The sequence below is a fragment of the Pinus tabuliformis genome, chromosome 2_1 (genome assembly GCF_031772625.1).
Source record: "Pinus tabuliformis cultivar Carrire ecotype Pingquan chromosome 2_1, CPIR1, whole genome shotgun sequence".
Taxonomy (NCBI): domain Eukaryota; kingdom Viridiplantae; phylum Streptophyta; class Pinopsida; order Pinales; family Pinaceae; genus Pinus; species Pinus tabuliformis.
Window position 1 is genome coordinate 534496594 of NC_142299.1, and position 72089 is coordinate 534568682.

Sequence of the window (72089 nt, forward strand, 5' to 3'; positions counted from 1 at the left end):
AAGGTGCAAAACTAAGGTAACAGGTCTAAGGTGAAAAATTAAGGTAATAGCCCAAAGGGTCAAAATAGTTGTGCGAGTTGTAGGGTTGAGGCTGACAAGTCAAAGTTGCAGGTTGTAGTTGGCTAGTGTAGGTTCAAGGAAGGACTTGCTGGAATGAATGAATTGGTACTTGGAGAAGGACTTGGTCTAGGGTTGGGTCTTTGTATCTCATTTGAAGAAGATTCTATGAGAAGTGTTTTTCTGGGTTTCCCCTTGGAGGGGTTTTTCCCTGGTTGAAAGTCTAATTTTTGTGTCCTCTATTGTTGTTATTTTGTTCTTGATATTTTTTTGATGAAAAGATATAACTAATGAACATAAAGAAAGACTAATAAAGTTTACAAGAAAATATTAAGGTTAAGAAAAGTAAGAATTACAAACCGCCACTTTACATTTTCTAACAATGAGGTCAATAGTCACATGGGAGGAGCAAGTTGTGGCTTCATGTTCCACTATTGAAGCTAGTGATGCATCATTGTAATTGTGTATCTTGGCACTTTCACTTAATATTTTGAAGTTCCCCAAGCTAGATGTACTTTCATGCATGTATTATGAATGTTGTAAGATTATTCTTTCATGTTTATGATGTATGTTTGTGTTCATATGTACTAGAGAAACTGAAATATTATGTTGGATTTGGTATACATCTTAATTGAATTGTGCATCCTTGCTTTCATGATCATTGTTATTTTATGAACTATTTTGTAGATTAATTAATGACTCTTTCTATGTATGAGTGTGTCTTTGTTAGAATGGTACTATTACTTTTCTTCTAAAGGTTCACTCAATCTTTTCCGGTCCGTGAAAGTACTTTATACACATAGAAATTGTGTGTTTCACAAATCTAACTGACGTTCTTATCTCAAAAGTATATGCATGCTCCCTTATGTTCTTTATTGTAGCCAACAAAAATATTTAAGATCATTAAAATGGCAATCAGACCAATTTCCTGGATGGGGCTCTTATCCCAAATGGTGTAAGGTATAGGTGGACTTCATACTAGGGAGACCCCCTTGTGTTGGTGGACTTCCAACACTATCAACAAACCCTCATGGGAAGGATGTTCATGGAGAGGTATGCTCCCTTGGAGGTGTTCCATCATCTGCACATTGGTTCTTCCTTGTTTAGTAGAAAGTCTCCCCACGTTTTCAATGAGATTAGGCAAGGTGTCTAGAAATGTAGATTGGAAGTACTATTTAGCTAGAATTTAATAACTAGCCTTTATTTCCCAACATATAGGAGGAATATTTTTATTGATGGATGTAGTAGATGCACACATACAATAGTTTATTTACTTTAAAAAGGATGATCAAAATCTAGAATGGTGTTTGTGGTCTGAGAAATATTCAATTCATCTTCCAAAAGGGAAGGCTCTTATAGCTTGAGATTACTGACATTACCAATAACGTAAATTCCAAGTCTAGAAGGCAAGTCTAGATAATAAGAATTGTCGTTGCTCTTCTACAAGATGGTGTATGGTCCACGATAGATTAGTTTGAAATTGTAATGACACTAGCCCTTAAAACACTACTTGTCAAGATATCACCAAACTTTATCCAATTTGAAACTATGCAAGCACTCAATGATGATCATGTAGGGTATTATATTGAGCTTGGGACTCTGCTAATGCTTCCATTATCTATGAATGGACATGTCATTTTTGGAACAAATAATATGTTGTGGTGTTGTGAATGTGACCGTTGTGGGGAGGTAGTACATTGAATATTGACTAGTAAATCGTAAGGAGTTGATAGACAAAACATGTTTAAAATGAAAATACATAGGAGATCTATTAAATACCCGGTTATATCTATGTTGTGGCACATGCACATATGTATCCCGCTATTTATTGTGGGGTAACCAACCTAGATCCATTTTAACCCTGAATCTATCAAGCATCGAGATGAATCAAAGCTCTCATCGTGCAAACCTCTTTTTTTAGTGAAAAACTTAAGGAAAGGTTTGCACCTCGAGAGATTTAATTGCTCTCGAAGCTTGACAGATCTGAGGTTAAGATGGATCTAGGCAAGTTTCAGTCATGTGTGATCATAAAAAATTGGTTGAACATCTAATTATTTTGATCATTTTAAATATGCTAATGTCTAAGATTAATTTGGTCAACTTAATTTTAAATTTGCTTAGTTACCTCAGTGTTTTGAGATGAGGGAGATTGTTAGTAACTCGAATGATGAAAAATGATGAAATAAAAATCTTGAGTGCAAATTGACAACATAACAATGTTGAATGATATAAAATGTGAATAATAAGAATATAGTCAATTACAAGCAATCTTCGTTTTGATCAATCCAAACCTATTTTCTTCTATTGGTCTTAATGTCACGCCTATTGGTTTTGCCATTTTCCCATATCGATCATTTGAAAAGGGCAATTGAAATCATAGACCATTCAAATATTATTCCTCGAGCCACTGTAGTAAACATCATATCTTGTCTTTGTTGCTCTCCAATATTAATTATAGTTTTATTCAAAGTCAATCATTGTGATTTATGGAGTGTTAAACACCAAATAATTTTCAATGGTAGTTATTTTCTATAATTGCATTTGAATGCAAAGTTATTAACAATGTTGAATGATGGAAAATGGGAATAATAAGAATGTAGAAAATTACAAATAGTTTACAGTTACAGGAAGTAAACATTTCGGGTAAGCAAACATTTTATTTAGGATGAAAATTCAAGTATTGTATTTATGGTTTAATTATTGTAACACAAAATTTAATTCACATTATTAATAATTTTGATGTGCTTACACTAAGAGAGGGTGTGTATGTTTTTGGGGTGAGAAGGAGAGACAAGGGGAGATAGAGATATATATGGAGAGGGGGAGAGAGGGAAGAACATAGAGGCAAAGACAAGAAGGGATATATATATATATATATATATATATATATATATATATATGGAGAGAGAAGTGTTAGAGAGAGAGAGGGAGGGGAAAAGGGAGTAAGGTAGAGTGATAGATAGATATGGAGAGAGAGTGTGTATGTTTGGAGGTGAGATAGAGAGATAAAGAAGGAGAGACAACTGGAGATAGAAATATAGATGGAGGGGGCAGAGATGTGGTTACACTAAAATCAATGCATCCAGTGCAAACAATCAAATAGGATTAGAAATCAACATTTACATTGAAATCAATGCATTTAGGGCAAGCAATCAAATATGATTAGAAATAAATATATACACTTAAACCAATGCATCGAGTGCAAGCAACAAAATAGGATTAGAAATCAACATCTACACTGAAATCAATGAATATAGTGTAAGGTATTAAATAGGATTAGAAATTGACATTTACATTGAAATCAATGCATCTAGTGTAAGGTATTAAATAGGATTAGAAATCGACAGCATGCTCTTTATTGATGGCCTTCTAGGTAAAAACATGTTCTTTATGATTCTAGGATTTGATAGGTCTTAGGATTTATTGTCATGAATCAAAGGAGTCGGCATCATGTTTATAAGACCCTTCCGGGCAAAATTTATTTATAAAAAAGAATTACTTTGTAGTCTAGAAAGTCCTGGAATCTCCTAGAGTACAAGTCGGCCCTAGAAACATCAAGTCGACCTAAAGGAGGGAATTCGAGCCCTTGAGAAGGTTATATAAAGGATAAGTCTGACCTCATTTAACACTCATTCAACCTAGACAAATTCAATTATCACATCTAAATTTTCTAGCGAAGGTACAAAACATGATGAAGGTGCAAAACAAGTTGAAGGTACAAAACTAAGTCGAAGGTGCAGAACATGCCAAAAGTGAAAAACTGAGTTGAAGTGTAGAACTAAGCCGAAGGTGCAAAACTAAGGTAACAGGTCTAAGGTGAAAAATTAAGGTAATAGCCCAAAGGGTCAAAATAGTTGTGCGAGTTGTAGGGTTGAGGCTGACAAGTCAAAGTTGCAGGTTGTAGCTGGCTGGTGTAGGTTCAAGGAAGGACTTGTTGGAAGGGATGAATTGGTACTTGGAGAAGGACTTGGTCTAGGGTTGGGTCTTTGTATCTCATTTGAAGAAGATTCTATGAGAAGTGTTTTTCTGGGTTTCCCCTTGGAGGGGTTTTTCCCTGGTTGAAAGTCTAATTTTTGTGTCCTCTATTGTTGTTATTTTGTTCTTGATATTTGTTTGATGAAAAGATCTAACTAATGAACATAAAGAAAGACTAATAAAGTTTACAAGAAAATATTAAGGTTAAGAAAAATAAGAATTACAAACTGCCACTTTACATTTTCTAACAATGAGGTCAATAGTCACATGGGAGGAGCAAGTTGTGGCTTCATGTTCCACTATTGAAGCTAGTGATGCATCATTGTAATTGTGTATCTTGGCACTTTCACTTAATATTTTGAAGTTCCCCAAGCTAGATGTACTTTCATGCATGTATTATGAATGTTGTAAGATTATTCTTTCATGTTTATGATGTATGTTTGTGTTCATATGTACTAGAGAAACTGAAATATTATGTTGGATTTGGTATACATCTTAATTGAATTGTGCATCCTTGCTTTCATGATCATTGTTATTTTATGAACTATTTTGTAGATTAATTAATGACTCTATGTATGAGTGTGTCTTTGTTAGAATGGTACTATTACTTTTCTTCTAAAGGTTCACTCAATCTTTTCCGGTCCGTGAAAGTACTTTATACACATAGAAATTATGTGTTTCACAAATCTAACTGACGTTCTTATCTCAAAAGTATATGCATGCTCCCTTATGTTCTTTATTGTAGCCAACACAAATATTTAAGATCATTAAAATGGCAGTCAGACCAATTTCCTGGATGGGGCTCTTATCCCAAACGGTGTAAGGTATAGGTGGACTTCATACCAAGGAGACCCCCTTGTGTTGGTGGACTTCCAACACTATCAACAAACCCTCATGGGAAGGATGTTCATGGAGAGGTATGCTCCCTTGGAGGTGTTCCATCATCTGCACATTGGTTCTTCCTTGTTTAGTAGAAAGTCTCCCCACTTTTTCAATGAGATTAGGCAAGGTGTCTAGAAATGTAGATTGGAAGTACTATTTAGCTAGAATTTAATAACTAGCCTTTATTTCCCAACATATAGGAGGAATATTGTTGTTGATGGATGGAGTAGATGCACACATACAATAATGTATTTACTTTAAAAAGGATGATCAAAATCTAGAATGGTGTTTGTGGTCTGAGAAATATTCAATTCATCTTCCAAAAAGGAAGGCTCTTATAGCTTGAGATTACTGACATTACCAATAACGTAAATTCCAAGTCTAGAAGGCAAGTCTAGATAATAAGAATTGTCATTGCTCTTCTACAAGATGGTGTATGGTCCACGATAGATTAGTTTTAAATTGTGATGACACTAGCCCTTAAAACACTACTTGTCAAGATATCACCAAACTTTATCTAATTTGAAACTATGCAAGCACTCAATGATGATCATGTAGGGTATTATATTGAGCTTGGGAGTCTGCTAATGCTTCCATTATCTATGAATGGACATGTCATTTTTGGAACAAATAATATGTTGTGGTGTTGTGAATGTGACTGTTGTGGGGAGGTAGTACGTTGAATATTGACTAGTAAATCGTAAGGAGTTGATAGACAAAACATGTTTAAAATGAAAATACATAGGAGATCTATTAAATACCCAGTTATATCTATGTTTTGGCTCATGCACATATGTATCCCGCTATTTATTATGGGGTAACCAACCTAGATCCATTTTAACCCTGAATCTATCAAGCATCGAGATGAATCAAAGCTCTCATTGTGCAAACCTCTTTTTTTAGTGAAAAACTTAAGGAAAGGTTTGCACCTCGAGAGATTTGATTGCTCTCGAAGCTTGACAAATCTGAGGTTAAGATGGATCTAGGCAAGTTTCAGTCATGTGTGATCATAAAAAATTGGTTGAACATCTAATTATTTTGATCATTTTAAATATGCTAATGTCTAAGATTAATTTGGTCAACTTAATTTTAAATTTGCTTAGTTACCTCAGTGTTTTGAGATAAGGGAGATTGTTAGTAACTCGAATGATGAAAAATGATGAAATAAAAATCTTGAGTGCAAATTGACAACATAACAATGTTGAATGATATAAAATGTGAATAATAAGAATATAGTCAATTACAAGCAATCTTCGTTGTGATCAATCCAAACCTATTTTCTTCTATTGGTCATATTGTCACACCTATTGGTTTTGCCATTTTCCCATATCGATAATTTGAAAAGGGCAATTGAAATCATAGACCATTCAAATATTATTCCTCGAGCCACTGTAGTAAACATCATATCTTGTCTTTGTTGCCCTCCAATATTAATTATAGTTTTATTCAAAGTCAATCATTGTGATTTATGGAGTGTTAAACACCAAATAATTTTCAATGGTAGTTATTTTCTATAACTGCATTTGAATGCAAAGTTATTAACAATGTTGAATGATGGAAAATGGGAATAATAAGAATGTAGAAAATTACAAATAGTTTACAGTTTCAGGAAGTAAACATTTCGGGTAAGCGAACATTTTATTTAGGATGAAAATTCAAGTATTGTATTTATGGTTTAATTACTGTAACACAAAAGTTAATTCACATTATTAATGATTTTGATGTGCTTACACTAAGAGAGAGTGTATATGTTTTGGGGGTGAGAAGGAGAGACAAGGGGAGATAGAGATATATACGGAGAGGGGGAGAGAGGGAAGAACATAGAGGCAAAGACAAGAAGGGATATATATATATATATATGGAGAGAGAGAAGTGTTAGAGAGAGAGAGGGAGGGGAAAAGGGAGTAAGGCATAGTGATATATAGATATGGAGAGAGAGTGTGTATGTTTGGAGGTGAGATAGAGAGATAAAGAAGGAGAGACAACTGGAGATAGAAATATAGATGGAGGGGGCAGAGATGTGGTTACACTAAAATCAATGCATCCAGTGCAAACAATCAAATAGGATTAGAAATCAACATTTACATTGAAATCAATGCATTTAGGGCAAGCAATCAAATATGATTAGAAATAAATATATACACTTAAACCAATGCATCCAGTGCAAGCAATAAAATAGGAGTAGAAATCAACATCTACACTGAAATCAATGAATATAGTGTAAGGTATTAAATAGGATTAGAAATTGACATTTACATTGAAATCAATGCATCTAGTGTAAGGTATTAAATAGGATTAGAAATCGACATCTACGCTAAAATCAATGCATCTAGTGCAAGTAATCAAATAGGATTAGAAACCAATGTCTACATTGAAACCAATGCATCCAATGCAAGCAATCAAATATAAGTAGCAATCAACATCTACACTGAAATCAATGCATCTAGTGTAAGGTATTAAATAGGATTAAAAATTGACAAATACACTAAAATCAACGTATCTAGTGCAAGCGATCAATTAGTATTAGAAATCAACAACTACACTGAAATCAATACATCTATTTTGGTGAAAAACCAAAATATTCAAGAGTTTCTAGATCTAACTTCTATGTATGTATTTTTCTATGTGTATCTCTTTATTCTTCCCTTTCTCTCCACCTTCCATTTGTGTCTATCTCCCTCCCTCTCTTCTTTTCTCTCTCCCCCTCCCCCTATCTCTCTTTGTCTCTCCCTCCACTTATATTTCTCTTCTTCCCTCTCTCCCCCTATCATCTATATATATACCTCCCTCCATCTCTCCTTATTTATATCTCTCTCAGCCCCCTAAACACGTCATGCTTTCTCTCTCTCTCTCTCTCTTAAATATGATCCATTGTATTGTATTTAAGAAAGTATCTAAAAAAGACAATAATAAAAAAACTTAAAAGAATCATGCATTATCTTTCCTCTATCATTGTTAGTCACTTTGATTTCTCTCTATGCTTGGATCCTTGGTTAAGATGCATCTATCCTAGTTCTTTATAATATTATTTATATTATATGTTCTCACTTTTAATTTATTAAAGTCTTGATTTAATCTCTATGAGAATATTTTTAATAGTCATGAGGATGGAGAGTTTAGATATACCTCAAAAGTAATTATAACTTTTTAGCTTTTAGATTTAATTAAAAAATGTTATAAAATTAAATTAAAGTAAAGTATTTGTAAAATATTTTGATTTTGAAATAAGTTATGGTTTTTGGGAATGTGGTATTGATAAGCCATGATATTGGCTCACGGTAGTGTAACACAATAATTAAAAGCCTAGATCCATAACATAATAATCAAAAGCCTATATGGCTCATGGTATTGATAAACCATGGTATTAGCCCATGGTATTAGGATTTTCTTCCCACTTTCCCTCCCTCCCTCTATCTTTCTCTTTTGGGTATTGGCCCATGGTATTGTAAAAAAACATATTTAGAAGGTAATAATATCCATGGTAAATATTCATGATTAAAATTTTATTTATTTTGTAAATATTAAATTTTTATCAGATTGTTAATTAAATTTAAAATTGGTTATGGAATCATTATTTTAATTTATATGGTAAAATGGATGTTAATTTATAAGTACCATTTATATGTTATATATTTTAATGTGATATTTATGTTATATTTTCTTTTATCTAAAAAATGTTCTTAATTTTATTAAAAAAACAAAAAAAATCACTTTTAATTTATTAAAACTTCGATTTAATCTCTATGGGAATATTTTTAGTAGTCGTGAAGATGGAGGGTTTAGGTATACCTCAAAAGTAATTATAATCTTTTAGCTTTTAAATTTAATTAAAAAATGTTATAAAATTAAATCAAAACAAAGTATTTGCAAAATATTTTGATTTTGAAATAAGTTATGGTTTTTAGGTATGTGGTATTGATAAGCCATGATATTAGCCCATGGTATTGTAACACAATAATTACAAACCTAGATCCATAACATAATAATCAAAAGCCTAGATGGCCCATGGTATTAGCCTGGTATTATGATTTTCTTCCCTCCTATCCCTCTCTCCCTCCCTCTCTCTATCTTTCTCTTCTAAGTATTTGCCCATGGTATTGTAAAAACCTATTTAGAAGTTAATAATATCCATGGTAAATATTCATGATTAAATTTTTTGTTATAATATAAATATTGAATTTTTATCCACTTAATTAAATTTAAAAATGGTTGTGGAATCATTATTTTAATTTATATGGTAAAATAGAAGTTAATTTATAAGTACTATTTATATGTTTTATACTTTAATGTGATATTTATATTATATTTTCTTTTATCTAAAAAAATCTTCTTAATTTTATTAATAAAAACAAAACTACAATATAGTTTAAAAAATAATAAATAAATGAATTTAAAAAATATCTCACATCTAATGCTCACACTCACATCTAATGCTCAACATCCACCCTATACTAGGTTGTAGAGGGCCTCTTGCCGCAATAAATAGAGAGTGCGAACTAGGTTGGAATTCAGAACATCTGTCCAAAAAGAATTTGAGAAACTAAGAAGCATAACTGTAGACAATGTAAGGGAATCCCAAAACATGACTAAACATGTGAGAAGATGTTAATTTTAGGTATGTTCTATGCTAGAGCAATTTATTTAATTTCTTTTCCATATTAGCAATCACATCAGCATAAAGTAAACTGCAGATAGAACATAAATATAAATTGCAAAAGACAAGCCAAGACAAGAGGACACAAGATGTGGCACAAGCCAAGGAAAAACCCCACAAGGTGTGGGAAAACCCTTGATCAATTCTTCTTTTATGTTCTTTAAAGTTCAGCAGAGAAAGAGAGAGAGAGGTAGTACATTTACAACAGAAGTCAACACTTTGACTTATCTAGATCTAGCATAGATCATTTCTTATAACGATGAGATCAGTTGAAGACATTCTGCTTCAACTGATTCTCCAAGGTGACTCCTTCACCTATCATCGTTCTGCATCTCGTCCATTTGCTGCACCTAACCGTGTAGCACCATCATGATGTATCATCATGTTGCTCATGATCACTGTGCTACCCACACATCATGTTGTCCATGACCTCATACATCATGCTACCCATGTGTTGTGCTGCTTCATGATTCTATCATGCTGCCCATTCATTATGTAGTGTTGCATCCAAAAATCATTGAGTTGTTCTCAACATCATGGATTTGCACCTATCTGATGTGTACTCAATGACTGTTATGTTGCTCTCATTATACAACATCACATTGCTACCCCAAATCAACAAGTATGTTGAGAATGACAGATCCGGTCTTTTCATTGTAATATACTCCTTTAGTATGGCTATGGGGATTCATAGATCTTCTTTGCTGTCTGTGCATCATCATGCTGCAACACTATAACACTGTCATCAGCCTTAGCTGCTTGCTATGGCTTGTAGCCTAGCAAAGCAGCTAGGCTATAGATCTGAAATCCTCCATGCAGTCTCAAACTACACAATCAAGTTGTCATCTACAGTAATCCGTTTTCAAAATATATATATATATATATATATATATATATATATATATATATATATATATATATATTGCTTGAATGTGAAAGTTGTGCATGTATATATTGACCGCGTGTATATATATATATATTACTTGAGTGGTTGCGTGTTGCCTGAGTGACTACGAGCATATATATATTCATTGAGTTGCGTATCCACCTGGGTTGTGCGTATGTATATTTATTGAGTTGTTGTTGCTGCGTATCCACATACATTCATGAAGTTGTTGCTTACATCACTGCATGGACAGCATATATATATTGCATATATTACAGTGTTCCATTCCAGTCAGCAACGATGATCTTGGATAGGCTATTCTAGCCTTTTACTATCCTCACACTTCATGAAGAATCATCCCATACATAACAGTCTCTCGATTTGTAATTTCGTGATGCCAAATGGATTACTGTTATAGGTCAGCGAAGACAAAACCCTTTGCTTCAATATGCGGATGCACGTGATGGGAGAGATAGGGCTCCTCTGGCCCTTAGATGGCTTCAGTCTCTTTGGTACTGATCTATCCATCCAATCTGCAGCTAGATTGAATCTACAACCCAACAGTGTTCCCATGAAACCCTAGATCAAAGCAAAATGCCGCTTAAGAAAACAAACTTTGCATGAGGGAACAAACCTTCTCAAATGATTTCTCTTACCTTCTCTCGTTTATCCTTTCACTTTGCTTTCCTTCGAGAACGAATTATGATTGAATGTGTGTACGCATATTGCTAGGGCATCATCCACGTATAAGCTAGGGCATTCATTCCCATATGTGTATTATGTGTGGTATTATATCTCCTTATGTATTGCATTCTCCTCATGATTAGCATATAATGGTTGCGGCTCTTCCATATGACAACGGAGTAGATTTATCACGAGATTGTCTTGCGTGAAAGGAACAGCGTATTCCCTGATCTATGTATCAATGTACAACATCAGCGTATTCCCTGATCTGCATATTAATGGTCTCCATTAACAATGTATAAGTTCCAGCGTATACGGTCTGCGTGCATCCTCATAAGCCTGCGGCTTATTGCGGCTAGGATATTACAACAGTTAGGGCATCATCTTTAATTCAATGTATCTTCTTGTGTGTCTCTCCTTCACCAAAAACCCAAGACGTGGTGAGGAGGAGATCACATGAAGTGTGTGTAGCTAATGACTCCAAATCCTACCTTATTTGTACTAAAATCATGGATGATTGAATAGACATGACGTTTGGGCTTCTTGAGCCTACATAAGTTGCTGGTCGGCTAGATAATAAATCCATAATCAAAATAAATTCATATCTCCATAAATACTTATCGGAATCGGATGATCTTTAGATCAATCCTACACCTCTCGACGAGAGGGATCGAATAAAAATATCAGCTGCCATAAATAAGCTGACCCACATGGAGTTTGGCCCTAGTTTCCAATTTAACAGAAGACTAGTTTAGTTTCTGGATAATAAAAAATGCTTTTGGTACATGGAATGAAAATAGCCATTTTTGCAAAACGATAGACAATAACAAAAAGACAACCATTCTTGTGAAAATACATTGGGGAACTACTCAAAAAATCCATAGATAATGATTCCCATGAATAAGAAGCGATGGGAAGTCGTTGGTACATGATATAAGATTTTTCAACCTTTCTTTGGCTACAAAGAGAGCTTTGGAAAATGAAATATCCCACCTGGAAGTGCATAGAAGGACAAAATAAGAGATGTTCTAGGTGTTAAAGTGTTAATATCTTGCCAAAGTGGCCACCATAGGAAGAACCATGTGCCTCTAGCAGTAGCATAAGATAGTGTAAAGTGTTGGGTACAAACAATTTCTTAAGGTTGGATAATCGGCCCTCACAAATGGAATAGTCTAAGAAAGGTGTCTAGTTGATCTTTGTGGGACAATGGACAACTTGTTGTATTGGTCCAAAAAATGAATCATACTCTTAAAGTTGCTTCCAGTTTTTGTAAGCAACACCAAATACATCTAGAATGTGCAAAACCTAAGTTGGGGATGACTTGACATATTTTCCACCTAATTTAATATGCCTTTATTATATTTAATAACTAAAGGGAACCATTGGATATATGAAAACCACTTAACATGATATTATTCATACAATTTAAACCGATGATTCACACAATATCAAGGGTGATTATTAATATGAAAATTCATTTTCTTACCCAGTATATAATGACACCATTGTTTTAGAGCCTACATTGGGAAATAAAAATTCTTTGTCATAGATGTTGTAATTTAGTATTCAATCTGTGTTTCATAATGGTAAGCCACAAGATGACTGTTAGGCCCCTATACTACTAGTGTAACCCCTTATTGTTATTAGTATAACCCACTTATTATATTGATGTACCCATGTAGTGCCCATATTGTTACTATTGTGCCCCATAGAAGCCCACTATTGTTATTATTGTGCCCTTACATATTATTGTTATGTCGGCTCTGATTATGTTATGACCCCTTAGACTCCTATATATAGAAAGGAGGTCTTTTCATTTGTATCATCCAAGAATTGTTCATTTATGTAATGTAAAGGAGGTTGCCCCCTCGAAGAGGCTGAATTCTAAGGTGTTGATCTATCTTTTCTATCTTTTCTTGAGCTGGTTTCATAACATTTGGTATCGGAGCTTTGGATTCTAGGGTTTCGCTGCTCCAAACAGGTCATCGTGGCATTTTCACTATAACTTTTTTTTCTGTGACGTTTCAGAAGTAGAAAAAAAAAACCCATTTGAGAAGAAATCGCGCTGAAACTTGGGTCCAAATTTCAGAGCTTTTCGCACGATATTTGCGGAGATATGATCTGAGGAAGTTGGTCTTTTTGCAGACTCCTAAATTACATTCAAAACAGGTGACCTGGGGAAAATCGTCATAACTTTCTCTCTGGGGATCGGATTTAAATTTCATAAGAAGGTACAGAAAGAGGACGGACTGTAGTTTCTTGTATGCATTTTTCAGATCCAAAGGTTGAAACAGTGACTCGTGGCACGTCGTACAAGTTCGCTCTACTGAACTAGTCTATAATCAGGTCATCTTGGGATATTGTGCATAACTCTTTCTTGGAGAATCCAATTTGGATCAGACTGGTGGCATTGGAAAGAGGACACATAGGGCTACTACAGGTCACAATTTTAGAACTTAAAGATCCGAAAGTACAGAGTTACAGTCATTTCAAGGTCGAGCTCCTAAAATCAAGAAAAAGCAAGATGAGGAAGTTTGATGGCAAGGATCCGGTAAATTGGATACTTCAGATGGAGCAATATTTTGATCTACATGGTGTACAACTGTTACAAAAGGTATGTATTGCATCTTCATATTTAGAACCAGATCAATTTTTATGGTACAAAGGGATTTGTTCTCGTAAACAACTTGTTACGTGGTCAATTTTCACGGAGGAAATGATAGCACATTATGAGGATACAAAGAGCAACACCTTCTTTAGAGCAACACCACAACAATTGGAAAGAGTAAAAGGGCTTTGTGACATAGTGGAAAGCAAAATTATGGAAACCAGAAAGTGTACCACTCACAACTATAAAGATGGAACTGTTGTTTCTCCTAGCCTTCCACAACCTACAAGGGTTACACCACAACAATTGGAAGAAAAAAGAGAAAAAAGGCTTTGTTACAATTGTGATAGCAAATGCACTAAAGGTCATAAGTGTGCTGAGAAGAAATTATTTTACATAGAATATGAAGAGGAGGAAGAAAAGGATCAAGAAACAACAAAAGAAGAAGATATACGCCAAGACCCCACCCTAGAGAAAGAAGAAATGAATCAAACCATATCTTGTAAAGCATTGACAAGAATTACCACTCCTCAAACTCTCAAGATAGAAGGACATATCAAGAAGAAAAAGGTGCAAGAAGTGAAATATCACATCGAGAAAGAAGAAATGAATCCAACCATATCTTGTAATTCATTGTTCGAAATTACCACTCCTCAAATTATCAAGATAGAAGGACATATAATGAAGAAAAATGTTCAAGAAGTGAAAGATCACATCGAGCATCAAGAAATAAATCCGACCATATCTTGTAAAGGATTGGAAGAAATTACCACTCCTCAAACTCTAGAGATAGAAGGACATATCAAGAAGAAAAAGATTCAAGCAGTGAAAGATCACATCGAGCATCAACAACAAGTTCTCCAACTTTTAAAGGATAACGCCACTTCGGTGCAAAATCAAACGAAACAACAGGCACTTAAAAAATGGCGACCTTACCGAATGGGAAGACTCTTCAAGGATGAGGACGTCGAAGCATTATTTTGTGCTATTTATATTATCCAACCAGATTGGATAAATGAAGCAAGGGATGAATGGAAGAAGGATGAAGAAGTATGGCCACTTATTCAAAAGGTGCAAAAGATCCCAATTCAAACAATATTGCCAGAAATTAAAGAGGAAGGAAAAATCATATTGGAATGTGGAGCAGTCACAGAAACAAGAACCCGACAGCTACGAAATCGATCAATTTCAGAGTATCTCATCAAGTGGAAGAACTTACCTGCTGAATATTCCACATGGGAGGACAAGAATTTTATACAGAAGCATCAAGAACTACTCAAGCGCTGAGGACAACGCTTTTTGAAGGAGAGGGGCATGTTAGGCCCCTATACTACTAGTGTAACCCCTTATTATTATTAGTATAACCCACTTATTATATTGATGTACCCATGTAGTGCCCATATTGTTACTATTGTGCCCCATAGAAGCCCACTATTGTTATTAAAAGTGCCCTTACATATTATTGTTATGTCAGCTCTGATTATGTTATGACCCCTTAGACTCCTATATATATAAAGGAGGTATTTTCATTTGTATCATCCAAGAATTGTTCATTTATGTAATGTAAAGGAGGTTTCCCCCTCGAAGAGACTGAATTCTAAGGCGTTGATCCATCTTTTCTATCTTTTCTTGAGCTGGTTTCATAACAATGACCTCTTGGTTTAAGTACTACGCCAATGAAACATTGAGAATAATCTCGAATACTTGCTACAAATATGGAAGGTGCAATATTGGGCTAAGAAATGTCAGTAATAGGTGTTCAACTACATGTCTCACTTTAAATTGTTAACCAATGATTGTGCAAATTTATGAGGTGTTGTGTAATGTATATGCAAAACTATAAAAGTTTTATATTTTCAAAATTCTATTGATGTTATAATAGCTATTATATACTATTTTATAGAGCAGATAATCCTTGGGATTATGTCATTGAAATAACTTGTCAAATGATATATGGAGCCAGTACAAAGACATGCCAATAAGAAAAAGCATGAATACATGACAACTAGAATGAATGTCAATAAGCAAGAAAGAGCATGCCAATATGAATGCATGTATGAATAGAGCTAGACGCCAACAAACTACATCTGTTTGTTCATTGGGACTGTGAGTCACTATGGACATTTACCTTTTCTATTATATAGGGCCATTTTCATGGGCGACTAATTAGGAAAGGTCCTCAACCCCTCTATAGTCAACCCACAATAAATAATCGAGCACATATAACATGAATGTTCCCCTGATAACAAGTTCACGAATGCTTATATTGACCTGCTAATGTCTACTAGAGGTGGTCAATGACCCATTGGCACAACTAACCTCTCCAATCTAGTCGCTCCCCCATTCATTTGAATGCATCCATCTCTCCTTGGTTGAGCACTGCCTTGACATTGGCACCCTCTCCCTTGCAAGGTATGTGTATGAGATATTTGGGTGGGTGTTGTTGAAGCGAGCAATTGAAATGTGAGATAAAGATAAATGATAAAATATTAGTAAACCATTCTACGTCACTCCACAATAGCCTATGTAATGGTTTTGACCTCTGTATCTTCCTACAATTTTCCAAAGGAGAGATAGGAGTAGGATCAATCCTAGTGATGAGTTCTTAATAGAGAGAAGGATCTAAAAGATCAACAACCATCGTCTAGATATCAATAAGGAAATAACTATAATATTAACTATCATAGTTATAGAGGTTCACAATGATGACATCCTATAGTATTGGTTGCTATAATCCAAATGAATAAAAATGACTAGGAAAATGCATAATATTCAAAATACTAGTGTAAATAAAAGTGATGATAATATAGTTGATTAAAAGAATATTATTTATTTATAAAATATAAATTAAGTCACAAAATAGAGATGAAAATGATAATAACAAAATAATGATTCATGTCACCTCCCATTAAGTGGTGCCTACAAAAGGGAGTTCATGGAATCCTATAGAATGAGCAAGGGAAAAAAAACTAAGATCAAATTTGTTTTCCATTATTCTAAACATTCACATATATAACATCAAGCCTTTTAAGGACAAGGTATTGTGTGATGTTGTTCCCCATGAAATTTTTAATGTTTTGTTAGGCTTGTTGTAATTTTTTCTATCTCCTGCCACACAATTGCTTCAGAAGATATAGAAGCCTCCTAGAAATAGCCTCTGGGTTGATAGGAGACCAGTGCCTAACACATCTTAATTAGTTCTATCAAATTTGTCTTAAGGACTTGTAGCACCATAGTTTTTCACAAGTAATTCAAGTAGGATTGATTTAGAACCATTCATAAAGATACATTGTATGAACCAACGTACATCCAGGAATAAACAGGAAATAATATTTGGTCAGTGGTGGCCAAATCAAATTGAGAGCTTGCAACAAATCAATTGTTAAGACAGATGTAATGGTAGAAGACAGTAGAGAAGAAATCCATCATACAAAGCTTAAACGTTAAGAATTTTGTGTATCTAGATTTAGAGAGAAACGAGAGTAAGGAAATGCTTATGGAATGCTAAGCTACATGGAGCGCTTTTTAAAGACTTAACTTCCACATCAATATGGGCATTATCCATCATGAATCTTATACAAGCATTTTCCATCAATAACTTGATTGAAACGAATCTGCATCTAATGAGAAATATGTCTAGCAATGATGTGACGTGAAATCTGAGAAGAATATTTATCATATATGAAAACACAAATGGAGATGAACACAAATGGAGATGAACACATTTCAATCCAATAAGTTGGAATCACCAGGAATCTTGTATTAATCTTCTGAGAAATATGCATACATCAGGATTCATAGCACTGCCTTCATGAAAATAGGAAAAGGCCCTTTCCAAGAGTTCTTTCCAAAAATTGGGAACCTTCCTTAAGTGTTTCTTCCCTCTATTTATAAGGAGAGGGGAGATTTGAACAACAGTTACAAAATGTCTCAGTCGAGCTCCAGCTGTCTGATCGACTATCTGTCTTGGAATGCGATGGCTTTGCTGCCAAAAATTATTACAACGGATTTGTTTGCTTCTTTAAAATGCAGCAAAGTACAAAATAACAAAACATGGGAAAACTTAAATGATGACCATAGCAAAATATCTCCATGCCAATTCCTGTGATCACCTCTGATCAGGCCATGCCTTTACCATGATTTTCCTCCTCCATTACTTGGCAGGTTCACCTGTTATTTTCTCCTTAATTGCTTGAATTCCCCACTTTGTAGAGTTGGGGACAATCAACTGTTGGTTTCTTGTCACAGTGCAAAAACAAAGATCGACCTAGTAGTCTTTTATTTCCTGACTGCATGGAGCTCCATGCTAAGAAATTAATTCTCAGGTGACCTGCGCATTGCTTCCTAAGTCCCATACCTCCATTTATCTCACTAAAGGCATGCATAGGATAATAGAGATGGCTTGTATCACTTCAAGGCAGACCCAGCACTCTTTCTTACAGATCGTGGTCCTTGCTGCCTTGACCCATCGATCTTTGACACTCACCATTACTCTTGAGATCAACTCCTCTGTTCCCACATTCAATCTTGCAGCTACTGACCCATACGCATTTTAACTCTTTGCGTCACACTATCGAAGCCCAATATGTCCTGCAATATTGCCATAGTGCTATATCGGAGCTTTGCCTAATCAAAAATTTATTCTTAAAAGACATTACAAAAACAACGAGCTCCGATGCCCTTGGCCCTTTTCCATCGCTCCTTGAAAATTGTATCTCATAAGACTGAGGGTCGCGACCTGTTGCTTAGCCTTAAGGTGCTAAGCCTTAAAACTCGTGTTAGGGGTCCTTCTCCCTTTTTTAACTACTTTGCGCCCTTGGTTCATTGAGCTCTTACGACCATGTGCCAGCCCTAATATTGTAGCCCCCTTATCAGAACTTTTTCAAGTGCCAACTGTTATAAAGAGCTTACATACTCAACCTCTAATATGACATGATATGACGTGATCACTCCACGTGGCACCTCATGAATGGTGACACGTGTCACCCAGATTTACCCCCTTAGGCCCTAACGTCATATGCCACTGTAGCTTTATCGGAACTAATCATATGCCGCCACGTGTCTCATTAGAGGAGAGATAAAAGGGTATGCCCACCTTTGGTTTTGCGATGAAATCCTTTGTTAATCCTTTATTGACATACCCAACGGTCTTTAACACTTTCAGAAACTTTTGAATATCGCAACTTTTAAAAGGTTTACACTTTCAGAAGTTATGATTCTCCGATCGCTGATGTTGCGATATTGCGACACGTCGATCTCCTCCGAGCTTCGATACTACCTTCTTCAATGTATTGGATCTTTGACATGCAGGACCTCTTATATGCGATCATCGATATGCCAAGACCTCCGCTGTTGCAATCATTGCTATTCTAGACCTCTGATATGTGATCACCGACATTTTTTCCTTCCTGAGGCTTTAATCCTTGAAAATTCAGCAGACCATATCTTTTGATCCAGGAGTCCATTTTTGGACTTCCACATGTTGTTGGAAATCTGGTTTGGATCACTTTCCAATGGAGTGGGTTTGATGTAGGCATTGAGTCCTTATGTGGCTTGGAGTATGACTTTAATATTCTCTTCTCTTTTGCATTATTTCTACATCACTTAGCATCATTAGAACAATTTTGTTGTAAGTGATAACAAGGTCAACCATAATTGTGGAAGTGTAACGTTGTGTATAAGTCTAAACCTTGTAGTGTTATTATTACTTTGGGAAGACAACTATACAAGATACCAAAAGTAGCCCCACCTACTACTATTTCTATGATTTTTGCTAAGCAATGCAATAAGGTCATCTCCCACACTGTGAATTTTTTCTTCTTCGTGATTTGCTCTCAAAGCAAAGGGAAGATTGTGGCTACATGCATGGCCTCCACACAGGGCTCCTCCACATAGCAAAGGAAAGTGGATAAAATCACGGAAGAATATAGAGACATCTTCTCCTCACCCGCGGAGGTGCCTTTACACTATTAGTTCAAGCATTCAATCGATCTAACCCCCGATACAGCGCTGCCCAATTGGCCAATCTACCATTGCTCTCTTATGGAAAAGGAGGAAATCAAGCAGGAAATCCAAGAGATGTTACATAAAGGGAATATCCAATTAAGTTCTACACCTTGTGGAAGCCCAATTGTAATCATGCAAAAGAAATGTGGGACCTAGAGGCTCTGCGTTGATTATCAAGCTATGAATAAAATCACAGTCAGGAACAAGTACCTAGTTCTCTGATTGATGACCTTCTTGACAACCTCAAGGGGGCCAAGTACTTCAAAAAGATTGATCTGAAGTTTGGATATCATATAGTCCCAATAGAACCAAATGAAGTGTGGAACATTGCATTCAATTCCAAGGAGGGACTTTTTGAATGGTTTATCATGGCTTTTGGTTTGACGAATGCCCCAAATACTTTCATGACACTAATGGATGACATCTTGCAGCCTTTCCCAAACTCTTTCATGGTTGTATATCTAAATGATATCCTCATCGTCATCAAGAGTTAGGTTGAGCACTTGCAAGGTATGCATGAGGATCCAACCAAGATCGAAGCCATTCAAGATTTGTCAGGCCCAACAACTCTAACAGAGCTTCACAACTTCTTGGGCCTTTGCTAATTTCTACCAAATATTCATGTTGGGATTCTCTTATATCGCTTGGCCCTTAAGTTTTTTTGGTTTAAGTCATAACATAAGGCATTTGATGAATTGAAACATCGTTGTTTCTCTACACTAGGCCTCACCCTAACAGACCTTCAACAACCATTTGAGATTGATATAGATGCCTCTAACTATGCTATTGGTGTAGTCCTCATTTAGTAAGGACATTCAGTGACCTATCACATCAAGACACTCTTTCATATTGTCTCGAGATATCCCACCGATGATAAGGAGATGCATTCCATCGTGCATGCATGCTGGCAATGGAAACATTATATTTTTGGAAAGGAGACAATCATCCACATGAATCACAAGCCTCTTCAATTTATGAAAACACAAGGGAAGTTAAAAAATGATTGGCGTCATTAATGGTCCACGCGCCTACAATAGTGCCATTTAAACATTAAATACAATGAGTATCACAACAGATGCCACTTCCACGCTCTTCTTCGAACGGGTGTGGGTACATTTTGGAATCCTGCGGACCATCATATGCGATCAGGATAACAACGTCTTAAGTACATTCAGGAAATTCCTCTAGTCATTATTGGCAACCAAGCTCACTAAATCAACTGCCTTCCACCCCCAGATTAACGGCAAGACAAAGGTTATCAACGAGATGATCTTGCATATTTTTCACATATACAACTCCAAACATCCACACACCTGGGATGAGATTCTCCCCTATGTTCAACACAGCTACAACAAAACCCTCTATAGCTCAACTGGCCACAACCCCTTTCAAGTGGGCCTAAGATTTCAACCATTAGGTCCCATTGATGTTGCAATGCCCCTTGCAACTACACATGCAACATCTACACATGTTCAATCTAAAGTTGACAAAGCTACCATGTTTATTGAATGAATTCAACAAATCTACTAGCAGGTCCATGATATCTTGCAGAAAGCCAATACTACATATAAGCAATGCCATGATCAGCACCGGGTGCCACACAAGTTTCAAGTGGGAGACAAGGTTTGGTTGCATTTATAGAAGGAATGCCTTGCAAGGGCCCATCAGAATCTTAGACCACTCTACTATAGACCTTACACCATCACCGAAGTTGTGGGTGATTATTATTTTGATATAAGTATCCCCCCTTCCTTGGTCTACACCCAATGTTCAATGTAGACCACCTTTAGCATACTTTCCACCATTTTTGGACACATAAAAAATCACAGAGCAGCTGACACCAACAAAAATCAACCCATATTACATTGAACATGCCACAATTGATTAGGTCGTGGACAGAGATATTAAAAGCACTCGCTAATAGAGGATCTGTTGTCGCACAGATTGTCACGACAACGCTCAGACCGGGGGATGTCACCCTCTATCCCCGATCTCTCCGTTTACGCCGTCTCCCAAGGTTAAGGGGGGTAGACCCTATGGGATGAATGAAGACCAACTGTGGACCAGTTGGGTTGGGAGACACAGCACCTAATTGATTTTAGAAATTATTGTACCAGTTCCTTATGGAGTTAATGATTAAATGATTATCTATTAGATGTTGTAGTAATATGAACTTTGTAAAACAATCATTTATCATCAAATAACCCAAGCAATGCAAGAATATCGATAAACGCACAATGCTTTAACAATGTTCCAACAATTAAACTTCAAGAAAAATTAAATGCTTTAAATGATCATAAAATTTAAATGCTGATCAGCTACCACTTTCATATAGTCAACTTGTAAATAAACATTTCAGTGTATTTAGCTATAGAGAAATGGAACATAAATACCACGAAAACCACCAAAAATGAATTTTCAATTTTTTGTTAAGCTTTTTCAAAATAGTATATATATATATATATGCTTAAAATAAAACAAAACTAATTTAAATCTAAACTAAAGGAAATTTAAAATTATATAAAAAAAACTAAATCCTAAAATTAAATAAATCTAAGAATCAAAGCAAAAAATGAAAATCTAAATTTTTTTATGATTTTTTATTTTTATTTTTTTATGATTATTTATTTATTTTATTTATTCTAAAATAAATGAAACTAAACAAAACTATAACCAAATCTAATAAGACATAAGCTACAGGAAAATAAAAATAAAAATCTTAACATGTAACTAAAAAACTAAATTAAATAAATTCAAAGTCCAATTCTAAAGCGAGATCCTAAAACAAAACTTTCTCATGCTTTTTTACATTTTTAAATAAAACAAAGCTAAAATTAAAATCTAGACTAAAACTAAAGTAAACAAAAAAACCATTAAAATCTAATTTAAAACAAATGAAAATTGATTTATATATTTTTATAAAGATTCAGAACTAACAATAATCTAATTTCTAAAAAAAAATCTAAATAAATGAAATTTCAATTTAAATGAAAACCAAATTTAAAAAAACAAAACAAAAAATTCTAAACTAAACGATATGAATGAAAAGTCTAACTATCCTAACAAATATACATTAACCTAAAACTTTGCACACCGTATCAAACCAATTTTTTGATTTTTTCTTTTGTCTGCGTCCAACATTTGCAGGTGCGCCACGGGTAAGGGAAGAGCAGGACTACGGGCTGGCTAACTTTGCACACTGTATCAAAACCAATTTTTTTATTTTTTTTGGTCTGCGTCCAACGTTTGCAGGTGTGCCACGAGCAAGGGAAGAGCAGGACGACAGGCTGGCTTGACAGCGCAGGACGCAGTGAGGAGGCTTCTGGCAGCGTGGTTGGAGGAAAAGAGTTTGATGGCATCGCTGGAAATCTGAGAGATGATGAAACGATATACTGATGCAACTAAGGATTTTCGAGAGCTATGCGTGGGATTGATGACGTGAAGAGGCCAATGGCAACATAATGCGGGTTTGGGATAATAGCGACTAATGGAAGAAAGTGGAAGAACGTAGATGTGAAGCTCGACGGGCAGACAGAGGACTGCGTGAAGATGGTTGAGTGGAGTGTGGACAGCATTTGGATGAGCTGCGATGAAGCTGCGCAGGTTTGGAAACACGCTGGTGCAGGTTTGATGGCAGCTGAAGGTTGCAGTCAGATGGATAATGTGCAGCTGCGTGGACGTGGAGAGGACAAGGCATGCAAGGGCAGCAAAGTTTGAATGAAGAAATTGCAGGTTTGATGGCAGCGACGTGATGGATTCACGCAGAATGAAGGAGTAGACAATGGATGGATAGAATGGTATAGCGTGAAGGATCAAATGAGGAGGGCGACAATGACTGCACCCTCTAAAAAATTTCAAAATTTTTCTGCAGCAGTAAAACCCCAAGCAAGAGTGAAAATTGAAAATGCAAGCAGCAAACCCGTAGTTCAGAAAATTGTTTGAAATTTTAAATCCTTCCAGCTCCAGCTTGCCTAATAGAAACCCTAAAAATTTTCTCAAAACCTGTACCTGCAACCTGTAATGGGAAAAAACAGAACACCAAGAAATAAAATGTGCAAGGAAGAAAACTGAAAACCCTAAAACCAGTTAAAAAAAAATTTACAACATTTACAAATTTTCGACTCTTAAGCAGCCAGATTTGCCAATAATCTACAGTAATATTTTCAGAATTCTAAATTTAATGTGAGATACTTCAGAAAACCATGCATGCATTCATAAAAAATTTCAAATGATAAGCCCGGGATTAAAACTAGCTGGGCTCTTTCAAAAAAACGCAATCCAGGAGTTCGTTGGTTCAGCCGAGAACTTCCCCTAACACCTGGTAAACTCAAAACTAAGACTTCCTGCACAGCTTAAAATCAACCATTAACATAGAGGGAGAAAACAATAGTGAAATTCAAATCAAATGGAAATACCTGCCATTATATTTCAGAATCTAAACTATCATTAAAACCCCAAAGATCAGACAAGATACCTATGCCTAAATCAATCTTCATCAAGCTATTGTCAATGGCTGAAAATAAAATTATGCAGAAAAATAAATCATCTTACAGCACTTTCAGAAGTGTGACAGCAACAAGATTTCAACCCCAAAGTCTTTCTTTATTGCACAAAAAAAATGACTACAAGAGAGCTTTCTTTAGCACCAGACTCTCAAATCCAAAACTGATCTCAAATGACCCCTAACACCCTATTTAAAGAAAAAATTCCCAATGGCTAGTTCGAGTGATCCATGTCAAAATGATCTCGACCGTCGATAAAGAACAAAATCCCTTTTAATCTCATCCATCGAATTTTTAAATACATTTTAATATATCAAAAAATTAAAATTCTGCATTTATTTACTCAAAATTTTGACTTATTATTATTTTATTATTTTTTTTTTAATTATTTATTTATTTTTTTTAATTTATTTTTAAATTTTATTTTATTTTTTTATTATCTTTTTATTATTATTATTATTATTTTATTTTTATTTTTTAGTTATTTTTAATTTTTTTTATTTTATTATTTATTATTTATATATTTTATTTTTTATTATTTTTATTTTTGGATCCTCGAACTTAGCCTTTGGAAAAATCACCTAGGACCTAAGACTTAGGACTTATGAGAAGATTAAAACATTTTCTAACCCTCAAGACACTTTACATCATGACTTTTACAATTTTACATCTCAAGGGGGAAAACCCATTTGACATAAACCACCCAATTCTGCGACCAAATATAATTTCGCAGATCAACACACTAGGATTCCTCTAAGATTCTAATGACAAAATTCATTCCGGCTTTGGGGTTAGGCTGAAGGAAAACTCTGCCGATCATGGATCAGTGAGACAAAAAACCTTTCGGAACATAGGATTATCACTAGAAAATTAGGTCCACCTAGGCAATTTACATACATGACTTAAATCTGCTAAGATTATTTACAATTTACACATGCAGACTAGGTTTACAACATAACATGATCAGGTCGATGATGATTGTTGAATGGCACGGACACGTCAATCAAGTGCTATCCCTTTTGTGAAGAAAAAGGGAGTGTGCTGCTATGGGTAGTTGACACGTAATGGTCAACATCTGGCTCTACTTGGGGACACGTTGCTGCGCTGTAGAAATGTGAGAATATAGAATCTGCATCACACAATAAAATATAAGTAGCATCCATCCAAAAATCATCATATAAAATTAAGCACAGGAAATATATAAGCTCTTCATTTATTAACTATCTAGTAACTGTATGAAAAGTAAATCTAATCCTAAAACAAAAATGAAAATGCTGAAAAAACAAAGAGTAGGGTTAGAAATACAGAGGATGCCCCATGGCATCAGATGTGTTCAATATAGTGTATACTGAGCATTTGCCTGCTTTCAGGCAAATCTGTCGGCTGCTTGTCAGATGTGCCATGTCCAATTCTGCATATGGTAGGACTTTTTCCTATCCGAAAGTCAAGCTGCGCGCGGCTGTCTGATGCACCAAATCTTTTTCTCATTTTCTTTTTCTTGCAGTTTTTCTTCATAGCAGGCTGTATCACTGATGATGTGGAATTTTCTGCTTCAAAGCTCTCAGATGAAGTATGTAAGATATGCATGACATGCCTTTCTTCATTCTGCATCTGCCTTGTCAAGGATGATGGATCAATCTCACAGGTGCCATGAGTTATAACTTGATCTTCAATGACTGGTGGATTAACCGTGTGAGCATCAATCTGATTATTAATTTCCCTTTTATCCAAGTCACCTTCAATTATCCACTTTTTAGTGGAACAAAGGACCTCATAATATGATGGAGCTTGTTGTAACAGATAAGGAGTCCCTTGATCTATTGACATTCCCTGATTTCTTTCATCCTCTGACCATTGTTGAAATTTCTGAACCTGTATTTTAATGGCATCTCTCTGACTAGGGTGTTCAACCTTCATAGGACTTATTTCCTTGGCATGGTCTTCTTCCATGGTCAATTTCTTTTGCGTAGAATTAATTTCCTTATCATGATTAGCTTTCATGGTCGTCATATTTTCCTCTAACACTGATAACTTGCTTTGCATAAAACTAATTTATGTGTCATGATTAGTTTTCATGGCCTTAATTTCCTTAGCATGTTGATTTTGCATGTCGGTTATGTAATCAGAGTGTTTAATTTTCATGATCTCCATCTCCTTATTACGTTTTTTCAAGTGGGTGCATAAAGGTCTCACATCATTGGCATAATTAGATTGATTGATCTCCATATTTTTTACCAGCCGCATTAGTTCTTGTATAATTTGCTTCTGATCTTCCTTTTCATTGTCAACACTGTTTTTACAATTTGTCCCTGCTTTTCCATTATCGTGGATTTGATCTGCTATGGTACAGGTGGATGGCACATTCTGATATGAAGAATTGTCTTGAAATTTTTCATCGACAGCTGGACCTTTTACAAGACTACTTTCATTCTGTTGCACATTTTTAGGGGTACAAGGCGAGCTATCTGGATCACCATATCTATCTTTAAAAGCATCGACAATGTCTTGTAAAGAAGTGAAAGAATCTTCAAGACAATTATTAAACCAGTTCAAAGTATCACCCTTTAAAAAACGGACAAATAGACGCATTTTGACATCTTCATGATTATATTGAGGAAGTCTACAATATATGATCATTACACAAGTAAACTTGTTTAAATGCTTTCTAACAGCAACTGAATCACCACCTGAGAACAAAAATAATTTAAAAATGGCCTCTTTCGGAAAATCATGGAGATTATCAATAAAATGACATGGTTTAAATGAATAATCCATGATGAATAACGAGGGACCAAATGGGTGATAGAACGAGATCTCTGCTCAAAAAAATCAATAGATGAAAGAAGTGGAGTCGCCACTTGAACAATGAATCTAATTCTAGGATCCAAAAAGCAACAAACAAGCAGATATGAGGGAGGCTTCTTGCTTGGGAAAAATAAAAGAAATGGAGTCGCCACCCAAACAAGAAACGAACTGAAGAGACGAAAGATAAGGTGATGAAAAGATCCAAATGATGCCAAAAAATGTTGAATTTGCCAACTCAAATGAGAGATTAGAAAGATGAAAGAATGATGAGAAATGAAAAGATGAATGTCGTTGAAACGTCAGGGACAGAAAAACTCTATCCCCGGCAACGACGCTAAAAAATGTTGTCGCACAGATTGTCACGACAACGCTCAGATCGGGGGCTATCACCCTCTATCCCCGATCTCTCCGTTTAAGCCGTATCTCGAGGAAGGGGGGTAGACTCTATGGGATGAATGAAGACCGCCCGTGGACCAGTTGGGTTGGGAGACACAGCGCCTAATTGATTTTAGAAATTATTGTACCAGTGCCTTATGGAGTTGATGATTAAATGATTATTTATTATATGTTGTAGTAATATGAACTTTGTAAAACAATCATTTATCATCAAATAACCCGAGCAATGCAATAATATTGATAAACGCACAATGCTTTTACAATGTTCCAGCAATTAAACTTCAAGAAAAATTAAATGCTTTAAATTATCATAAAATTTAAATGCTAACCAACTACCACTTTCATATAGCCAACTTGTAAATAAACATTTCAGTGCATTTAGCTATAGAGAAATGGAACATAAATACCACGAAAACCACCAAAAATGAATTTTCAATTTTTTTTTAAGCTTTTTCAAAATATTATAGATATATATATATATATATAAGCTTAAAATAAAACAAAACTAATTTAAATCTAAACTAAATGAAATTTAAAATTATTTAAAAGAAAAAATAAATAAATAAATAAATCCTAAAATTAAATAAATCTAAGAATCAAAGCAAAAAATGAAAATTTAAATTTTTTTATGATTTTTATTTTATTTTTTTATGATTTTTTTATTTATTTTTTATTTATTCTAAAATAAAATAAAACTAAACTAAACCAAATCTAATTATAAGACCTAAGCTACAGAAAAATAAAAATAAAAATCTTAACACCTAACTTAAAAAAACTAAATTAAATAAATTCAAAGTCTAATTTTAAAGCCAGATCCTAAAACAAAACTTTTTCATGCTTTTTTGTATTTTTAAATAAAACAAAGCTAAAATTAAAATCTAGACTAAAACTAAAATAAACAAAACTTAAAACTATTAAAATCTAATTTAAAACAAATGAAAATCGATTTATATATTTTTATAAAGATTCAGAACTAACAATAATCTAATTTCTAAAAAAATATATATATCCAAATTATTGAAATTTAAATTTAAATGAAGGAAAAAATAAATAAATAATAATAATAATAATTCTAAACTAAACGATATGAACGAAAAGTCTAACTATCCTAACAAATATACATTAACCTGAAACTTATACATTAATCTAAAACTTTGTACACCGTATCAAACCAATTTTATTTATTTATTTATTTATTTTTATTATTATTATTTTTTTCGGTATGCGACCAACGTTTGCAGGTGCGCCACGGGGAAGGGAAGAGCAGGACGACGGGCTGGCTAACTTTGCACACCGTATCAAACCAATTTTTTTATTTTTTTTTGTTTGCATCCAATGTTTGCATGTGTGCCACGAGCAAGGGAAGAGCAAGACGACGGGCTGGCTTGACAACACAGGACACAGTGAGGAGGCTTCTGGCAGCGTGGTTGGAAGAACAGAGTTCGATGGCATCGCTGGAAATCTGAGAGATGATGAAACGATATACTGGTGCAACTGAGGATTTTCGAGAGCTATGTGTGGGATCGATGACACGAAGAGGCTGATGGCAACATAATGCGGGTTTGGGATAACAGCAACTGATGGAAGAAAGCAGAAGAACACAGATGTGAAGCTCGACGGGAAAACAGAGGACAGCGTGAAGATGGTTGAGCGGAGTGTGGACAGCGTTTGGATGAGCTACGATGAAGCTGTGCGGTTTTGGAAACACGTTGGTGCAGGTTCGATGACAGTTGAAGGTTGCAATCAGATAGATAATATGCATCTGCGTGGACGTGGAGAGGACAAGGCATGCAAGGGCAGCGAAAGTTTGAATGAAGAAATCGTTGGTTTGATGGCAGCAACGTGATGGATTCACGCAAAATGAAGGAGCAGACAATGGATGGATAGAATGGTACGGCGTGAAGGATCAAATGAGGTGGGCGACAATGACTGCGGCCTCTAAAAAATTTCAAAATTTTTCTGCAACAGTAAAACCCCAAGCAGGAGTGAAAATTGAAAATGCAAGCAGCAAACCCGTAGTCCAGAAAATTGTTTGAAATTTTAAATCCTTCCAGCTCCAATTTGCCTAATAGAAACCCTGAAAATTTTCTCAAACCTTATACCTGCAACCTGTAATGGAAAAAAATATAACACCAAGAAATAAAATGTGCAAGGAAGAAAACTGAAAACCCTAAAACCAGTGAAAAAAAAATTACAATATTTACAAATTTTCGACTCTTAAGCAGCCAGATTTGTCAATAATCTATAGTAATATTTTCAGAATTCTAAATTTAATGTGAGATACTTCAGAAAACCCTGCATGCATTCATAAAAAATTTCAATTAATAAGCCTGGGAGTAAAACTAGTTGGGCTCTTTCAAAAAACGCAATCCGAGGGTTTGCTGGTTCAGCCGAGAACTTCCCTTAACGCCAGTAAACTCAAAACTAAGATTTCCTGCACAGCTTAAAATCAACCATTAACATAGAGGGAGAAAACAATAGTGAAATCCAGATCAAATGGAGATACCTACCATTATATTTCAGAATCTAAACTATCATTCAAACCCCAAAGATCAGACAAGATACCTATGCCTAAATCAATCTTCATCAAGCTATTATCAATGGCTGAAAATAAAATTATGCAGAAAAATAAATCATCTTACAGCGCTTTCAAAAGAGTAACATCAGCAAGATTTCAACCCCAAAGTCTTTCTTTATTGCACAAAAAAAGAAGACTACAAGAGAGCTTTCTTTAGCACTAGACTATCAGATCCAAAACTAATCTCAAATGACCCCTAGCACCCTATTTAAAGAAAAAATTCCCAACGGCTAGTTCGAGTGATCTATGTCAAAATGATCTCAACCGTCGATAAAGATCAAAATCCCTTTTAATCTCATCCGTCAAATTTTTAAATGCATTTTAATATATTAAAAAATTAAAATTCTGCATATATTTACTCAAAATTTTAACTTCTTATTATTTTATTATTTTTTTAATTTTTAATTTATTTATTTATTATTATTTTTTTAATTTATTTTTAAATTTTATTTTATTTATTTTTATTTTTTAATTTTATTATTATTATTATTATTTTAATTTTACTTTTCATTATTTTTTAGTTATTTTTTATTTTTTATTTTTTTTTATTTTTTTTTATTTTTATTTTTGGATCCTCGAACTTAGCCTTTGGAAAAATCACCTAGGACCTAGGCCTTAGGACTTATGAAGGGATTAAAATATTTTCTAACCTTCAAGACACTTTACATCATGACTTTTACAATTTTACATCTCAAGGGGGAAAACCCATTTGACATAGACCCTCATAGACCACCCAGTTCTACGACCAAATATAATCTAGCAGATCAACACACTAGGATTCCTCTAAGATTCTAATGACAATTCATTCCGACTTTGGGGTTATGCTGAAGGAAAACTCTGCCGATCATGGATCGGTAAGACAAAAAACTTTCCGGAAAGTAGATTATCACTAGAAAATTAGGTCCATCTAGGCAATTTACATACATGACTCAGATCTACTAAGATTATTTATAATTTACACATGCAAACTGGGTTTATAACATAACATGATCAGGTCGACGATGACTGTCAAATGGCACGGACACGTCAATCAAGCGCTATCCCTTTTGTGAAGAAAAGGGGAGTGTGCTACTATGGGTAGTTGACACGTACTAGTCAACAGGATCCAACTATATCGAGTTCTCAAAACATGCCAACTCCTACACCAAGGCAAGTGGCTCACCATGGGCCAAGTTCAAAAGAAGTTTCCCCATCTCATAGAAGCACTCAATGAAATGGAGACCATTGTTTCCTAAGGGGGAGGACTGATCCAGGTGGATATCGGTGGCCACACACCTATTCCACTGCCTCTCACCACAATTTTCATATTTTGGGAGTTTTTATTTCTGGCAATTTTTAAGTCCTTAACTTTCAGAGTCATTTTGATGCCCTAAACATTTTTTGGGGAAACATACCAAAGGAAATATGATTGTCGTCGACAATAAAAAGTTGTACTCCTCAGATAGACCTTTCCAACAGGGTATTGTGTGTGCCAAACAAATATTGTATGCCAAAGTTACAACCCCGGAGCTCGTAAACTTTTGGCACTTCATCTTCTAGGGTTAGGTTTTTAGATATTTAGGGTTTCTCATTGCGTCTTCATGATAGAAATGCCTACGATCCTCATTGCAATACAATCTAAGAATGTGTGTATTTGTCACATCTCTTCTCAAAGGTAAGCTACCATCATTCAAGCTAATTTGTTTTCATTATGCATCTATACAGTTTCAACATTTTCCATTTATTAATTGAAGTCAAGTTTCACTCTATCTTTGTGTTTTGGTTATATATTTATATTTCATTTTGTTCCCTTCATAAATTCAAATCACTTGGTTCTGCATTATTTATGCTTCAAAACTTGAGCTTCTTTTCATTGAATTAAGTAGCCTATGTTAAGTTTTTTTTGGCACATTGTTTGTTAAATTGTTGGATTTTGAATCATGATAAAAGTAGTTGTGTAGGAGTTATTCCTATGTTGCTTGTTGTATGTTAGTGATTCAAGAGTTAATCCCTTCAAACATGCTTTACTAAATTCTACTTCCTATGGTTTAAACATAATTGGTCGAGTCGTGTATCCGTCTAAACCATCTTCATAATACTTTAAGTTTTCTTCGTATACAATTTTAGTTTTCTTGGCTCGTAGGCTGAACTTTTTGAGGGTATAATCATAACTATGCTTGGTTTTTAATTTTATGTACTTATGCCCATTGCATCTAAGATTTTCATCTTCTAAGGTCGATTCTTATTCTAGTTATCCATAATCCATTTATTTACATATTTACAAGACTTTCACCCACTCCTCGACGATCAGGTGTCTAGCATCATTGATGGTATGATTTTACTTAGGCTACATGGTGCTTGTCAAAGAAATCCTCTTGTACCTATTGGTTGGAATATTATGATTCCCATTGTATCATAACAATGGAGATGGTTCAAATTCATTTGATCGTTATTTAGAGAGGTATGCTCCAAGAAAGTAAGTATTTTTTTCAAGTGTCTTTCCATTTTCAATCCCTTTGAAACCTAGTACTAAGAACAAAGACAACCAGAAATAAGCGCTTACAAATCTTATAGGATTAGTAGTGCCAAGTTCTAACATGTACCATTTTAATATTATTGTTCTACCATTTTGATTTCCCGCCTTAAGCAATGACTGAACATTTTAGTAAAAATGAAACAGAGAAAAATCTTGTGTTGATTTGTGTAGCTTGGGAGGTAGTCCCACAACCCTTGGGGTACTGGGCTTGTGAGGAATTGACCCACAAGAGTGGTTTGTGGGAAGTTTACCGAAGAAATGGGTTTTGTACCTAAGGTTGTGGGTGCAAAGCCAAGTGAATAAATTGATTTTTTATTCATGGATGCATGAGGGGCACCTTTGATGGGCTAAGGGGCACCTAGGGCATCATGATGTGGCAAAAACAAATGGAAGAAATATATTTTCTAATGTCGGCTTGGGCTTATGTCATGACCCTTGAAGGCTAAAGGTTACCCTCATAGACACTATAAGAAGAGAAGAGGTGAGATCATTTGAGAACACATCCAAAGTGGAATTCATCAATAGAAGACTACACAAGAAGGCCACAGACCTCAAGAAGCCGAGTTGCAAGGAAGAAGAAGGATGTGTTTTAATGTTTTCTCGTGTTTTGGCAAGCCGAGTTCAAGGAGTGTTGTATGTGGATACTCTGGGCATATTTTTGTTCGTATATATCTGTGGTAATCCCTGTGATCAAGTCGTTTGGAAACAATTACCAAAGAAAGGGTTGCAAACCCTTGTTGAGGCTAGAACACTAAGTCGAGTTAAGACCGAGTTATCTCATGGTATAATGAAAGTGTTTCAGAGACTAGAAGGGGAGGTATCATTGTGTTTGAGGCTATGTTTTGTGACTGATATAACAACAGGAGTTCCAAGTTGTATTGGCCACAAAAAAATGTGTCTAGGCCGAGAATCTCTGTCATAGTTCATGCCCAAAACCAAGGAATGTTAGAGGCTATGCCGAGTCTCTAAAAAAGTATGTTTGTGGTCTTAAGCTCGATGATATTGTTAAGTTGGAAGGTTTGTTCATAGGGTTATAATAGCAGTTAAAGTAAGCCCTAGTTTAGTCACCATACGTGAAGTTAAGGGGTTGTGTGTGGGTTGCCAAGTAAGCCCTAAGTTTAGTGATAGAGAAGCAGTCTTATCACTGTGTGAGGGTTGGTTATTTGTGCCCTAAGTTATGTGCAATTTGAGGAGGAAAATTCCATATGTGTGGATTGTAGACGAAACCCTAATTTTGTCATCTTTGAAGTAACATAATGGTGGTATGAGGGAAGATTGAAGAGTTGGTGTACAGACATCTTTGAGGCATCAAAGTGACTGTGTGAAGTCAACTGGTTGAAGTCCTTATGTGCAGTGATTTGTGGGGTAGACAAGCAGTGCAAGAAGGAAGTTTGATGGCGCAACAAGATCACGCGTGTTGGTATATCTACGAAGTAGAGTTATGAAGTTGTGAACAACGTTTCTTGTGGGCATGTATGCAAAGTAAACGAACTTATCTATTGCGAGAAGCTTGTGTATAAAGACCCTAAGAGCAGTGATGTTGGAGCAACATTGTCATTAATAGAGGCAATTTGGTGATGACCTATGTTCAGTCTTTCTAGAAGCCACTAGAAGATTGATTGTGGCAGTTTGAGCAGCTAAAGATGCAAGCATTCTGAAGTTGCAAGTCTTGTGAGAAGCAGAAGAGGTGGAAAAGGACCTTCCAAATGTGTTCAAGGTATGTGGACATAAAGGTTTGTGGAAGTGCTACATCAACAAATAAGTCAAGTGTACTTTGTTCAAGGAAATATTGGTAGTCATAAGTTGTTGACTCCAAGCCCTAGTTTTCCTTGTTTTAGGGCCGATTGTAAGGTCCATGATCCCTGGTAGGGGAGCCCTATGTTTATTGTATCAAAGTTTGCAATGTAACAAGTTTTTTGTTAAAAAATTTCTTGTGCACTAAATTGATTCACCTTGTACGTTTTCTATTGTGCAAAGTGCTAGTGTTGTGGTATTTTAGTGTGTTTGTGATCATGATCCTAAACATAAACCTGATTCTGAAGTGCCATGGAAAAATAAACATCTCTCTACTAGTATTCACACATGATTGCCAAGGAATACTAATAGAGAGGTTCTTCTCAATGATGTTGTCAAAGCATGTGTTTGTACAAGACAATATTATACTCCAAAATGGTATTCTGATCAATCAATGACAATTCCCTAATTGTTTGCAGGTGCACACATATTTGTTGTCTCGTCGCAAAGACACTTAGAAAACCAAATTCATTTACGTATCGTAGGGCCTAGATCAACCTTCAAAACCTTGCCAAACCAGTATCTGGAATCAAGCCCTAGGGATGGTAAGACATTTCCATTGTTTAGTCTCATAATCAATGTATTTTCCCAGGAGTAAACAAGATATTATTCATGAGAAAATATCAAATCGCTTGATTAATATGTTGAAAACTAATACTAGCACCCTAAAGAAGCATATGAGAGTTCCAATCAAGATTTCCCTTAGAAAATTGATGTATTACACCTTCTTCTGCGACAAGTTAAAAGATTGTCTTGGACACCTACTCATTGTGGAACCACTAAGATCATTGTGAGAGTTATAATATGGAGGCATTTTTCTTGGCTTTGTTGGTGTTACAACATTTTGTAAAGTTGAATTATGTATTGAAAAGAGAAGCTTCAAAATATGGTAACTTGAAAATCTTCTACGTTGTTTGATTAGTTAGTTTGTCCTAAATATCTATGTAGAGTGTTCGAACCTCTCATAGGCTAATGTCTGGGTATCTATTCCTTCAATTGAAATTTTAAAATTAAAATCTACATACCTTTATTAAATTCAAACCTCCACATATGCAAAAGATAGTAGATCTACGTACCTTGCAAGTGGGAGATGATAATGGAGCCTTGTGTTAATGGCGATTGGTGGAGGGAGGCTAGTAGAAGATGGAATGGAATCGTCGGAAGTTGTAGTAGACAAAATACGTGATCGATTAGTAGTTAAAAAAGGTGCAAATCATTTGCTCTTTAGCCTACCCCAACAAAAATTGGCAAAGCAATCTACTAATAAACTATATAATGTACAAAATCATAGTATGCATGGTTGGGTGGGGTCTTAACCAATATATGATTCTAGTTATGACCCAATCTCATCAATTATACTAAGATGCTTGAGACATTTACTAGAAATGTATTTGAGAAGAAACAATTACACAAATATATTTTGGCATTCAACGTAGATTGAAAAGAAGTGGTGTGTCCTGTTTCTTTCTGATATATGCATCTGAATGAGTTTCACTCTATTCATAGCTATTCAAATATCATGATTATCAATAGACCGAAAGTTTCAAAAAGGAGTCCATCGATGACGCTAGACCATGTTTGTTCACACCCTGACTCTGAGCATGTATATCCCAATTATGTAAATGTTGGTATAGGTTAAGGAAAGTTTGATATTTACGAGCAGTTAAAGTCTCGGCTTGCTCAACTGTGTGGGGATGTTGCATTAGGCCTGTTAGGTGAGCCAAACTTGGGGTGATATTATAAATCTAGGTTGTCAATGCACACAAAGCTGGTTATTGCATCCCAAAAATTAAGATATACTAAAAGTATTTTTAATAACAACCTCAAAATGCTCCTTCTCAAAGCCTTGAAAATTGTCGTTGAGGTAGACCACGATATCATCCTCCGCCATCTACTCATCCTCATCAACTCATTACCTATTTTGGAAGATAGGGAAGACATTTGTTTTACTTTAGTAGATCCTCCAAGGTAACTATCCTAAGAAGACAAGGAAGACATATGTTGAGTTAAGGCTCGTAAGTGATTACTGTTTGTGTGTATTGGTCAAATCTATGATGTTTGTTTAAGGATGAAAGATAAAATGTTATCCGGAGGGGATCCCTCGTGATACATGTTCAACAAATTATATGCAAAAATGTTTTTCTGAGGGAATTCATTATTGTGAAGAACTTCTCTCATGCCTAAGATGTGGAGATGGATTTGGAAAATTAGTACAAAGTTGTTAAGTGCATCAATGACCAACCAATGGTTGTTATTTGTAAATATTTTCCATTAGTGATATTTCAAAAACTACCATTCACATTGAAGTCACAAGAGCTTTCAAGTGGCGACTTTCAAGTGAAAGATATGAGACCAACCTAAAATTTTTGTAGAGCAAAGTGAATACTGGTATTTGGTTGTTGAATATTGGAGATATTGTAAAATGGACATGATCCCCCATATTTTCTATGTAAGAAAAGGAGAAAAACTAAATGTTAAGCCTACATTACAAGATATATATTCACATCATATGCAACATAAATTACCTAGCTTTGGAGTGCATAATGTTTATCAATGTGGGAAGGGCTAAGAGTTTGAGTTGCAATTTAGAAAAAATCTATTTTCCGATATCATATTAAAAGTAAACATGGACTAAAAGGGAAGAGTTAATTGTAATAACCAATGTGGGAAAAGTTAACCTCAAGAATAAATCAGCATGCGTTTGGAAATTGAAAAAGTCTTTAAAGTTGGGAGACTTTTGAAAAAATCAGCAAAAACTATACAAAATTTAAAAAGTACAAAAGTGTTCATTTTTTGTTATTTTTTTTACATCTAAAGTATCCACAATATCATATAAATGCATTGCCACATAAATATAAAAAGAAGGATAATATATAAGACATATAAGAAGTCTAGCACTACATCACATATCAATAGTGAATCAAGTCCTGAATCCCGAGTCCTGGCTCAATCTCGACTCTCAAGAGTCAAAATATCAACAAAAAATATAATAAATGTATATCATGATTCATCATCATGAGTCATCTACATGTCATAAACTAATCAGTCACTGAGTTCCTCTGCCCCTTTTATGGGAATAGAGAATGGATTTGCCTTTTTCTCTAGAAGAAGAAGTCCCTGCCCCTGGGGCTACAAATGGACTCTGTCGTCCTTTAAAAGAAAAAATAGGAGGTCACCTATGTCCTTTGTTGCTTCCCATCCTAAATGGTGTCACCTCCTCCTCCTATGCCTCTGCCTCTTGTTCCTGCTCCTCCTCCTCCTCCTCCTCCTCTACCTCTCCCTCCCCTGCAACTGCTACCGCCTACGTCTTTAATGCCTCTGGATCCACCTCTAACCAATCAAGGATCGAGTCCATGATAGGCCTCTCAATCTCAACCCTCCATGCAACAGTGGTGTTAATATGGTCCAATGAGATGGCTTCCACGTCAAGGGTTTTCTGAAGTTGTCTCACCCACAATTAGAGGTTGTAGTAGGCGTATACCATGTCACTGAGGCGTTGGGACTCCAACCTGTATTAGGGTCATAGATTGCAAATTAGTACTTAGAAAATTTAAATATTAAAAATAATAATTTATAATTTATAATTAATTCACAAATTTAATTCGATTTTTTTTACATGTTGCGCTTTTTGTTGTGTATTTTGTGAAATACACTCCAGTTGCCCTCACACTCAGAGGAAATACATGTTTGGTTGAGCACTCGAATGGAAATATTTTGGAGATGGGGTACTCTGCCACCATAGCTTGTCCACCAAGCATCTACAAGTTAAATGAAATAAGAGAAACATAAGAAAAAAGTTAAAACATTGAAATTCTAAACTTGAAGCAAATTATGAAGAGACAATGATTTATGAAATTTGAAAGTTGAAACAAACTGAAGCTTACTTGGAATTTTGGTTGTCCTATTCTTAATAGCCATGGTAAAACCAAAGGTGCCTCCTTTCATCCTATATATCTCCATTTCCTTAGAAATACCTTCACCTTCTTTCTCAGATGTCACCATCCTCTGAACACGAGTGAGGAATCCATCCATCACCTCAGCATCATATCTGAAACCAAGGGAATAAGAAAATCCAGGGTTGAGGCAGATACCTTCAACATGAATGGGGTGATCGAGGGTATTGTTCCATCGCTCATCAATCACTCTCCATATCAACTATTGTTTTTCAAACCCATCGGCCCCCTTATTTTCATAATAGGCACGAATGGCTTAGTTGGCCCTATCCATGGCCTCCTACAAGCAGCCCATTACGGGCTTGTCTTCATCAACCCACTGACCTTACCAAATGTTCTAAAATTACACACACCTCCTCTACTCCTGCCCAAAAGCTTTGATCATATGAAACTAGTCTACATATTCCCTCTCCCTCCAACTTGGAGCGAACAGATAAAGCACGCCACTCTTGTGAAAGAAACATGGTCTACACATCCCACATAGAATTCAACAGAGATAGAAGAGATATGAAACTAGTGGCAAATCATGTAATGGCAAGATGCACTAACTCTTCGTTGTTTGTGAATCTTCTCATCGATCTAAGCATAGAAGCATGATTATATATACATTTTTTTATGCTCTTGGATGATTCAACAATATCCCTCACAAAAGGAAACTTCTATATATCCTCTAGAACCAAGTCAATGCAATGTGCAACACAAAGTGTCTAAAACAAGTTAGGATACCTCTCCATAAGCAACCTGCCAGCAACAACATAATTTGCAGCGTTGTCTCTTCTAACTTGGACAACATTTTGTGGCCCTACTTCCTGAATGAAGGTGTCCAACAACTCAAATAATAAACGTGCATCTTTAACTTGTGTAGATAAATCAACAAATTTCATAAACATTGTCCCCTTGGGACAACTAACCAAGTTAACAAGGGTCCCACCCTTTTGGTCAGTCCAACCATCTGACATGACTGTGCATCTTGTGTGTTCCCATAATGCACTAAGCTCCTCCAATCTAGAAGTGCAATCAACTTTTTCATTTTGAAGAAAAGCCCCTCTCAAATCCACAAAGTTAGGGGCTTTGTACCCTGGGACAACAACAACAAAAACATCAAACATAACTTGGTAGAATGTGTTGGTCTTGGTAATGTTGAAAGGAACATCACTCCATAGAAAACACTTGTTGACCAACTTGTCAGCTTCCTCATTTTCCCTTTTTTAAGTGTCATTTTAATCCTAGATTATGCACCAGGTGTGGTTCTAAGAACTAAAAAGAATGAGAAAGTTTGGGGGTTGGGCCATATGGATGTGGAAAGTGATGTTGAAGAACCACTCTCACTTCCCCCTACTCCTAAGGCCCCTATAATTTGACTTTTTACCATTGCCCTGTTGTCATTGGCATCATCTTTATCATGCAGTGATTTAATGGCCTTCCAAATGATTCATGGAGTTGCATTTAGGCAAAGTTCTGTATTTTGCCCCAAAATTTTCTCCAAGTGGAATTTTAATCTAATGACACACCCTGAAATATGCTTACCACACAACCTGCAAGCCAAATATTGTTTATTGACCCCCCCCGGGTACAGGATCAAGTTCACCATATTCCCACAAAGGGTTCAAATTCCTCAGCATTTTGTTTGAAACTTTGAACTTGAATTTGAACCTAGGGCACAATTTTTTTTTGAGAAAAAGGAAAAATTGTCCATCACATAAGAAGCAAACATAATTGTAATGGTTAATTTTAAATTTTAAATGTCTCTTCTCACTCACTGAAGTTAACAGTGAACACACTCGGATTCATTAAACAAGGGTTTGAATTTTTGACACATGTAAACAATCTAGCGTAAATAAAGTTTGAAACATTTTGATTCAAATTTAAAAGCAACAACAAACTAAAAACAAGGGTTTGAATTTTTGACACATGTAAACAATCTAGGGTAAATAAAGTTTGAAACATTTTGATTCAAATTTAAAAGCAACAACTAAAAACAAACTGATAAACGGATTTAAACAACCAATTGTGTTACAAAGACTCAGAAAAATTAAAATAGATACTTAGCCCCTGCAAATCGGCGCACTTAACGTGAGCAAAGTGAACAAAACTCCAAATCCACGCCACAAAACCAGTAAATCTCCTCCTCTTGGGTAGTGAGAAACACCTCTTTTTTCCACAGGAACGAATGGCAAACGTTAGAGTGAAAATTTCGGCCTTTTCCTCACTTATACGTGGGTCGGACCCCTTACACGATTTTTTCAATCGACTCTTGATTTTATTGGGAGTCTAACGATAAAATCACGATATTTTAATTTGGGAAAAAGTCGCGAAAAACTAACATCTGCAAGTTCAAAAAATTGTGTTTTGCCAATTTTATCGCGACTTTTTCTAGAAATGTAATAAGTAGAGACAACAATAGCTAATAGGTGTATAGGCAAAACATGAATACCTTCCAACCAGCGATGTGAACCGATCCACTAGAGAGACAAAAATAGGATGGGCATTGAAACTGCAAACCCAAACACCTTGCTATATTTCGTCGTTATCAATGAGAAGGCAAGTTTTCATAATACAACCATTGACATAATATGATCCGGATTTACACAAGCCTGTTTCCTCCAAACCTTTGCAGCACACCAAGTCCATACCCATAGTCAATTTCCATGGAGTTTCTGGGGATTTCATTCCCTTACGTAACATCAAAGAGTTGCTCTGCAATTTATGAGATATGGAATGAACACATAAACAACACTAATAACTTTTTAAAGAATGAAATTTTATATCTACAAATTTTTGAAACAGTACAAGAAATCAGATCCTTAAAAGAAAGAAGTCTTGGATTTTTTCTTAAGATGCGAATTAATAGGCCACCTTTACATATTAACTTCTTTTGATATCAATAGTTAGCCCATCGTCCATATCTTCCACTTGGAATTCAAGATTGTTGCAACTCCCTGGTTGGAGTGTAAGGATTCAAAAGATGACAACTTTTTCAAAAGAGAGAGGTGACTAACCCGAATTTCCCAGTATCTGGGGACTCTTGTAAGTGGAACACTATTCAACTCAACATGGTGGAAGGTTTGTGACCAATCTAAATCAATGTTGCAGACATTGGCATCGAGATAAAATAGGCAAGGGTCCGAAAAACAAAAAAAATTATAAAAATCAGGAAAATATCGGTAAAAATTGGAAAACATCCGAAAAACAAAAAAATTATAAAAATCCGGAAAATATCGGTAAAAATCGGAAAACATCGACATAATTGTGATACTATCAAAAGATTGGTAAAAATTGGCAAACATCGGCGAGGCCAAAAAATTGTGATTATGTGTTAAAATCGGGATGTTATTGAAACATTCGCAACACCGATCTAAGTACATTAGATACACTTCCCAAAACAATCACTTCCAACTCAAGCAACAATTTCTCATAACCACTCATATCAACAGAGCAAATGTTGAACACCACAAGTTAGGAAAAATTTGGCCAGAAAACCAAGTTCGAAACACAATTGACATCCTTGGATGTTTAAAAATTTGCAACTTGAAAGGCAATTCTTCCAGAGTAAATTTGAGAACACGATATGAATGGAACAAGATTGGAATACAAAATTGCCTCAAGAACATGATATAAATGGATACAGATCCAAACACATAAACATGAAAGTTTGATGTAATCCTGCACTTTGATACAATTTTTGATATGGACCTCTAGAAGACACTAACTTTATATGCTCTGGAGACCCTGAAAGTCGTCACAACCTTATCCTTGTCATACCATATTATTATGGCCTTACTGGTGTCTTTTCCTGTGATCAAAGACTCAATATCTAAGCATATTTTTCTCCTCGCTTACTTGAGTAATTAAAAATAATAATGATAATTATAGAACTATTACCTGCACTGATAAAAGAATAACAATTGAAACACTAGTTCTAGGCTTTTAGCTCAGTGGGTAGCCACAATTGGTTCACCATGAAGTCTCTACACCCGCTGCATTGCCATTAGATCTCTTACCACAACAGAAAAACGAATAAATGATTGCAATCTGATCTCTCACAGTTGAATTCTTTCACAGGATCTGTCTCCACAACACCACAATGCCAACAACATTGACCTCCACTCTGTGTCGTTCAGTTGCTGTTGTAATTATAACATTCCAACAACATGTTCTGAAGCTTCCTTACTTCTCAGCCAACCCAATTGGATAGGGTGCCCACGTCCAATGTTGGTCTTTAGTCTTTTTCTGTTCTTGTTGTCGTACCTTAATCAACAAGGCCCCCCTCCACTGATTTAGGGAAATATATATTAGTGTCATGAGAAACATGTTTTCTAGCTATGAGTGTGTTAGATCTAATTCATCGCCTGCTGTAATTAAATATTTTGAAGATCTTGATTTTGACGAGGATTTTGAATTGTCATTGTTTAAATCTAAATCTGAAAGTGCACTCGATACTTTGGTTCTTGATCCTGACTTTGCAGCTATGATTGACCTCGAAAGGCATAACAAAGTGGTTGAATCTTATATTTTGCGGCATCTTCAAAGTAGTATACATGCTTCAACTCTTGTTGATTTTATTGAAAACATATCTGATCATATTGGGTCTACTATTGATCAAGCTGAAAATCTTCAAATTTCCCTCACGGCTCATCGAGTTTCTTTCCCTCCTTTCATCTCTATTTCACCTATTTCACCTATAGTTACACTTCCCGATACCCCTGTTGGTTCACCTCCATCATCACCTCAAACTCCATCATCACCTTTATCTCCGCCAACATCCCTTCCCCTTATCACAACTTCAGATTTCTATGAGCTCAAGGAAGAGAACCTTGTGTTGCAGCAGAAGCTTGAGATGGCTCAGTGGACTATCACTTATTTAGAGCAGCGGACCAAACAGCTGGAGACCGAGAAGGAGTTGGATGAGTTATGGAGGATTCGATTCGACCGAGTCATCAACCGCAGGAGGCCTGGGGACCCACTGCCCAAGGATAGAGAGTTATTGCTCATCCGAGCAAATTGGCGCTTGGAGGGACTGTTAGACAAGGCAAACCGTGACAAAGAGCTACTCCGGAACATGAAGACACACTACTGGGCAAGATTACATGTTTGCAAGGCGAGAATGAAAATTCTCCAAAGAAAGCTGTCAGAGGCCCGGAAGAAGAAGAAAAGGACAAATCCACTCCGCATCTTGGCTGAGGCATCCCTCACTCATCATGGTACTGATCAGCCTTGATCTAGCATCAAAATCTGAAAATTTTGAGAATTTTGGAGCATTTTGCAAATTTTTGGTAAAATTACAGGTTTTGCCCACGGTTTGGTCTCACCCCGGGTGAGACCATTTTGAAGGGCTGCTCGGAATTTTGCAAACTTGGCATTTTTGGAAAGGGCATGCAAAAAGAAAAATTACCAGTACTTGGGGGCAGCCTAATTTTGAGTTTTGAGCCTCCAAAAGCTCAAAATACACCTAAAAAATGACTTTCTGCCCACTTTTTGAGTTGCAGAAAGTGACCTTGGGAGAAATGGTTTTTGAGGGGTCAAATCAGCACCAAATTCAGAAATTCCACTTGGGATGGAAAGTAGACAGGCCAAGCTTTCCAATGAGCCATTTTGCACCTGATTTGGATCAGTGGAACCCACTCAAAAGTAGCTGCAAAGGGGCGCGACCAGAACTTCCAGGGGCGCGACCAGAACTTCCAGAATTGCCAGAATTTGCCATTTTCGGTCAAAAAACACTGTTTTGACTATGGTTGACCATTTTTACTTGTGCTGCCTTATCCCCCTATGCCCATGACATCCTTCCTTCCATCATGATGAAAATTCTATATTGTCCTTTCCCTTGGTGATTAAAAATCACAGTTTCCCTAAATAAAGTATTGATTTGCAAATGATGAAAGATGAGATGGCATGTTTAACATTATGTGATTTTTTCCTTCAGAATTCCCTGCTTATATATATATTTTTTCCCTTTCCTATATGTAAATTCCCTCCCCTAACATATCCCTCATGATGTTTCCCCTTGAAAACAGAGTGCAAAGCAATAAAAGGAGGTGCAGTATAGGTTGCAATAGAAAAGTGCCCTATCTATGTTTGCTCCTTTAATTACTATAAACAAAAAACCAATTGAGCATGGATCCAACTCAATCTTTCACATCTATGAAACCAACCTATACCCCAGTTTTAACTCATTTATTAAGGATCTAATGTGATTAAATCTTTAAGAGTTTAACCTTCTATAGCTGTAAAACCTTTAAAAATAAATAAAAAAAGTTTAAACTTCAACTATTTAATCCTTCAGATTGATAAATCCATGGTTAAAATTTAATATCAATCTGACCTAGTGTTATATTTATTTCTTTAACACTTTAAATGACAGACAATTATTATTAGAAAAGTACATTAACTTTGGATCGATCAATGTTAACTGTGCATCCATACCCTCAGATCTATCCATATTAACTTTGATGTTTAGTGTCTAATTACTGTGCATAATTGACTTATTACAGCTTGGTAGGTGAACTACCCAACCACATATATTTAACGTTGGGCTCCTCACGGTCTATGTCATAGATACAGGTGATATATATATATATATATATATATATAGTCTTTCTGTCAGTACTGCTTCTTCTGTTGTTGTTCTGCCTTGTCTGTATGGAGTTCAAGCTAACAGATGAGCCTGGTTAGCACTCTCTGTTATGTGCAGGCCACAAAACCCAGCATGAAGAACAAAGACTCGAAACCAATTTAAGGAACAATAATATCACTGACTATAAAATCTGTTGTGTCTGGAATACAAGCAAGGTTTTCTATTCATAGCAAACTGGGAAGAGCCCAGCAACTAAGAAGTTGGTTGGCAGATATACCAAATAAGCATTTAATGTATTACCTAAGTGAACTTAAACCAAGTATGTGGACTGTCACCCCACTTAAAAAGTGGTAGAAACATTTCATCGCAATTTTTTTCAAGAGCACAATCATTAGCTGGAGAAGTCAACTCACAAGAAGGAAAATCATATGAAGATAAAGAAGCTAAGGGGCATACTCATCAAATTGAACACTAAACTGATGTGTATCTGGAAGAAGTAATCTATAACCTTTAACATATTGTGGGTAGGCAACAAATATGCAAAGCATACATTGTATGGCCATTGCCTTGCATTTTTCTTTGGGGATTTGGGCACAACAATGCACCCAAAGACTCTGAGATAACCAATAGAGGGTTTCCATCCACTCAAAACTTCTTCTGGGGTCACCCCTTGGACAGTTTTGTGAGGCGTGCAATTTTGAACATATTTGGCACAATTCATGGCTTCAGCCCAAAACTACCAGCAAGGACCTCTGCAATGGATCATGCAATTTTCCATCTCCTTCAAGCTATGATTCTTCCTTTTCTTGTGAATAGTAGGGCATCATATGTTGTAGGCCCTTTTCCTGCCTTCATTCATCATAAGTCCACTCTCCATCAACAGTTCAACACGAAAGACTTGAGGCTCCTTCACTACTTTCTTGAGATACAGATCACTTGGTCTGCATCTAGGATAATCATGTCCCAAACTCAAGTATTCCTTAGATCTCTTGAGTAGATTTCACATATTGGATTGCAAATCTTAATCCAATCCCTTTTCGTCAGGGTCAAGTTTTCAACCAAGTGTTTCTACTCTTTTGGTTGATGCCATGTGGTATCAACAACTCCTTTAGTTTGCATCTAGGACAATTCAAGTGTGCCTTGGATCTCTTAAGAAAATTTCAAAGATTGGATGGAAAATTTACACCCACACCCTTTTTGTCAGGGGTCAAGTTATCAGGGCCAAGTGTTTCCACTCCTTTGGTTGTTCCTATGTTGTATCAGCAGCTCGTTGGAAGCCTTTTGTACTTGACTCACAGTTATCCAAATATCTCCCGTGCAGTTCGGTTGGTCTCCCAGTCATGAAAGAACCACATGAGCTTCATTAGCACACTGCATTCAATATTCTTCTGATGGTAATGCAAATTTAGTCAGTTATACTGACTCTGACTAGGTTGGCAATCTTGATGACCGCAAGTCCAACTCAGTCTATGTCATTCATCTTCGCTCTGGTCCTGGTTTTTGGTCAAGCAAAGAGCAAACTGTCGATGCCCTTCCCCCCATGGATGCAAAATACCGAGGTGTTGATAGCGCTGCCAGTGAGTCTATTTGGATTCAACAAATTTTGACCAAGTCTAGTTTTCAGCAAGAGCAACCTATTCTAATCTGGGGCAATAATCAGAGCGTTATCCATGTTATCAGGCAGCCAGCAGAGCATCAACATACCAAACCTATAGAAGTCCATATGAATTACATCCAACATATGATTGATGATAGGATTATTTATTTGCAATATTGTCACACACTGAGATGTAGGTTGCTGACATCTTCACCAACCCTTGACAAAGTCAGTATGTTCAACTTCATACCTTGCCTGGGGTGAAATAAATTTTCCCTAAGGTGGTGGTAATCTCACGCCCCCTCTCTATTTTTTTTGTTCTGAACACTTTGTACAAGCTACCTATCGTGACCTTGTAGCCAGGACCCATTTTGAGATTTAACATCTTTTCCCAAAGTCCCTAAGTTGCACTTATGATGGGGTGTTTGTGTACATACATCAAGTAGTTAAGTTTAAATAGATCACATTGTCTAATATTGTGCATATTTGACTTATTACTAATCGGTAGGTGAACAACCCAACTACCTATATTTTAATGCCAGGCTCCTCACACTGTATTATAGCTGCAGGTGATCTCTTCTAATTATACACAAGACACATTCTCTCTGTTAGTTCTGCATTTTCTGTTATTATTCTGTTTTGTATGTATTGAAAGATTAAGATTGCCATTGTATCATAACAGTGGAGATGATTCAGATTCATTTGATCATGATCTAGAGAGGTATGCTCCAAGAAATTAAGTTTGTTTTTCAAGTATATTTCCATTTTCAATCCTTTTGAAACCTTCTGCTAAGACCAGAGACAACCAAAAATAGAATTGCTTGCAAATATTGTAAAATTGGCAATGCCAAGTTCTAAACTGCACCATTTTAGAGTTCGTTTACTGCCATTTTGATTTCCCACCTAAAGAAGTCCCTAAACATTACAGTCATATTGAACTTGAGAAGTAGCTTTCTACTAGCATTCACATATGATTGCTAAGGAATGCTAGAAGAGAGCTTCTTCTCAATGATGTTGTCAAAGTACGTGTTTGTAATTCTCAATGAGAGAATATTATAAGCCAAAATGGTGTTCCAATAATAAATCTCTATGAAAATCCCATGCTTGTTTAGGGATGCACACAGATTTGTTGTCTTGTCACAGGTACACATGGTGAACCAAATCCATGTTGAAATTGTAACTAGAGTTGGTCTTCATAATATAAAATTATCTTTGATCTATTTATTATTTATTATATTCATATTTTAAAGCATGTTCTTCATGCTCAGAGTCAAAAGAGTCAAAAATAATTTATATTTGAGCCTGTTGTACCTCCTAGAGACAGCATTGGATTGCTTACAAGACCAGTGCCTGGGCACATCTAAATTGGTGTCTCAAATGATTTACAGGAAACTGGAGACATCACTTATGTTCTATAAATACATATATACATATATATCTATAGGAAATGGGCTGGTTCATTTATCCAAATAAATAAAACATGGATTTCTGGTACTTCCTCACAACATCAGATGTCAGAAATATGCATGAAAATAGTTGAGGCTGAGTAATTCAAGGGCTTACAGCTTAATAAGTTTTTGTAGAGCATATGAGAGAGGACAAAGAGAAAGAGTAACTCATTACATAGATCATAAGCTAAGTCACCTGACACGGGGATTCGGGACACGTAGGATTCGGGATTCGTGGTGTCGGATTCGGGACACGCTGACCCCCGGAACAGGACACGTTATATATTATTTTATTAAAAAAATATATATATATATATATATAGATATATATAGATATATATATATATATATATATTAAAAATTAGATATTAGCATATTTATTATTTCTTACACAAATTTTAATTAATGATACAAATTTATTGATTTCAAACATAGATCTTGATTCTTCATCTATAGCTATTACTATTAGCATGCACAGTACATAAAAAATTCAAATAAATGTCAGTGGTACTGGTCACATAAACATAAATGATAAACACACTGACAACTGTAGTTTTCTCATTAAGTCATCAAATCAAAATCTGTTACATAGGTAGTGTTGGTGCAATGCCAATGGCAAATAGAAATAGAAAATATAAAACAACTATAGGTATACAAGCCTCAAGGCATCAATCAGCATCAGAATCAGCATCACTGTCCCCATCATCATGGTCCCCACTGCTCTCCTTTGCATCCTCCTCCTACCCTGTATCCATAGTCGCCTCTGCATCTGCTAGTATGGAGGTTGACCCCTCTAAGTCATCAAATCTAACAGGCTCAAGCACTGGATCACTGAGATCCATGTTGGCCAATGCCAACTCAACAGTGGTGTCCAGACCCATATCATCAGGAAAGACATCCCACATCTTTGTCTTTCCCCTCAACCACTCTTCCCTCTGCCTGTAAATAAGACGAAGGTTGGTGTGCACATACACCATTGTCTCTGCCCTGGACTGCTCAAGCCTTCTCTTCTTCACAGTATGAAAATTCCCATATGTGCTCCAATTCCTCTCGCAACAAGAGGATGAAGTCACCTGAGAGAGGAGCCTCATGGCTAACTGCTGAAGAGGAGGGCTTGTTGCCCCATGATTTGCCCACCAAGAATAGGGCTTCTTAACCCCCCTGTCTCTAATCACATCATAACCTCCAAATCGACCAGTGCCAGTGGAAAACTCTGCAAAGGCATCCTCCACCTCAGCAAGCAATGCACTATCCTGATAAATCCGCCTCAATGCCTCTTTCCTCCCCTGTGAGATTTCACCATCCATGTGAGGAGGGAATCTGTGGGAAGGTCCACCATTCAGCCACTCATGGCTGTAGTATTTGGGGTTCAATGAGTGAGCCAAACAATGTAAAGGTGTACAATTCTTGTCCCATCTGCGGACAAGAATATCATGTATGGTATCGCAGAAGGCCTCTGGTGATGTCTCATACTGGGGGCACTCACTCTATAGAATAATGCTCCTCACAGACTCAATCATGGAATCCCATCCCTCATAAACCTCCCCTAGGATGGGTTTGTCTGTATCTGCAACTCGAAGCAAAGAGATGATAGGGTCCATGATCCGAATAATTAGATCTACCCTCTCCCACCAAGCATCATCTAGTACCGTGTCCTTCACTCTTTTAGAGGCTGCCTGATCTGTCTTTCTCCAAAAAGACCAAAACTCAGAAATAACCATGGACCCAAGAGCAGTCTTGACCTCCCTCAACCTCTTCAACATCATGAATGAAGATGCAAACCGTGTATCAGCAATCTTCAACAATGATAGATTGTTGTACTCCTTGTAGATAGTGAGGGCATTTGTATGATTTTGCACAAAGTTACGGATATGTCTTGCATCCTCAATAATGCTTCCAATCCAAAGCACATCAGAAGCAATGGATTTCAGTGCCAAGTTCAATGAATGGACAATGCAAGGTGTCCAAAACACTTGTGGATATTTAGCTTCCACAATCATGCCAGCCGCCTTGCAAACAGGTGCATTATCTGTAATGATTTTCACACAAGATTCAACACCTACCTCTTCAACAACTCTAATAAATAACTCACCCATAAATTGTGCATCCTTGTATTCGCCAAGTGTATCCACTGCTTTCAGTAAAACTGGACCATTCAAGGAAGACACCATGAAGTTGATGATTGGGTGTCGTGTTGGATCTGTCCATCCATCAGAAACAATGCTAACCCCAGATGTTGGCCATGATGCCATAATAGGCTCAAACATTTTTTTTCACCTCTTTTTTTGCCTTCGTCAACAATGTGGTTCTCAGCTTCTTTGACCCAGGAGGCACATACCCTGCTGGAGCCCCTTGAGTTAGAGCTCGGCACATCTCAACAAATAAAGGTGAACGTGCATCATTAAATGATATGAAGTTTTGATAGAAGAAGAAGGCAATGGTGAGATCAAGCTCTTCCCGTCTCTCTTTTTGGAAAATCCTGTCCATTGGACCAAGTGATCTTCTTTTTAATGCTTGTCCCCCAGTAGAAGTAGAACTCTCAAATGGAAATTTGGTGGTGGCTTTCCTCAAAAATGGAAGGGGGTCTTCATTCTTGCCCTTGGGTGCTTTTGATTTTGAAGCCAGTGCCACATGTTCCATACCAACATTGGCCTCCTTTTCCAATTCTTTCCTCTTTTGTGAAGTAGCAGTTTTACAAGATCCAACCCCACAACCAGGTATAGCCAACAAATGTGATTTCACACGGTAATATGTGCTTTTGAAAGAAATGTTACAAAAGTTGCATTTCCATTGCACATTGCCTCCTCCTTTTCCCTTGTTGTTTGGCCCATCCCCTCTTGTGACATATTTCCACAATGGATATTTATCATTGTCTTTAAGTCCTCTTCCCTCAACATTACTTGCAGCAAACTCTGATGATATTGGGGGAGGAAGGGCATCTCTACCCATGACATTCTTGCCCTTCCTTGCTGCCTTTGATTGAGCCATGTTACCTCAACCTGTAAAAAAAATGAACAAACTGCTGTAAAATTTAAAAATGCAAAAGAAATGAACAAGAATCAACACTAATTTGAATTGTAATTTGTTACCATTACCAATTTATTGCATAGATGATGTGCAACTGAGGAAAGAGCACCTACAGGCTACAGCAGTGTGTTTATAAGTTATTTTAATAGATTTTATAATTTTCAAGCAGGTGAACTTATGGCTTGTACAAACATCTGTCATTCAATAAAATTGCAATCTCATTGGAATTTTGTAGTTGGTGCTGTTCCTGCACGGCTACTTTTTTGTCATAGTGGTCAAGCCTTTCTCGAACTTGCCTTCTAGCTAGCAGGCTGCTCAGCATTTTTATTTTTGTGCAATGTGTAGTTATCACTATAATGATACAGGCCCCAAGTAAACTCATAAACTTGCGATTTTGCTTCTCAAGTAAACTCAGAGATGACCACGGCACTAATATATATATCAGTTATTAAGTTATTAAGTTATTAATTACACACACACATGTATATATACCGAGACCTGTTGTAACTTGTGATATCAGTGATATACATATTAATATAGCAAGGAGGTAGATCCATATACTGTGAGATAAGCTCTATACACAGACAATGTTGAGATTGATATCACGGAAATTGTGACTATGTCAAGAATCAATTTAACCCAGAATTCATATTAATACAGAAGTTATTATTAATGAGTGATAGCAAGTACGACAGATGTTTTTAGTAAAATTCTGGAGAATTAAATAGAGAGGGTTCTAAAGCTACATTACTGACAAGAGCCAACTATTTTTGCCATGCCAAATCGTTTACGGTTTAGCATTTGTGAGGGGTTTGAGATATTTTTTTAACAGTAATGAGAATCTCTATTTCAGATTTCTCTATACTTGGCATAAGTTTCCTTTCACTTCTGGTACTCGGTCTCATAACGATGCCTGTGCTAAACAAGTTGTGGTATGCTTTTACTTCCACATATTCAATGACAATAACCTTTTGCTTCTCGGATGGACTTCATATGCTTTACGCTAGAGGAACTTCATATTTGGATTAACCGATTAAGATGAATCCCTTTATAAAACTTGGACTTTGGATTGTTAATTTGTTATCATAACCTTAGATCATTGTATGTAAGTTGTAACATAAATGTGGTTCAAAGTACTCGAATTTCATCATAATTTTATAACCGGCACCGCTGATACAAAGAAATGGGTTATCTGGTGGACCGTGGACTACTTACCTCAGAACTTGAAGTTAAAACTGGTGGACTGTGGACATTGGGTGGACTGTGGACGTTGGGCGGTCCGCTCCTCGCTGCAACAGAGCAATCCTTTGCCAACTGACTTGCAGAATGAGCCGTCAACTAAGCAGACACGCCCCTTTAACCTAGCAGCAGTTTCGAGCCCTGGAAACGAGTCCGCAAACCAGGACACGTCATAAAAATCGAGACACGCTTGGAAATTCATGACACGTTACCAAACACGACGTGTCATGAAATCTGGACACGAATCCGCAGAGAATCGTGTCGGGTTCGAGCGATTCGCGATTCGTCAAGGGTTTTGGACGAATCCGGTATCTTAGATCATAAGGCTTCGAGCATTCTAAACTTAACACAGATCATGAGGCATTAAGGATTTCTATACTTATTTGAGTTACAAGCAGAAATAATGGGTGAAGGAGGGGCGGAATGCTATGATTCATGTGTTGCATATTTAAAGATATGATTTCAATAACCCACACAGGTATATGCATCAACAGTATTGAGACAAGTGAATCTGTGATATAATTACAGGCACTTGCATTCACATATCAATACAAATAAATCTATGAGGAAGCTTGAAACATTTCTAGCAGCTATAATTTGCATGAATACAGAGAGGAAAGATGAACAAAAAATGAGATTTAACAGAGGAAACACATATTGTAATTCTCGAAGGGGGAATCACCATTGTTTCCTTGATATTCTGAAAAGATCTGTGTTACAAAGAAAAATAGTCTGAAAATGGCATGTAGTTTTTCTTATAGAATTTCTGAACCTTTTCTAAGTCTTGCTTTCCCCTATTTATCTGGAGAGGGGAGCAAGAACATTCATTACAGCAAAATATCTCTGGCCTAGTCTCAGCTGTCGGGTCGACTAGCTGTCTCAGTCATAGATGGTTCTGTGGCCCAAAACATTACAGAATTAAAAGCCTCATTGAAAAGAGACACGTTACAGTACAACAAATAAATAAACATAAGATGTAAAATATACAAAGATATCCTTGTCCATCCTATGATCGTCTCCACTGCAGGATTTATTCTACTTGAGGTATGGCCTCCTGCACTGCTTCACCCACCTCTGTTTTTTCTGCCTTTAATTCATTCGAAGTTGGCTCCCAGACTCGTGTCACAGTGGGCTTCTTCTGGATTAGCCCATCCCGTGCTTTGAATGCACCACCTGTTCCTCTTAAAACCATAGCTATCGACCCATCACGCCCTTTAAATCTCTGTCCTGCACTATTGGTGCCTTGACGTGGTGAGTGATATGTATTACAGTGTAACAGCGTAGTCTCTTAGGCGCGGGCCTTTTTCCTCTAAAATAGGCACTTTTGATTTCCCCCTTAGCCCCCCTTTATTATGGCCCCTCGTGTGGCTTTACTCATATGATCGAGGGATGGAACCAAGGGCTTAGCCCTCAAGCGCTAAGGCCTTCAGACCTGTGTCTGGGAGCCTTTTCCTTTGTATCACAAAATCCCGCATATCAGCACTTTACCATGCTTTTGCCTTAAGCTTCTTCCCCAGACACTTGTGATTGTCGATCTGCGGGATCAGGCCCACCTAAGACATCGCAATCGCACTGCAAGAGAGGGGGACCCTTTACCTTTTTCCATAGTGCAGGACGACAGTCCGGACGCGAAATCCTCCTGAGGTAGAACCACTAAAACATATCACATCCAGGAGGGATTCCCGCATATCGCAATCACAGGCACCTTACCTTTATCTTTTTCCCTTAACAGCTGCGATCGCCAATCTGTGCGGTGATGTCATCACTGCCACGTGTCACCTTGTGAGTGGTGACATGTGGCACCCAGAAATGGCCCCATTTCACCCTTGAAAACGCTGAAATTGGGTGACACGTGTCATCTACCACGTCATCATTCGTATTGCCACATCAATGATGACGATAGCCGCCATGTTTGCTCAGAGTACCAATCAAAGGCAGCCACATGGCTCCCTGGAAGAGAGAGAAAAAGGCCTGCCCGACCCTGTTTTTGCAGGCATTTCCTTTGTTAGTGAATTTCGGTCCTCCCCGACGATTTTGCACTAAATCGCAATATCGCAATCCCACAAGGTTATTAGGGGAGTAGCCCCTCTGTTCTTGCAATCGTTGATAATGTGGGATTGCGGGATGCGGGATACTGCCACGTGGAGGAGAGAGAAAGGGGCAGCCCATTCCTGTTTTGTTCCTTATTTCCTTTGTTAATTCTTTTCGGCCTCCCCCGACGATGTTACACTACATCGCACAATCGCCCCCCGCAAGGTTTTTAGAGTGGCAGCCCTTGGATCTGTCGGTATGTCGATATGCGGGATTGCGATATGCGAGGTCTATTGTGTCTGCGGGGTTGCCGAGATGCGGGATACCGCCATGTGGAGGGAGAAAGGGGGGCTGCCCACTCCTGTTTTGTTCCGCATTTCCTTTGTTAACCTTTTCGGCCCTCCCTTGGCGATTTCACACTATATTGCAAAATCGGCCCCCGTAAGTTTTGGAGTTTGCTGTGACTGTGGGACTGCCGATTTGCGGGATGCGGGATGCTCTTATACTTTGCCATTTTCTTGGTTTTCTGGGCTTTCCAAAGGCAATCTTCAACAAGCTCTAAATTCTGATCCAAGAGTCCCTTTTTGGACTTCCATATACCATTGGAAAGCTCATTCTGAACACTAGGCACTAGAGAGAGTCAAATTCTATGGCCTGGGAAAGTGGCTCCAAACTTCAGTGCTCTTGGGCAACCTTGACTAATTGAAGCCCACAATGCAGTGAGTGACATCATTGCCTCCAACTAGGGGCAGTGCCTTGTTGGCAAGTTGTTGAGGACCTGCAGACTAGTAGCATTTCCTTCCATTGGGCATGGAGTTATTCTTAAACAAAATATAATTCTGTGAAAAATGACTTTTTTGATAATAAACTGAAAAATTCAAATAACAATTTCAACACACACACCGGATATTTACAATGAGCAAGAGACAAATATCTCTAATTTTGAAAATAAAATTTTAGGAACTGACCATTTACAGGCAGTTCCAGCAGTTCACCATCCAAGTTTTCAAGCATGTAAGTGTTATTTCCCCTTTCTTCTGCAATCTTGAAGGGGTCGAACCATAGCAGATCAAACTTCCCATGTTTGCCTTTGTCTTCTCATCGGACATCCCACCTGAGAACTAAATCTCCTTGCTAAAGAGGTTTGTCCTTAGCCTTCTTGTCAAACAGAGATTTCATCCTTTGTTGGTAGTTTGACAATTTGGTCCCCACCTGCTCTCTGTTCTCGTGAAGCTCCACCAGCTGATTTATCCTTCTAGTCAAGGCGCTTGGCTCTTCCTTGGCTTCTTGTAGCAACTTAGCAACTGCATTGCTACTTAGATTGGGACGACGACAGCCTTGCCATATACTAGCTCAAAAGGTGATTTCCCAATGGATCGTTTGGGTGTTACACGATTAGCCCATAGAGCAAACTTCAGTTGGAAGTCCTAGTTCCTTTGATTTTCAGTGATGGTCTTCTTTAGAACACTCACTACAGTTTTATTAGAAGACTCAACCAAGCCATTCCCCTGAGGGTAGTATGTAGTGGAGTGTCCAATAATGATATTGAATTTGTGGCAAAGTTGGTGAACTTGGCATATTTGAGGACCTATGCATTATCAGTGATGATTTTAAAAGGACACCCAAAGCAGGATAGTATGTTCTCCTCCATGAATTTTATCACCACTGAGTCAGTAGCATTTCGAGCTGGGATAGCCTCTACCCACTTGGTCAAATAGTCAGTGTCCATTAAAATCCATTTGTGTTGGCCACTAGAAGGTGGGTTTATTTCTCCAATGAAGTCTGGTCCCCATTATCTAAAAGGCTCCTCTATGTGCACAGGAATCAGGGGGAGGAGCAAACTTCTATCTTTCAGCAAACAATTGGCATTTCTGGCATGACCTGACCTGAGAATAAACATCTCCAAACAGCGTGGGCCAGTAGAATCCTGCCTTAAGGATTTTGTGTGTTGTTGTCTTCCAACTGTAGTGTCCTCCACAGACTCCCCCATGGAAATCCTTGATCACTTCATGGGTTTCTCCCTCAACCAAACATAGCAATAATACCCCCACCGGGTCCTTCCAGTAGTAGTCCATTGGATATAATGTATTTATGTGCCTGCAATCTCAGACTCTGATATTTAGATCTATCCAGTCCCAATGGGCATCTTAGGAATAAGAGGTAATGAACAATGTTCTTATACCTGGGTGATCCCTCATATTTGGCATAGATCTTCTTCTCAGTTGTTTTAATTCCGCTCTGGTGGTCCTCTGGTCTGCCTTCCTCTATGATCAGGCTTATCCCTAGAGCTTGGTAGTTGGATTCAGATAAAATCTTGGCCAACCCTTGGCCTTTGATGAGCTTGGTAGGCTTTATTTCTAGCTCATATTCTTGTATTTTAGCTATCCACCTGCCCCTCTTTCCTTCGTTGTCTCCCTGCACCAAGATGTCCTTGACTGCAGTCGTTGGGACGAACGTTGTGATTCCTGATTGCAGCACATACATACGGAATGACTTCAGCGCCTTGACCATAGGCATGTTTCTCCAATATATTGTATTTCAGCTAAACATCCCTTAGGAATTGGCTAAAAAAGGCAATGGGTTGCTTGTAACCTTCTTTATTTTTCTGTAACAACACAACAACAATAGTATGTGGAGAGGTGAAAGAAAAGATGTAGAAAGGCACTGAATAGTCGAAGCTAACTAGCACTAGGGCCTCAGCCAAAGCTTATTTGATCCTAGTGAAAGAATCACGGGGGACAAAGCTCCACTTAACTTCATTCTCCTTCTTGAGCATGTCTGTGATACCTTTGACTATCTCATCATAGTTGGGTATGAATTGCCTCAAGAAGCTTATCCTCCCCAAAAAGGCTTGGACTGCTTTCTTGTTTCTGGGAAAGGGAATAAGGCTGATGGCTTTGACTCGTTCAGGATCAATATTTACTCCTTCCTACGCTACTATGTGTCCAAGCAACTTCCCCTCACTTAGGGCGAACTGAGATTTCTTAGGATTCAAAGAGAGGCCATACCTCCTACACTTCTCGAAGGTGAGCTTTAAATGGAGGATATGCTCTTCATCAGTCTTAGAAAAGACTGTGATGTCGTCTAAGTAGACTACCATGAATTTATCTTGCTCGCCCACGAAAGCTATGTCCATAGCTCTCTGAAATGTGGCCCCTACATTTATCAACCCGAATGGCATGGGGGTGTACATGAATGTTCCCCACAGGGTGGTGAAAGCAGTCTTTTTCTAGTCCTCAGGGTGGACTGCCACTTGGTTATATCCAGAGAATCCATCCATCATGGACATTCTGGTTGCACCCACTACCTTCTGCAATATATTATCCATCTTGGGCAGAGGGTAGTTATCTTTTAAAGATGCCCTGTTTAAATTTCGGAAGTCCACACATAGCCTTATCTCTCTGTTCTTCTTTCGGACAGGGACCAAATTAGCTACCCACTCAGAGTATCTTAAAGGTACTATGATCTTGGCCTGCAGCAGCTTCCTTACCTCCTTTTCAATGGAGGGGAGTAAGAGTGGATTTATCTGTCTAAGTTTCTGTTTGCATGGCTTTATTCCACTCTTAAAAGGAATCTTTGAAGCATAAAACTTCTGGAAAGATAGAAATATATATAGAAATATTTTATTAATAAAATGAATTACAGACGATGATTGATTACAATGGGGTTCCTGGCTTATATACCGCCATGGACACCCTTTGGGAAAGGGCATGATCTTATGATCGTGCCCTTTCGTCTAATTAAAATTAAAATTAAATAATAAACCTAAAGTTAACTAATTTTTTACATAACATTGCCTTCCTCTCGAAAGAATGCTTTGTCCTCAAAGCATAAGTAACGACGTATGTTGTTGAAGAATGATTCATTTGTTGAAGAATGATTCATTCTCCCAGAAGCGTCTTCTTCGGGTAAGTCCTTCCACTTGATCAGATATTCCAAGATGATCAAGGTCGCACACTTTAAAAGGTCTTGGATTAATCTCTCAAGTTCCGTTTTTTGGTGATGTGGATATCGGTATGGCTTGATGTTGACAGGGTCTGACCCTGCCTTGACTTCTATTGTATGCTCAATTTCCCTATTAGGCGGCCTCTTCATAGGTAGGTCTTGAATTATTACTTTTTCATGCTTCCGAATCAAATCTTGTATCCCTGGTGACTCTTCTCTAGTCATATTTGCAGATAACATTTCTAATTGGTGACATTGTATTGCATAAGCACGTGCTCTTCTTCGACTCAACTTCATCATCTGAGATGATGATACAACTTGATTTTCTGGTGCTTGGAATCCGTGTAGTTTGTACTTCTGACCTCCCCATTTGAATTTTATAAATTGTACTTGATGGTTGGCGGCATAAGTGCCTAAAGTTCGTAGCCATTGGATACCTAGGACTACATCTACTCCTAATGGTATCGTGAAGAATGGAGACTCTAGATTAAAGTCTTGAATCTGCAAATTGAACTTATGGCATTTACCTACCTTTTCAATCTTCTTACCATTAGCTACCATCACTTTCATGTTTGGTAAGGGAAATGAGAAAATATTGAGTCTCCTTGCCACGGTTGCATCTAAAAAAATGTGTGTGCTACCTGAGTCGATGAGAACCACTACGTTGTTCTTCTTTATGTGTCCTTTTAACTTTAAAGTCTGAGGTTGTGATATACCTGTCATAGCTGATAATGACACTTGCGGAATACTTCCGTCATCTAATTCTGGTGAGAATTTTGGGGTGTCTTCTGTGTCTTCTATGTCATAATCTTCACTGTTTGAATCATTGGTTGCTTCACAATTATATAGGTTCTTTGGTTCTTTTCCTTTAGCACATCTATGTTTGGGGTCCCACTTCTCACCACAGCGCTTACATTTACCCTCTTTTATCCTTTGCATTTTCACATTAGATTTTTCATCTTCACGACGATGTGGTGGAACATATCTTTAATAAAAGAAATTAACTCAGACAAATTACAGAAACACACAAATAAAAACCAGAGACACAATATTGGCGGAAAAAGGCTGAAGCCTCATGTATTCTCTCACTCTCATTCTTACCTCTAAAATAATTGAAATAGTGTTACAAATAAATAGATGAGAGATATTGGTCTCAAGATAGTGCGTGCTATCTTGGACACCTTTGGTTGAGATAATTTCTCCTTTGGTTGAGATAATTTCTCACCAGACACACCAATATAGGAGTTGCCTAAACTAACTCCTATCTTAGAGGAACAACCCAAGAGTTAGGCACAAATTCCTAACTTGGAATATTTAATTAATTTATTTATTTTTGGATTTATTATTGTTTTATGCACTGTTGATAATATCGGCGATATATCGGCGATATTCGGAAATATCGCGATATTTTCGGCAAAACGATATATCGCCGAGAAAATATCGCGATATTTTCTGTTTTGAAAATATCGGAAAATATCGGCAAATATCGGAATATCGGCAAAATATCGGCTATATTTAAAAATTTGAAAAAATTATTTTTTATGCTTGCCGATATTTGCCGATATTTTGCCGATATTTTCGCCGATATTGCCGATAAGATATTTTCTGGACCCTCGCCGATATTTTGCCGATACCGATATTTTCAACACTGGTTTTATGAGAGAGTCTAACATTCCCCCCCTCAATGATAAATCCAAAAACAAGAACCATCTTCCAAGTTCTCATGTTGATCCTCAAAAAGATTGCCTGAAAAAACCGCCAAAACTGGATGCTGGAAAAAACTCAAATCTGAAGAGAACATGAATCAGCTGCATGCTTGATTCATCTCTGAAGGACGCTTGACAACTCCATCATGTGCCAAGCCGCAAAAGGATCCAACTGTCCTTTGCTTGAAAACAGCATCCGGTGTCCACTGACACAATTTGATGATGATTGCCCACTGGCTGAAGATGTCGAAAAACAACTCAATGTTGCTTTTGCGAGGATGAAAGTTGTTCACTGCTGATGACAAATGCCCACTGGCTGATGAAGATGCCCACTGGCTGATGACGATGCCCACTGGCTGCTTCGCTGATGTTGTCGAGACTTTCAGTCTGACAACCACTTGTCAATTTCATTGACATTTTCCCCCCTTTGTCAGCTGAAAGGAGAGACAATCTACTCCAAAATATATTTGAACTCCCCCCCTTCAGGTGTAGGAGAGTTTCACTGTTGTACTCCCTCATTCAACTGCATGAGAGTACCATCATTTGTTCACTGCTGGCTGCACTATGTAAGATTGGAGTCGGTTGTAGAACTGAGACAACCGTTTGACTGTCGATGACCATTCCCAAGGATCAATCCAGTCATAATGTATCTTCAATCTGCCTGATTTTTGGTGGTTGCGACATTTTGCTGAGGAATGATTGGGCTTGCCACAATGGCAACACGGATGGAGATCAAAACACTGATCTTCCATATGACCAGCTCTTTGACAATGAGAGCATTTCGGTTGAACATGAACTTCAGGTTGCATGCAATTTCGTTTGTCTACAACTTTCTCAGAACCTGCTGAGGTGAGTGGTTCAAGAAATCCTGCACTCACAAACTTAATTGGCTTGGAATAATCTGGGATTTTTAAATTGGTGTCATCAGGGACATATCCTAAGCCACGTCTATTCTTGTTATTTTGAATTTCTTCCCAGGGCTTGATGATGGGTTTGGAAGAAATTTTCTCATGAACAACTTCGACACTTGAAGTTGTTGGGATGAATGACTTGGAATCAACATTTTTATCTTCATCTGTATGGTTGAATGACTGGGAAGATGCACTCTTTTGTAGCAGCTCATCTCTTTGTAGTTGCGACTCAAGCTGAAGAAACTCAATGGTTTCATGCGTTTGCTGTAGATGCCGTGAAATATCAGCAAGAGTTTCTCTGCTGACGTGCACCATGTCTTCATCACTGGAGATGATCAAACTGTGAAGAATGTTTAACAACTGAATATGCTGTGCCATCTTGCTCACTTGAAATCAGGTTCTCTTGTTGTAGATGTCGTGCACTTGAGTTTGTTTCACTTTACTTAAATGACAGGCTCGCTTGCTTGACTGGCACGCTCGCTTGATGACGATTGTGAACTTGTTTCTTATTTGCTTTAAAATTCGTACATTCAATAGAGTCTGCTTAAAGAAAGGGTGTCGAACACTGTCGAAAATGCACCCAAAAAAGCTTACAATGATTGTAATGACTCACATAAAACAAGGAATTCACTTGTCTTAATTTGACTAAGTGGAAGAGAATGGACGTGCTTGACTTATGAACAAATCAAAACGTGGGTGTCGGTTTCAACCGAGAATGCACCCGTACAATTCAATGTAATTGGAATTTGATTCACAAGTTCTTAAATTTGTTTGCAAGAATGTTGATGTAGACTTTGCTTTGAAATGCTTTAACTTGATTAAGTGAAGTTGCTTGTTGATGTAGAATGTTGATGTTGACAATCTTTAATTATTTGTTGCAAATGCACGTGTTGAGCTTAATTAACCTTCCTTGAAGCTACTTCGTTACATGTGTTGTGCTTGCTGGCATTGAACTGTATGTGTGTGGTAAATGAGATCATTTATGTGTCAAAACTAGACACAAATAGAAATCAAAAACATGAAGCCATAAAACACATGGCCATCAAACACACATAGTGTACCTTAGATCCCCTTATTCAATTTCGGGCGGATCTAGGACACATCAACACCAAAAAAATGATATCTTTATTGATCACTGAGTACATCTGAAGCAATGATAATTCCAAGCTGACAACCCTTTGAAACAACTCGCCTTCAAAATCTGAATGGATAGTGACACGATCCCTCTCAAAGTAAAACAATACTTCGAATTACAAAAAAGAATTTCTCTCAAAGAATTCCACTTATCACTTTATCTCTCCAAAAAAATTTGCACCTCTGTTAAAAATTACCTTATTTCTCCCCAAAAGAAAATCACCTATTACCCCCCACTCACTTATCACTCCCAAAAACCCTACAAAATAATTTAATAAAACTTTAAACCTCCATATCATACAACTGCATGTTGGAGGTTTCCCTAGTCAGCAAGGATAATCATGCATGGAGTGTACTTCCTGTCTCTTACACTGCTGCAAACCCAAATTTGTAATTATCTGTTGAAAGATACACCTATTTTGATACATACTGCAGACCCAAATTTGTAATTATCTGTTGAAAGATACACCTATTTTGATACATACTAAGGCCACTTAATTACAGTTTGAATTGAAAGTCACTAAAACAGAATCTTGTAGCTATTCGAGTTGAATCTGCAGGCAGATCTCCAATCATGTTCCACCAAATCTCTGCGCTCTTTTAGTCATTTGAACATTTGTAACTGATAATATAGCCGGAGAATAGAAGTGAAAGGGAGTAACAATTCAGTTTGTATTTGTACCTTACCATCCAGGAACATGTACTGAATCGGAGATAGCTTCAATAGGTCTACACCAAACCAAACTGCCAAACGTTTCAAGACTGTATAGTTGTAAAAAGCACCCACTTATCAAGTCTTCCAGAGACTTTCTTTCAGGGCTCTACTTGATTAGAAACTGTCAAGTGGCTTGAAAAAGGAACTTCCAACTAGAGATAGAACTTTAGGATGGCATGGACAGTCAAAGGACATTTAAATATCACAAATAGTCTGCATATATTTTGCTTGTAAAATAAAATAAAAGATTCTGATGCTCTGAGCGGAGGTGAATGACGATGTTTCACAGGGATGAATCTCTTTCCTAGAAAGTTTATTTCTGGTAATATGTAAAGTGAAGCATTTGGAAAATCTTGACATACAATAGTATACAGTTTTCTTCAGTGTAGAATTGTCAAAGAACATGAAGAAGAGAAGCTTTGTTTTCCAAGGTATCAAATAGGGCCAATGGAATAGAAAAGAGTTTTACCCACTAACTGAATTACGAATGATAAAAGTCGGGCAGTCTGTGATACCTCAGCACCCAGAAAACCACGCTGCTCACAGAATGGAGCTTTGATATGAAAATGACAATTGCGCCACACGAATTCGTCTGATCAGCCGTATGCTTTGAGACTCTTCGCCTTTGACGTGAAGATGGGAACTTCGTGCTCTGCTTTCCTTCATCACCTCTTCAACTGATTGATGAAAATGGGAAGCGCTCCATCACTGACACTCGTAATGCTCTCTGCTCCACCAGTCCGCCCAGGTCGATGAAATCAGGATTAACAGAAATATAATGCGGTCTGATCAGAAGGGTGATGGTTCTGGTCCTTAAATTCAATGCGGTCATTACGTTGCAGCCAGAAAATGATGAATTTCGTAGCTCTAGGTTTTATGTTGTCGTCGTTGGTGACAGCAGTGCTCTCGTCGCCTGAGCTGCCTCAGAAGCACCAGTCCATGGGAGTGGCGACGGTTAAGCTGGGCGAAGAGAAACCGAGGGAGGTTTTGATGAGAGAAGGGAGTCGAATAATTGTACTGGAGTACGAAAGAGAGGGGCTCCTGGAATCAGCAGCTGGGACTGCTAATCAATATGCCCAGGCCACTGGAGAAAATGTCCGGCATGCAGCCTCCCAGGTCCTAAACAAGGTCGAGGACGTCGGGGACGAAGTGCTTCTTATCGTTAAAACAGGCGCCGACAAGACCAAAGATAGCGTCAAAGCCACCGCCAGCAAGGCCAAAGATACTGTCAAAACTGCTGCCGACAAGACTTCTCACACTGTCAAAGACGCAGCTTCTTCGGCCCTCCACGCTGCAGGGACTGTGAAAGATAGAGCAGAAGAGGCCGTTAAGGATCAAGCATATCATACATATGATAAGACTAGAGAAGTGTTCGAGTCTGCGAAGGACAAGGTATCACAAACTCTGAGCTCTGTCACAGATGCAGGCGCCGACGTGAAAGAGGCTGTGCCTTCCCATCTTCCCGACATCCGACAAGCAGTGAAGCCAGGGGGGAATGCAGAGGATTCGAAAGATGCAAAGACTAGCGGCGTTGGAGTCGGGGAGACCTTGAAAGACGCTTGTAAAAGATTAGCAGATAAATTTACAGGTTCAAAAAAGGAAGCCGAGAATGTCGATTCATACAAGAAAAAGATAGCAGAGATCTTCGATTCAAAACCCAGAACTTGCGCTCCTCCTCCTCCCTTCCTTTGCTGAGACAGAAATGGGGACGAACAGAACTGCAAATAAAGCTTCTCACTCTCTTAATCCCAAAGAGTGAACCGTGCGCTCTGATACCACATAATAAAAGAAATTAACTCAGACAAATTACAGAAACACACAAATAAAAACCAGAGACACAATATTGGCGGAAAAACGCTGAAGCCTCATGTATTCTCTCACTCTCATTCTTACCTCTAAAATAATTGAAATAGTGTTACAAATAAATAGATGAGAGATATTGGTCTCAAGATAGTGCGTGCTATCTTGGACACCTTTGGTTGAGATAATTTCTCCTTTGGTTGAGATAATTTCTCACCAGACACACCAATATAGGAGTTGCCTAAACTAACTCCTATCTTAGAGGAACAACCCAAGAGTTAGGCACAAATTCCTAACTTGGAATATTTAATTAATTTATTTATTTTTGGATTTATTATTGTTTTATGAGAGAGTCTAACAATCTTGTATTATTTGAGTCCACACACTGGGGTATCCTTCGTCTTGCATAAGTTTTTTCCGCTTTTGACCAAAATATTGGTTCGGATGTTGAAATTTGGTACCGGAGGACAGGTGGTTCCCTTAGGCTTTGATCTTTGGCCTAGGGAAAAGTGTCCAAAAGAATTTAATTTTTCTCCTAAAGTGACTTTATAATTTTATAAAGTTAAATCTAATTTAAAAGTGACTTTATAATTTTATAAAGTTAAATCTAATTTAAAAGTGACTTTAAGTGATAAAGTTACTAAGTCTGATTTTAAAGTGACTTTTATAAAGTCAATGAAAAATTAGAAAGGAAAAGTGACTTTGGAAATAAATGACTAAGTGAGTCTTTATTAAAGTGGGGTGAATTAAAAAATAAAAAGTGAGATTTAAATGAACATTTAATCTCAGCCTTAGATCTCAATCTATTTCAGCCATTGGATTTAGGGATCACCCAAAAGTCATTTGGGGTTATATTAAAGGAGGAAAATGAGCAAAAGGACATTCATTCTTTCATGAGCAGATTGACAGAAGGAGAGCAAGAGAGTAAGGGAGACTTCTGGACAGTGAGCTGCGGAGTTTCAGCAGCGGAGTTTTAGCAAGGCTGAGATAAGTGGTAAAAGTTTGTTTGCTGATTTTCGCTGAATATTTCTCTTACTGTAAAAAGGCATTTTCCATAAATAAAGAAGAGCTCTCAAACTGGTTTTCCCCAAGAGTTGTACGGGGTTTTTCCAGGGTCACATTGACCAAAAATCTCAGTGTTTAAATGTGTTTTAATGGTTGTTTATTACTGCTGAATTTTATTTCTGCAATTTCCAGCATTCTGTAAAATTTCCAGAATTTGTGTTTTCAACAAATTTATTTTTTCCAGCTTGTTAAATGTATGGTTATGGGAAAGGGCATTTAACTATATGGGAGAAATAAGGAGAAACTGAAAACCGGGGTGGGAAATGAGAAATTTCTACATGGTATCAGAGCTTGAGTGCTGAATGACAGTTTGGGACAGCAAAAAGAAAAATTACAGTTGCTGATTTTTCACTCAGAAAATTCCAGCAAGCTGATTTTTTTCATAAAAAGCAATTTTATCTTTACTACAGCAGTGCTATTTTTCAGTTTTAGGACAGTAGGATGTCATTGGGATTGAGGGTGGAAGATAAGATGGATGGGCATACAAATTACAGCGTTTGGAAGGAGAGAATGCAGAGTATCTTTGAGGAGGCAGAAGTCTGGGATATCATGGTGCATACCACACAGAACCCTGTTGTTGTGCCTACTGATGCTACTCAGTTGACAACTTATAATAAAAAGAACAACAAGGGTAAGAGGCTGATTCTAGACGAAATCAAAGACCATTGCATTTCTCATGTGAGAGGAAAGAGCAAAGCCCATGAGATGTGGACAGCATTGTCCAATCTCTACCAGAGTACCAATGAGAACCGGAAGATGGTCCTGAAGGAGAAGCTGAAGAACATTAAGATGGGTAATGATAGTGCAGCTGGATATCTCACAAAGATTACTAATGTGAGAGATGAGTTGGCAGCGATTGGAGAGGCCATTCCACCCACTGAGTTGGTGCGGATTGCAGTGAATGGCCTCCCCCCTTCATGGTTGAACTTTGCTGATGGGGTTTGTGCACGTGAGACCCTTCCCACATGGGAGAGGTTTTGGGATGATTGCATTCAGACAGAAATCAGGAAAGGTCAGCTTGGGGCAGCCAAGCCAGTTGAGCAGGATGAGGATGTAGCACTGGTGGCAGGAGGCAAGAAAGGCAAAGGGAAGAAGCAGGCTTCCACAAGCAGTGGTGGGGGCAAAGGCAAAGGTAAAGGTAAACAGGGGAACACACAGAAGGACTATTCCAAGGTGAAGTGTTGGAATTGTCAAAAGATGGGACACTATGCAGTTGTGTGTCCGGAGAAGAAGAAGAAGAAGGGGAAGAACCAGGACGTGGCAGCTTCAGCAGAGATTGAGGACTTTGCAAGTCGTTTTGACCGGGAGTTTGCGTTCACTACGTGTGAGTCCTCTAGTGCAGGATCACCTACCACACAGGTTCAGAGAGAGCATGCTTTTCCTTCGATTAGCGGAGCATCTTCAGGTATCTGGTATGTGGACAGTGGGGCTTCACGTCACATGACAGGAGTCCGTGAGTACTTCTCAGAGCTTTCAGAGAGTGGCACTGATATAGAGGTAGTACTCGATGATGACAGAGTTGTTAGAGCAGTCGGGCTGGGGACACTGACATTTCAGAGGGAGTCCAAACCTCCCTTGAAAGTGTCAGATGTTGTTTATGTGCCACGGATGAGGAAGAACCTCATATCCGTCTCAGCTTTGGAGGACAAAGGATATGAGGTACTGTTCAGGGGAGGACAGGTGTTGATGTATCCAGGGGCACTCCAGCTGATTCAGCTAGAGTGATAGGTGTACGCCATGCAAAGGTGTACAAGTTTGCATTCCAGCCCCTTTTGGCATTAAGCAGTAGTACCGACAGCAGAGCTAGCAATTCTGAGCTGTGTGAGATTTGGCACCGCAGGATGGGACATATGTATCATGGAGCCTTGAAGACATTACGGGAGATCACTACAGGTGTGCCAGATTTCAGTACTGATCACTTTGATACTTGCAGAGGTTGTGCGATGGGCAAGTTTGCCAAATCCCCTTTTCCCAGCAGTGATAGCAAAGCGACTGGGATACTTGATTTGATTCATTCCGATGTGAGTGGTCGGATGTCTCATGTTTCGTTGAGTGGATATGAGTACTATGTTTTATTCATTGATGATCACTCCAGGAGGACCTGGATTTATATTTTAAAGACCAAGAGTGAGGTCTTCAAGCGGTTTCAGGAGTTCAGAGCTCTTGTGGAGACACAGACAGGTCGAAAGATCAAGTCCCTGAGGTCGGACAATGGAGGAGAGTACACCCTTGGAGAGTTTGTTGACTATTGTGCGGAGGCAGACATTAGGATGGAGTTCATTGTTCCTTACAACCCCCAGCAGAACGAGGTTGCAGAGAGGAAGAAAAGATCCATCATAGGGGCTACCAAACCCATGTTACATGATCAGGGGTTGCCATTGTTCTTGTGGGCAGAGGCCTGCAACACAGTTGTTTACTTGCAGAACAGGAGTCTGCATCGTGCCTGGAGTAAGCAAGCTCCCAAAGCTTGGTACTCTAGGATAGATACATATTTGCATGGGATGGGTTTCACAAAGAATGAGGCAGATCCAAACCTTTACTTTATTGTGATTGGTGAGGAGCCTCTCATTTTGGTGTTGTATGTGGATGACTTGGTCATTACAGGTGCAGAGAGACTCATAGAGCACTGCAAGAGAGATCTTGCGACGGAGTTTGAGATGAAGGACATCTGCTTGATGCATTACTTTTTGGGCTTGGAGGTGTGGCAGGAGGAGGGGCATTTCTTCCTGGGGCAGGGGAAGTATATTGTGGACATCCTTAGCAGATTCCACATGGAGGATTGTAGACCCATGTCGACACCGATGATCACCAACTGGAAGAAGCTTCATGCTTCGGATTCCGAGTTGGTGGATCCCACATTGTACAGGCAGCTGATTGGTTCCTTGATGTATTTGGTCAACACTAGACCAGATATCTGTTTTGCAATCAACACGATGAGTCAGTTTATGTGTGATCCTAGGAAGGTTCACTAGGTGGCTGCAAAACACATTTTGCGGTACTTGCAGGGAACAGTGGATTATGGTCTGGACTACAGGCAGGGAGATGGAGTGAGATTGGCAGGATACACTGATTCTGATTGGGCAGGTTGTGCTTCTGATAGGAAGAGCACTTCAGGGTGCTGTTTTGGGTTGGGTTCAGTAGTAGTGTCATGGTTCAGTCGGAAGCAGCAGTCAGTAGCACTGAGTTCGGCGGAAGCAGAGTATATGGCAGCCAGTCTAGCTAGTTGTGAGGCTATCTGGCTTCGCAAGATGTTGTCTGGCTTATTTGGTCAGCCGTTGAGACTTTCAGTGATTTACTGTGATAATCAGAGTTGCATTAAACTCACGGAGAATCCAGTGTTTCATGACAGGTCAAAGCATATCGGGATCATATATCATTTCATCAAAGACTATGTTCAGAAGGGAGTTGTGAAGCTTGAGTATATTTCCACTGATGAGCAGGTTGCAGATATTCTTACCAAAGCCTTACCACTGGGCAAGCATGTCTACTTCAGAGACAAGATGGGTGTGGTGAGGAACACCTTCCTCGGTAAGAGGGTGTGTTAAAATTTGGTACCGGAGGACAGGTGGTTCCCTTAGGCTTTGATCTTTGGCCTAGGGAAAAGTGTCCAAAAGAATTTAATTTTTCTCCTAAAGTGACTTTATAATTTTATAAAGTTAAATCTAATTTAAAAGTGACTTTAAGTGATAAAGTTACTAAGTCTAATTTTGAAGTGACTTTTATAAAGTCAATGAAAAATTAGAAAGGAAAAGTGACTTTGGAAATAAATGACTAAGTGAGTCTTTATTAAAGTGGGGTGAATTAAAAAATAAAAAGTGAGATTTAAATGAGCATTTAATCTCAGCCTTAGATCTCAATCTATTTCAGCCATTGGATTTAGGGATCACCCAAAAGTCACTTGGATCACCCAAAAGTCACTTGGGGTTAGATTAAAGGAGGAAAAGGAGGAAAAGGTCATTCATTCTTTCATGAACAGATTGAGAAAGGAGAGCAAGAGAGCAAGGGAGACTTCTGGACAGTGAGCAGCGGAGTTTCAACAGCGGAGTTTCAGCAGAGCGGAGTTTCAGCAGGGCGAAGTTTCAGCAAGTCTGTACAGCGGAGTTTCAGCAGGGCGGAGTTTCAGCAGGGCGGAGTTTCAGCAAGGCTGAGTTTCAACAAGGCTGAGTTTCAGCAAGGCTGAGTTTCAGCAAGGCTGAGATAAGTTGTAAAAGTTTGCTTGCTGATTTTCTCTGAATATTTCTCTTACTGTAAAAAGGCATTTTCCAAAAATAAAGAAGAGCTCTCAAACTGGTTTTCCCCAAGAGTTGTAGGGGGTTTTTCCAGGGTCACATTGACCAAAAATTTCAGTGTTTAAATGTGTTTTAATGGCTTTTTATTACTGCTGATTTTTATTTCTGCAATTTCCAGCGTTCTGTAAAATTTCCAGAATTTGTGTTTTCAGCAAATTTATTTTTTCCAGCTTGTTAAATGTATGGTTATGGGAAAGGGCATTTAACTATATGGCAGAAATAAGGAGAAACTGCAAACCGGGGTGGGAAATGAGAAATTTCTACATCGGATTTCTTTTCGGCTGTTTTTGCTTTTCGTCCTGCTACTTTTGTAGATGTAATGTCATGCATCTCAAGTTTTGCTTGTAAATGGGTTTTGAGTCCCGAGATGTATGACTGAATTAGACGAGATTCTGATAACCCAGGTACTCGTGTTACTAAGGTCTCCCATTCTTGAGTGTATTCGTCCACACTTTCTTTTTGTCGTAACTTGATGAGTTTTGAAAAGAACTCTTCTTCTCTTACACCTTGGAATCTTTTAAAGAATGCATCTTTAAATTTTCTCCAACTAATGACGTGTGTTGTTTTTTTCCACCACATATACCAGTTATATGCTTCTCCTTCCATTTTCATGGATGCATGCCTGAGTTTTTCGTCATCGTCATTGATGTCATATATCTCAAAGTATTCTTCTGCTTTATTTATCCATGCAACATTGTTTTTTTCATTTCCATCGAATTTAGGCATCTCGACTTTTGCCCTTCGCTGGTATGTTGCTAATGGTTGAGCGAAAAAAGGGTGTTGATTGGTAAAGTTATTCCAGAGTTGCTTGTTTGTAAAGGCCGTGTTACTCGCTTCTTGGTGGGGTGTCGCTGATTTCCTTGGGGATTCAACTTTTTCATAAGAGTCTGTTGACTTTGTTGAATATGACGAGATGTGTTCCTGATTCTCTTCACCTTCTTTTAGTAGTTGTTCGGGTGTACAATTCGACCTTTTACACAGAGTTTTCAGCGTTGTTAAGACCTCTCTGATGCCTGCTTCTGTCTGAACATGGTAATTTTCCATATTTATTTCTATTCGATTTGTCGTATCGTGAAGATTTTTGATTTCATCAGCTTGCTCCCCAAGCTTGATCTGGAATTCATTTAATCTTTTATTGACCTCATCGTGGTTGCTATTTATCTTATGCTCTGAATCCAACATTTTTTTTTGAAAATCCGCCATTGTCATTGTCGACATTGAGCGGGTTTGCCGGGGCGTGTATTTATTTGCCAGCTAAAATATTTTTCCTCCCTTTTTTTTTAAATTAGCTAAAATAAATTTTATACATATAAATTTTAATTAATTAAATTAACTTTTATATATATATATAACTTTTAATTAATTAAATTAACTTTTTATATATATAAACTTTTAATTAATTAAATTATATATATATTATATATATAATATATATATATATATATAAATAAACGTTATATATATTTAACGTTATAATTATGTATGTAACGTTATAATTATATTATATATTTTAACGCGGACAGTCACGTCCACCGTAAATGGTCACGGCTGGTTGACAGTCACGTCCACCGGGAATATCACGCAGCCCACTGTTAAGGAAAGGGACCACGGCTCACACCAGGTCACGGCAGATGAAGAACGATGCAGTTCATGCAGAAATAACCGCACGGAACAGCAGATCCACCGCAACGGAACAGCAGTTCCACCACAGAAAAAAACGACGCACGCTTCTGCTCGAAAATTCGGTGTGCCTACCTTCGACCTGTAGCGTGGTTAATTGTGGTATGTTCGAATGGAAACCCGTACATCCCACACACGTACGCAGCCAGACGTACAGCCCACACGTGGCTGCTGTTTATGGAAACCCGGTAGGGCCTGATGGCCAGCAGAACTTGTGGGTGTCACCAGTTCGTGTTGGCTCTGATACCAGATGAAGCATAAAACTTATGGAAAGATAGAAATATTTTATTAATAAGATGAATTACAAATGATGATTGATTACAATGGGGTTCCTGGCTTATATACCGCCATGGACACCCTTTGGGAAAGGGCATGATCTTATGATCGTGCCCTTTCGTCTAATTAAAATTAAAATTAAATAATAAACCTAAAGTTAACTAATTTTTTACATAACAATCTTATGCTGAATAATATTAGTATCAAATGATTTCAAATCATCATAAGACCAAGAAAATACATCTTTGTAAGTTTTGAATAGATCTAAATACCTTTGTTTGTATTGCAAGGGGATTCCTTTGGACAACTTGATCGTCTGGGGTTCCTCCTCTGATCCGATGTTGCAGTCTTCAACTTGCT